The sequence below is a fragment of the Narcine bancroftii genome, chromosome 13 (genome assembly GCF_036971445.1).
Source record: "Narcine bancroftii isolate sNarBan1 chromosome 13, sNarBan1.hap1, whole genome shotgun sequence".
NCBI classification, from domain to species: Eukaryota; Metazoa; Chordata; class Chondrichthyes; order Torpediniformes; family Narcinidae; genus Narcine; species Narcine bancroftii.
In genome coordinates this window covers 92,643,742-92,713,676 of record NC_091481.1, presented here as the reverse complement: position 1 = coordinate 92,713,676, position 69,935 = coordinate 92,643,742, and positions in this window count along the sequence as shown.

The window sequence follows — 69,935 nt, the reverse complement described above, 5'->3', positions numbered from 1 at the left end:
AATCTGAGGCGGGGAATCTGAGGCGGGGAATCAGAGGCGGGGAATCAGAGGCGGGGAAACAGAGGCAGGGAATCAGAGGCAGGCAATCAGAGGCAGGGAATCTGAGGCGGGGAATCTGAGGCGGGGAATCTGAGGCGGGGAATCTGAGGCGGGGAATCTGAGGCGGGGAATCTGAGGCGGGGAATCTGAGGCGGGGAATCGGAGGCGGGGAATCTGAGGCGGGAAATCTGAGGCGGGGAATCTGAGGCGGGGAATCTGATGCGGGGAATCTGAGGCGGGGAATCTGATGCGGGGAATTTGAGGCGGGGAATCTGAGGCGGGGAATCTGAGGTGGGGAATCTCAGGCGGGGAATCTGATGCAGGGAATCTGAGGCGGGGAATCTGAGGCGTGGAATCAGAGGCGGGGAATCAGAGGCGGGGAAACAGAGGCAGGGAATCAGAGGCGGGGAATCAGAGGCTGGGAATCAGAGGCGGGGAATAAGAGGTGGGGAATCAAAGGCAGGGAATCAGAGGCAGAGAATCTAAGGCAGGGAATCTGAGGCAGGGAATCAGAGGCAGGGAATCTGAGGCGGGGAATCTGAGGCGGGGAATCTGAGGCGGGGAATCTGAGGCGGGGAATCTGAGGCGGGGAATCTGAGGCGGGGAATCTGAGGCGGGGAATCTGATGCAGGGAATCAGAGGCAGGGAATCTGAGGCGTGGAATCTGAGGCGGGGAATCTGAGGCGGGGAATCTGAGGCGGGGAATCTGAGGTGGGGAATCTGAGGCGGGGAATCTGATGCAGGGAAGTTGAGGCGGGGAATCTGGGGCGGGGAATCTGAGGTGGGGAATCTCAGGCGGGGAATCTGATGCAGGGAATCTGAGGCGGGGAATCTGAGGCGGGGAATCAGAGGCGGGGAATCAGAGGCGGGGAAACAGAGGCAGGGAATCAGAGGCGGGGAATCAGAGGCTGGGATTCAGAGGCGGGGAATAAGAGGTGGGGAATCAAAGGCAGGGAATCAGAGGCAGAGAATCTGAGGCAGGGAATCTGAGGCAGGGAATCTGAGGCAGGAATCAGAGGCGGGGAATCAGAGGCGGGGAATCAGAGGCGGGGAATCAGAGGCATGGAATCAGAGGCAGGTTATCAGAGGGGGCAAATGACATGTGGGAAACTAGATGCAGAGAAAGAGGCACGGAAATAGAGGCAGGCAAATAGAGGCAGGGTATCAGAGGCAGGGAATTAGAGGCGGGGAATCAGAGATACGGAAAGAGAGGCGTGGAATCAGAGGCGCGGAATCAGAGGCAGGGTATCAGAGGCAGGGAATCAGAGGCAGGGAATCAGAGGCAGGGAATCAGAGGCAGGGAATCAGAGGCGGGGAATCAGAGGCGGGGAATCTGAGGCGGGGAATCTGAGGCGGGGAATCTGAGGCGGGGAATCTGAGGCGGGGAATAAGAGGCGGGGAATCAAAGGCAGTGAATCAGAGGCAGGGAATCTGAGGCAGGGAATCTGAGGCAGGGAATCTGAGGCAGGAATCAGAGGTGGGGAATCAGAGGCAGGGAATCAGAGGCGGGGAATCAGAGGCAGGGAATCTGAGGCAGGGAATCTAATGCAGGGAATCAGAGCCGGGGAATCTGAGGGAGGGAATCAGACGCGGGGAATCAGAGGCGGGGAATCAGAGACGGGGAATAAGAGGCGGGGAATTAGAGGCAGGGAATCTGAGGCAGGGAATCTGAGGCAGGGAATCTGAGGCAGGGAATCAGAGGCGGGGAATCAGAGGCAGCGAATCAGAGGCGGGGAATCAGAGGCGGGGAATCAGAGGCATGGAATCAGAGGCAGGTTATCAGAGGGGGCAAATGACATGTGGGAAACTAGATGCAGAGAAAGAGGCACGGAAATAGAGGCAGGCAAATAGAGGCAGGGTATCAGAGGCAGGGAATTAGAGGCGGGGAATCAGAGATACGGAAAGAGAGGCGTGGAATCAGAGGCGCGGAATCAGAGGCAGGGAATCAGAGGCAGGGAATCAGAGGCAGGGAATCAGAGGCAGGGAATCAGAGGCAGGGAATCAGAGGCGGGGAATCAGAGGCGGGGAATCTGAGGCGGGGAATCTGAGGCGGGGAATCTGAGGCGGGGAATCTGAGGCGGGGAATCTGAGGCGGAGAATCTGAGGCGGGGAATCTGAGGCGGGGAATCTGAGGCGGGGCATCTGAGGCGGGGAATCTGCGGCGGGGAATCTGAGGCGGGGAATCTGAGGCGGGAAATCTGAGGCGGGGAATCTGAGGCAAGGAATCTGAGGCGGGGTATCTGAGGCAGGGAATCTGAGGTAGGGAATCAGAGCCGGGGAATCTGAGGCGGGTAATCAGAGGCGGGGAATCAGAGGTGGGGAAACAGAGGCAGGGAATCTGAGGCAGGGAATCAGAGGCGGGGAATCAGCGGGAGGAAAAGAGATGTGGGGATAGAGAGGCAGAGAAAGAGGCGCTGAAATAGAGGCAGGGAAAGAGAGGCAGGGAATGAAAGGTGGGGAATCAGAGGCGGGGAAACAGGCGGGTAAACAGTGGCAGGTAAACATAGGTGGATAAATAGAAGTGGGGAAAGAGGTGGGCAAAACATAGTGGTTGGAACTTGTGTGTTTAAAATGAGGTACACAAAACAGATCAAAGAGTGTTGTTGAAATTGAGGGAGGGAAAGACAGGCACGGAAAGAGTGGAGGGGAAAGAGTGGAGGCGAAAGAGAGGCATAGAGACAGAGGTGGGGAATCAGAGGCGGGGAAACAGAGGCGGTGAAACAGGTGGGTAAACAGAGGCGGGTAAACATAGGCGGATAAATAGAGGCGGGGAAATAGATGGGTGAAACATAGTGGTTGGAACTTGTGTGTTGAAAATGAGGTACACAGAACAGATCAAACAGAGTTGTTGAAATTGAGGGAGGGAAAGAGAGGCGCGGAAAGAGTGGAGGGGAAAAAGCGGAGGCGAAAGAGAGGCATACAGACAGAGGTGGGGAATCAGAGGCGGGGAATCAGTGGCGGGGAATCAGAGGCGGGCAATCAGTGGCAGGCAATCAGAGGCGGGGAATCAGAGGTGGGGAATAAGAGGCCTGGAATCAGATGCGGGGAATCAGAGGCAGGGAATCTAAGGCAGGGAATCTGAGCCAGAGAATCAGAGCCAGGGAATCTGAGGCGGGGAATCAGAGGTGGGGAATCAGAGGCAGGGAATCAGAGGCAGGGAATTGATGAAGGGCATCAGATGAATGGAATCTGAGGCAGGGAATCTGAGGCAGGGAATCTGAGGCAGGGAATCTGAGGCAGGGAATCTGAGGCGGGGAATCTGAGGCGGTAAATCTGAGTCGGGGAATCTGATGCAGGGAATCTGAGGCAGTGAATCAGAGGCATGGAATCAGAGGCGGGTTATCAGAGGGGGCAAATGAGATGTGGGAAACTAGATGCAGTGAAAGAGGCACGGAAATAGAGGCAGGCAAAGAGAGGCAGGGTATCAGTGGCAGGGACTCAGAGGCGGGGAATCAGAGACAAGGAAAGAGAGGCGTGGAATCAGAGGCGCGGAATCAGAGGCAGGGAATCAGAGGCAGGGAATCAGAGGCAGGGAATCAGAGGCAGGGAATCAGAGGCAGGGAATCAGAGGCAGGGAAACAGAGGCAGGCAATCAGAGGAAGGGAATCTGAGGCAGGGAATCTGAGGCAGGGAATCTGAGGCAGGGAATCAGAGGCAGGGAATCTGAGGCAGGGAATCTGAGGCAGGGAATCTGAGGCGGCGAATCAGAGGCGGGGAATCAGAGGCAGGGAATCAGAGGCAGGGAATCAGAGGCAGGCAATCAGAGGCAGGGAATCTGAGGCGGGGAATCTCAGGCGGGGAATCTGAGGCGGGGAATCTCAGGCGGGGAATCTGAGGCAGGGAATCTGAGGCGGGGAATCTGAGGCGGGGAATCAGAGGCGGGGAATCAGAGGCGGGGAAACAGAGGCAGGGAATCAGAGGCAGGCAATCAGAGGCAGGGAATCTGAGGCGGGGAATCTGAGGCGGGGAATCTGAGGCGGGGAATCTGAGGCGGGGAATCTGAGGCGGGGAATCTGAGGCGGGGAATCTGAGGCGGGGAATCGGAGGCGGGGAATCTGAGGCGGGAAATCTGAGGCGGGGAATCTGAGGCGGGGAATCTGATGCGGGGAATCTGAGGCGGGGAATCTGATGTTGGGAATTTGTGGCGGGGAATCTGAGGCGGGGAATCTGAGGTGGGGAATCTCAGGCGGGGAATCTGATGCAGGGAATCTGAGGCGGGGAATCTGAGGCGGGGAATCAGAGGCGGGGAATCAGAGGCGGGGAAACAGAGGCAGGGAATCAGAGGCGGGGAATCAGAGGCTGGGAATCAGAGGCGGGGAATAAGAGGTGGGGAATCAAAGGCAGGGAATCAGAGGCAGAGAATCTAAGGCAGGGAATCTGAGGCAGGGAATCAGAGGCAGGGAATCTGAGGCGGGGAATCTGAGGCGGGGAATCTGAGGCGGGGAATCTGAGGCGGGGAATCTGAGGCGGGGAATCTGAGGCGGGGAATCTGAGGCGGGGAATCTGAGGCGGGGAATCTGATGCAGGGAAGTTGAGGCGGGGAATCTTAGGCAGGGAATCTGAGGCAGGGAATCAGAGCCGGGGAATCTGAGGCGCGGAATCGGAGGCGGGGAATCAGAGGTGGGGAAACAGAGGCAGGGAATCAGAGGCGGGGAATCAGAGTCGGGAATCAGAGGCAGGGAATCTGAGGCAGGGAATCTGAGGCAGGGAATCTGAGGCAGGGAATCAGAGGTGGGGAATCAGAGGCAGGGAATCAGAGGCGGGGAATCAGAGGCGGGGATTCAGAGGCGGGGAATAAGAGGCGGGGAATCAGAGTCGTGGAATCAGAGGTAGGGAATCTGAGGCGGGGAATCTGAGGCAGGGAATCTGAGGCGGGGAATCTGAGGCAGGGAATCTGAGGCAGGGAATCAGAGCCGGGGAATCTGAGGCGGGGAATCAGAGGCGGGGAATCGGAGGTGGGGAAACAGAGGCAGGGAATCAGAGGCGGGGAATCAGAGGCGGGGAATCAGAGGTGTGGAATAAGAGGCGGGGAATCAGAGGCGGGGAATCAGAGGCAGGGAATCTGAGGCAGGGAATCAGAGGCGGGGAATCAGCGGGAGGAAAAGAGATGTGGGGATAGAGAGGCAGAGAAAGAGGCGCTGAAATAGAGGCAGGGAAAGAGAGGCGGGGAATGAAAGGTGGGGAAACAGGCGGGTAAACAGTGGCAGGTAAACATAGGTGGATAAATAGAAGTGGGGAAAGAGGCGGGCAAAACATAGTGGTTGGAACTTGTGTGTTTAAAATGAGGTACACAAAACAGATCAAAGAGTGTTGTTGAAATTGAGGGAGGGAAAGACAGGCACGGAAAGAGTGGAGGGGAAAGAGTGGAGGTGAAAGAGAGGCATAGAGACAGAGGTGGGGAATCAGAGGCGGGGAAACAGAGGCGGTGAAACAGGTGGGTAAACAGAGGCGGGTAAACATAGGCGGATAAATAGAGGCGGGGAAATAGATGGGTGAAACATAGTGGTTGGAACTTGTGTGTTGAAAATGAGGTACACAGAACAGATCAAACAGAGTTGTTGAAATTGAGGGAGGGAAAGAGAGGCGCGGAAAGAGTGGAGGGGAAAAAGCGGAGGCGAAAGAGAGGCATACAGACAGAGGTGGGGAATCAGAGGCGGGGAATCAGTGGCGGGGAATCAGAGGCGGGCAATCAGTGGCAGGCAATCAGAGGCGGGGAATCAGAGGTGGGGAATAAGAGGCCTGGAATCAGATGCGGGGAATCAGAGGCAGGGAATCTAAGGCAGGGAATCTGAGCCAGAGAATCAGAGCCAGGGAATCTGAGGCGGGGAATCAGAGGTGGGGAATCAGAGGCAGGGAATCAGAGGCAGGGAATTGATGAAGGGCATCAGATGAATGGAATCTGAGGCAGGGAATCTGAGGCAGGGAATCTGAGGCAGGGAATCTGAGGCAGGGAATCTGAGGCGGGGAATCTGAGGCGGTAAATCTGAGTCGGGGAATCTGATGCAGGGAATCTGAGGCAGTGAATCAGAGGCATGGAATCAGAGGCGGGTTATCAGAGGGGGCAAATGAGATGTGGGAAACTAGATGCAGTGAAAGAGGCACGGAAATAGAGGCAGGCAAAGAGAGGCAGGGTATCAGTGGCAGGGACTCAGAGGCGGGGAATCAGAGACAAGGAAAGAGAGGCGTGGAATCAGAGGCGCGGAATCAGAGGCAGGGAATCAGAGGCAGGGAATCAGAGGCAGGGAATCGGAGGCAGGGAATCAGAGGCAGGGAATCAGAGGCAGGGAAACAGAGGCAGGCAATCAGAGGAAGGGAATCTGAGGCAGGGAATCTGAGGCAGGGAATCTGAGGCAGGGAATCTGAGGCAGGGAATCTGAGGCAGGGAATCTGAGGCAGGGAATCTGAGGCGGGGAATCAGAGGCGGGGAATCAGAGGCAGGGAATCTGAGGCGGGGAATCTCAGGCGGGGAATCTGAGGCGGGGAATCTGAGGCGGGGAATCTGAGGCGGGGAATCTCAGGCGGGGAATCTCAGGCGGGGAATCTGAGGCAGGGAATCTGAGGCGGGGAATCTGAGGCGGGGAATCAGAGGCGGGGAATCAGAGGCGGGGAAACAGAGGCAGGGAATCAGAGGCAGGCAATCAGAGGCAGGGAATCTGAGGCGGGGAATCTGAGGCGGGGAATCTGAGGCGGGGAATCTGAGGCGGGGAATCTGAGGCGGGGAATCTGAGGCGGGGATCTGAGGCGGGGAATCGGAGGCGGGGAATCTGAGGCAGGATATCTGAGGCGGGGAATCTGAGGCGGGGAATCTGATGCGGGGAATCTGAGGCGGGGAATCTGATGCGGGGAATTTGAGGCGGGGAATCTGAGGCGGGGAATCTGAGGTGGGGAATCTCAGGCGGTGAATCTGATGCAGGGTATCTGAGGCGGGGAATCTGAGGTGGGGAATCAGAGGCGGGGAATCAGAGGCGGGGAAACAGAGGCAGGGAATCAGAGGCGGGGAATCAGAGGCTGGGAATCAGAGGCGGGGAATAAGAGGTGGGGAATCAAAGGCAGGGAATCAGAGGCAGAGAATCTAAGGCAGGGAATCTGAGGCAGGGAATCAGAGGCAGGGAATCTGAGGCGGGGAATCTGAGGCGGGGAATCTGAGGCGGGGAATCTGAGGCGGGGAATCTGAGGCGGGGAATCTGAGGCGGGGAATCTGAGGCGGGGAATCGGAGGCGGGGAATCTGAGGCGGGAAATCTGAGGCGGGGAATCTGAGGCGGGGAATCTGAGGCGGGGAATCTGATGCGGGGAATCTCAGGCGGGGAATCAGAGGCGGCGAATCAGAGGCGGGGAAACAGAGGCAGGGAATCAGAGGCAGGCAATCAGAGGCAGGGAATCTGAGGCGGGGAATCTGAGGCGGGGAATCTGAGGTGGGGAATCTGAGGCGGGGAATCTGAGGCGGGGAATCTGAGGCGGGGAATCTGAGGCGGGGAATCGGAGGCGGGGAATCTGAGGCGGGAAATCTGAGGCGGGGAATCTGAGGCCGGGAATCTGATGTGGGGAATCTGAGGCGGGGAATCTGAGGCGGGGAATTTGAGGCGGGGAATCTGAGGTGGGGAATCTGAGGTGGGGAATCTCAGGCGGGGAATCTGATGCAGGGAATCTGAGGCGGGGAATCTGAGGCGGGGAATCAGAGGCAGGGAATCAGAGGCGGGGAAACAGAGGCAGGGAATCAGAGGCGGGGAATCAGAGGCTGGGAATCAGAGGCGGGGAATAAGAGGTGGGGAATCAAAGGCAGGGAATCAGAGGCAGAGAATCTGAGGCAGGGAATCTGAGGCAGGGAATCTGAGGCAGGAATCAGAGGCGGGGAATCAGAGGCAGGGAATGAGAGGTGGGGAATCAGAGGCAGGAAATCTGAGGCAGGGAATCTGAGGGAGGGAATCAGAGCCGGGGAATCTGAGGGAGGGAATCAGACGCGGGGAATCAGAGGCGGGGAATCTGAGGCGGGGAATCTGAGGCGGGGAATCTGAGGCGGGGAATCTGAGGCGGGGAATCTGAGGAGGGGAATCTGAGGCGGGAAATCTGAGGCCGGGAATCTTAGGCAGGTAATCTGAGGCGGGGAATCTTACGCAGGGAATCTGAGGCAGGGAATCAGAGCCGGGGAATCGGAGGCGGGGAATCAGAGGTGGGGAAACAGAGGCAGGGAATCAGAGGCGGGGAATCAGAGACGGGGAATCAGAGGTGGGAAATAAGAGGCGGGGAATCAGAGTCGGGGAATCAGAGGCAGGGAATCTGAGGCAGGGAATCTGAGGCAGGGAATCTGAGGCAGGGAATCAGAGGTGGGGAATCAGAGGCAGGGAATCAGAGGCGGGGAATCAGAGGCGGGGATTCAGAGGCGGGGAATAAGAGGCGGGGAATCAGAGTCGTGGAATCAGAGGCAGGGAATCTGAGGCGGGGAATCTGAGGCAGGGAATCTGAGGCGGGGAATCTGAGGCAGGGAATCTGAGGCAGGGAATCAGAGCCGGGGAATCTGAGGCGGGGAATCAGAGGCGGGGAATCGGAGGCGGGGAAACAGAGGCAGGCAATCAGATGCGGGGAATCAGAGGCGGGGAATCAGAGGTGTGGAATAAGAGGCGGGGAATCAGAGGCGGGGAATCAGAGGCAGGGAATCTGAGGCAGGGAATCAGAGGCGGGGAATCAGCGGGAGGAAAAGAGATGTGGGGATAGAGAGGCAGAGAAAGAGGCGCTGAAATAGAGGCAGGGAAAGAGAGGCGGGGAATGAAAGGTGGGGAATCAGAGGCGGGGAAACAGGCGGGTAAACAGTGGCAGGTAAACATAGGTGGATAAATAGAAGTGGGGAAAGAGGCGGGCAAAACATAGTGGTTGGAACTTGTGTGTTTAAAATGAGGTACACAAAACAGATCAAAGAGTGTTGTTGAAATTGAGGGAGGGAAAGACAGGCACGGAAAGAGTGGAGGGGAAAGAGTGGAGGCGAAAGAGAGGCATAGAGACAGAGGTGGGGAATCAGAGGCGGGGAAACAGAGGCGGTGAAACAGGTGGGTAAACAGAGGCGGGTAAACATAGGCGGATAAATAGAGGCGGGGAAATAGATGGGTGAAACATAGTGGTTGGAACTTGTGTGTTGAAAATGAGGTACACAGAACAGATCAAACAGAGTTGTTGAAATTGAGGGAGGGAAAGAGAGGCGCGGAAAGAGTGGAGGGGAAAAAGCGGAGGCGAAAGAGAGGCATACAGACAGAGGTGGGGAATCAGAGGCGGGGAATCAGTGGCGGGGAATCAGAGGCGGGCAATCAGTGGCAGGCAATCAGAGGCGGGGAATCAGAGGGGGGGAACAAGAGGCCTGGAATCAGATGCGGGGAATCAGAGGCAGGGAATCTAAGGCAGGGAATCTGAGCCAGAGAATCAGAGCCAGGGAATCTGAGGCGGGGAATCAGAGGTGGGGAATCAGAGGCAGGGAATCAGAGGCAGTGAATTGATGAAGGGCATCAGATGAATGGAATCTGAGGCAGGGAATCTGAGGCAGGGAATCTGAGGCAGGGAATCTGAGGCAGGGAATCAGAGGCGGGGAATCTGAGGCGGTAAATCTGAGTCGGGGAATCTGATGCAGGGAATCTGAGGCAGTGATTCAGAGGCATGGAATCAGAGGCGGGTTATCAGAGGGGGCAAATGAGATGTGGGAAACTAGATGCAGTGAAAGAGGCACGGAAATAGAGGCAGGCAAAGAGAGGCAGGGTATCAGTGGCAGGGACTCAGAGGCGGGGAATCAGAGACAAGGAAAGAGAGGCGTGGAATCAGAGGCGCGGAATCAGAGGCAGGGAATCAGAGGCAGGGAATCAGAGGCAGGGAATCAGAGGCAGGGAATCTGAGGCAGGGAATCAGAGGCAGGGAATCAGAGGCGGGGAATCAGAGGCGGGGAAACAGAGGCAGGGAATCAGAGGCAGGCAATCAGAGGCAGGGAATCTGAGGCGGGGAATCTGAGGCGGGGAATCTGAGGTGGGGAATCTGAGGCGGGGAATCTGAGGCGGGGAATCTGAGGCGGGGAATCTGAGGCGGGGAATCGGAGGCGGGGAATCTGAGGCGGGAAATCTGAGGCGGGGAATCTGAGGCCGGGAATCTGATGTGGGGAATCTGAGGCGGGGAATCTGAGGCGGGGAATTTGAGGCGGGGAATCTGAGGTGGGGAATCTGAGGTGGGGAATCTCAGGCGGGGAATCTGATGCAGGGAATCTGAGGCGGGGAATCTGAGGCGGGGAATCAGAGGCAGGGAATCAGAGGCGGGGAAACAGAGGCAGGGAATCAGAGGCAGGGAAACAGAGGCAGGCAATCAGAGGAAGGGAATCTGAGGCAGGGAATCTGAGGCAGGGAATCTGAGGCAGGGAATCAGAGGCAGGGAATCTGAGGCAGGGAATCTGAGGCAGGGAATCTGAGGCGGGGATTCAGAGGCGGGGAATCAGAGGCAGGGAATCAGAGGCAGGGAATCAGAGGCAGGCAATCAGAGGCAGGGAATCTGAGGCGGGGAATCTGAGGCGGGGAATCTGAGGCGGGGAATCTGAGGCGGGGAATCTCAGGCGGGGAATCTGAGGCGGGGAATCTCAGGCGGGGAATCTGAGGCAGGGAATCTGAGGCGGGGAATCTGTGGCGGGGAATCAGAGGCGGGGAATCAGAGGCGGGGAATCAGAGGCAGGGAATCAGAGGCAGGCAATCAGAGGCAGGGAATCTGAGGTGGGGAATCTGAGGCGGGGAATCTGAGGCGGGGAATCTGAGGTGGGGAATCTGAGGCGGGGAATCTGAGGCGGGGAATCTGAGGCGGGGAATCGGAGGCGGGGAATCTGAGGCGGGAAATCTGAGGCGGGGAATCTGAGGCGGGGAATCTGATGCGGGGAATCTGAGGCGGGGAATCTGATGCGGGGAATTTGAGGCGGGGAATCTGAGGCGGGGAATCTGAGGTGGGGAATCTCAGGCGGGGAATCTGATGCAGGAAATCTGAGGCGGGGAATCTGAGGCGGGGAATCAGAGGCGGGGAATCAGAGGCGGGGAAACAGAGGCAGGGAATCAGAGGCGGGGAATCAGAGGCTGGGAATCAGAGGCGGGGAATAAGAGGTGGGGAATCAAAGGCAGGGAATCAGAGGCAGAGAATCTAAGGCAGGGAATCTGAGGCAGGGAATCAGAGGCAGGGAATCTGAGGCGGGGAAGCTGAGGCGGGGAATCTGAGGCGGGGAATCTGAGGCGGGGAATCTGAGGCGGGGAATCTGAGGCGGGGAATCTGAGGCGGGGAATCTGAGGCGTGGAATCTGATGCAGGGAAGTTGAGGCGGGGAATCTGGGGCGGGGAATCTGAGGTGGGGAATCTCAGGCGGGGAATCTGATGCAGGGAATCTGAGGCGGGGAATCTGAGGCGGGGAATCAGAGGCGGGGAATCAGAGGCGGGGAAACAGAGGCAGGGAATCAGAGGCGGGGAATCAGAGGCTGGGATTCAGAGGCGGGGAATAAGAGGTGGGGAATCAAAGGCAGGGAATCAGAGGCAGAGAATCTGAGGCAGGGAATCTGAGGCAGGAATCAGAGGCGGGGAATCAGAGGCGGGGAATCAGAGGCGGGGAATCAGAGGCATGGAATCAGAGGCAGGTTATCAGAGGGGGCAAATGACATGTGGGAAACTAGATGCAGAGAAAGAGGCACGGAAATAGAGGCAGGCAAATAGAGGCAGGGTATCAGAGGCAGAGAATTAGAAGCGGGGAATCAGAGATACGGAAAGAGAGCCGTGGAATCAGAGGCGCGGAATCAGAGGCAGGGAATCAGAGGCAGGGAATCAGAGGCAGGGAATCAGAGGCAGGGCATCAGAGGCAGGGAATCAGAGGCGGGGAATCAGAGGCGGGGAATCTGAGGCGGGGAATCTGAGGTGGGGAATCTGAGGCGGGGAATCTGAGGCGGGGAATAAGAGGCGGGGAATCAAAGGCAGTGAATCAGAGGCAGGGAATCTGAGGCAGGGAATCTGAGGCAGGGAATCTGAGGCAGGAATCAGAGGTGGGGAATCAGAGGCAGGGAATCAGAGGCGGGGAATCAGAGGCAGGGAATCTGAGGCAGGGAATCTAATGCAGGGAATCAGAGCCGGGGAATCTGAGGGAGGGAATCAGACGCGGGGAATCAGAGGCGGGGAATCAGAGACGGGGAATAAGAGGCGGGGAATTAGAGGCAGGGAATCTGAGGCAGGGAATCTGAGGCAGGGAATCTGAGGCAGGGAATCAGAGGCGGGGAATCAGAGGCAGCGAATCAGAGGCGGGGAATCAGAGGCGGGGACTCAGAGGCATGGAATCAGAGGCAGGTTATCAGAGGGGGCAAATGACATGTGGGAAACTAGATGCAGAGAAAGAGGCACGGAAATAGAGGCAGGCAAATAGAGGCAGGGTATCAGAGGCAGGGAATTAGAGGCGGGGAATCAGAGATACGGAAAGAGAGGCGTGGAATCAGAGGCGCGGAATCAGAGGCAGGGAATCAGAGGCAGGGAATCAGAGGCAGGGAATCAGAGGCAGGGAATCAGAGGCAGGGAATCAGAGGCGGGGAATCAGAGGCGGGGAATCTGAGGCGGGGAATCTGAGGCGGGGAATCTGAGGCGGGGAATCTGAGGCGGGGAATCTGAGGCGGGGAATCTGAGGCGGGGAATCTGAGGCGGGGAATCTGAGGCGGGGCATCTGAGGCGGGGAATCTGCGGCGGGGAATCTGAGGCGGGGAATCTGAGGCGGGAAATCTGAGGCGGGGAATCTGAGGCAGGCAATCAGAGGAAGGGAATCTGAGGCAGGGAATCTGAGGCAGGGAATCTGAGGCAGGGAATCAGAGGCAGGGAATCTGAGGCAGGGAATCTGAGGCAGGGAATCTGAGGCAGGGAATCAGAGGCGGGGAATCAGAGGCAGGGAATCTGAGGCGGGGAATCTGAGGCGGGGAATCTGAGGCGGGGAATCTGAGGCGGGGAATCTGAGGCGGGGAATCTGAGGTGGGGAATCTCAGGCGGGGAATCTGAGGCAGGGAATCTGAGGCGGGGAATCTGAGGCGGGGAATCAGAGGCGGGGAATCAGAGGCGGGGAAACAGAGGCAGGGAATCAGAGGCAGGCAATCAGAGGCAGGGAATCTGAGGCGGGGAATCTGAGGCGGGGAATCTGAGGCGGGGAATCTGAGGCGGGGAATCTGAGGCGGGGAATCTGAGGCGGGGAATCTGAGGCGGGGAATCGGAGGCGGGGAATCTGAGGCAGGAAATCTGAGGCGGGGAATCTGAGGCGGGGAATCTGATGCGGGGAATCTGAGGCGGGGAATCTGATGCGGGGAATTTGAGGCGGGGAATCTGAGACGGGGAATCTGAGGTGGGGAATCTCAGGCGGGGAATCTGATGCAGGGTATCTGAGGCGGGGAATCTGAGGCGGGGAATCAGAGGCGGGGAATCAGAGGCGGGGAAACAGAGGCAGGGAATCAGAGGCGGGGAATCAGAGGCTGGGAATCAGAGGCGGGGAATAAGAGGTGGGGAATCAAAGGCAGGGAATCAGAGGCAGAGAATCTAAGGCAGGGAATCTGAGGCAGGGAATCAGAGGCAGGGAATCTGAGGCGGGGAATCTGAGGCGGGGAATCTGAGGCGGGGAATCTGAGGCGGGGAATCTGAGGCGGGGAATCTGAGGCGGGGAATCTGAGGCGGGGAATCGGAGGCGGGGAATCTGAGGCGGGAAATCTGAGGCGGGGAATCTGAGGCAGGGAATCTGAGGCGGGGAATCTGATGCGGGGAATCTCAGGCGGGGAATCAGAGGCGGGGAATCAGAGGCGGGGAAACAGAGGCAGGGAATCAGAGGCAGGCAATCAGAGGCAGGGAATCTGAGGCGGGGAATCTGAGGCGGGGAATCTGAGGTGGGGAATCTGAGGCGGGGAATCTGAGGCGGGGAATCTGAGGCGGGGAATCTGAGGCGGGGAATCGGAGGCGGGGAATCTGAGGCGGGAAATCTGAGGCGGGGAATCTGAGGCCGGGAATCTGATGTGGGGAATCTGAGGCGGGGAATCTGAGGCGGGGAATTTGAGGCGGGGAATCTGAGGTGGGGAATCTGAGGTGGGGAATCTCAGGCGGGGAATCTGATGCAGGGAATCTGAGGCGGGGAATCTGAGGCGGGGAATCAGAGGCAGGGAATCAGAGGCGGGGAAACAGAGGCAGGGAATCAGAGGCGGGGAATCAGAGGCTGGGAATCAGAGGCGGGGAATAAGAGGTGGGGAATCAAAGGCAGGGAATCAGAGGCAGAGAATCTGAGGCAGGGAATCTGAGGCAGGGAATCTGAGGCAGGAATCAGAGGCGGGGAATCAGAGGCAGGGAATGAGAGGTGGGGAATCAGAAGCAGGAAATCTGAGGCAGGGAATCTGAGGGAGGGAATCAGAGCCGGGGAATCTGAGGGAGGGAATCAGACGCGGGGAATCAGAGGCGGGGAATCTGAGGCGGGGAATCTGAGGCGGGGAATCTGAGGCGGGGAATCTGAGGCGGGGAATCTGAGGAGGGGAATCTGAGGCGGGAAATCTGAGGCGGGGAATCTTAGGCAGGTAATCTGAGGCGGGGAATCTTATGCAGGGAATCTGAGGCAGGGAATCAGAGCCGGGGAATCGGAGGCGGGGAATCAGAGGTGGGGAAACAGAGGCAGGGAATCAGAGGCGGGGAATCAGAGACGGGGAATCAGAGGTGGGAAATAAGAGGCGGGGAATCAGAGTCGGGGAATCAGAGGCAGGGAATCTGAGGCAGGGAATCTGAGGCAGGGAATCTGAGGCAGGGAATCAGAGGTGGGGAATCAGAGGCAGGGAATCAGAGGCGGGGAATCAGAGGCGGGGATTCAGTGGCGGGGAATAAGAGGCGGGGAATCAGAGTCGTGGAATCAGAGGCAGGGAATCTGAGGCGGGGAATCTGAGGCAGGGAATCTGAGGCGGGGAATCTGAGGCAGGGAATCTGAGGCAGGGAATCAGAGCCGGGGAATCTGAGGCGGGGAATCAGAGGCGGGGAATCGGAGGCGGGGAAACAGAGGCAGGCAATCAGAGGCGGGGAATCAGAGGCGGGGAATCAGAGGTGTGGAATAAGAGGCGGGGAATCAGAGGCGGGGAATCAGAGGCAGGGAATCTGAGGCAGGGAATCAGAGGCGGGGAATCAGCGGGAGGAAAAGAGATGTGGGGATAGAGAGGCAGAGAAAGAGGCGCTGAAATAGAGGCAGGGAAAGAGAGGCGGGGAATGAAAGGTGGGGAATCAGAGGCGGGGAAACAGGCGGGTAAACAGTGGCAGGTAAACATAGGTGGATAAATAGAAGTGGGGAAAGAGGCGGGCAAAACATAGTGGTTGGAACTTGTGTGTTTAAAATGAGGTACACAAAACAGATCAAAGAGTGTTGTTGAAATTGAGGGAGGGAAAGACAGGCACGGAAAGAGTGGAGGGGAAAGAGTGGAGGCGAAAGAGAGGCATAGAGACAGAAGTGGGGAATCAGAGGCGGGGAAACAGAGGCGGTGAAACAGGTGGGTAAACAGAGGCGGGTAAACATAGGCGGATAAATAGAGGCGGGGAAATAGATGGGTGAAACATAGTGGTTGGAACTTGTGTGTTGAAAATGAGGTACACAGAACAGATCAAACAGAGTTGTTGAAATTGAGGGAGGGAAAGAGAGGCGCGGAAAGAGTGGAGGGGAAAAAGCGGAGGCGAAAGAGAGGCATACAGACAGAGGTGGGGAATCAGAGGCGGGGAATCAGTGGCGGGGAATCAGAGGCGGGCAATCAGTGGCAGGCAATCAGAGGCGGGGAATCAGAGGTGGGGAACAAGAGGCCTGGAATCAGATGCGGGGAATCAGAGGCAGGGAATCTAAGGCAGGGAATCTGAGCCAGAGAATCAGAGCCAGGGAATCTGAGGCGGGGAATCAGAGGTGGGGAATCAGAGGCAGGGAATCAGAGGCAGGGAATTGATGAAGGGCATCAGATGAATGGAATCTGAGGCAGGGAATCTGAGGCAGGGAATCTGAGGCAGGGAATCTGAGGCAGGGAATCAGAGGCGGGGAATCTGAGGCGGTAAATCTGAGTCGGGGAATCTGATGCAGGGAATCTGAGGCAGTGAATCAGAGGCATGGAATCAGAGGCGGGTTATCAGAGGGGGCAAATGAGATGTGGGAAACTAGATGCAGTGAAAGAGGCACGGAAATAGAGGCAGGCAAAGAGAGGCAGGGTATCAGTGGCAGGGACTCAGAGGCGGGGAATCAGAGACAAGGAAAGAGAGGCGTGGAATCAGAGGCGCGGAATCAGAGGCAGGGAATCAGAGGCAGGGAATCAGAGGCAGGGAATCAGAGGCAGGGAATCAGAGGCAGGGAATCAGAGGCAGGGAAACAGAGGCAGGCAATCAGAGGAAGGGAATCTGAGGCAGGGAATCTGAGGCAGGGAATCTGAGGCAGGGAATCAGAGGCAGGGAATCTGAGGCAGGGAATCTGAGGCAGGGAATCTGAGGCGGGGATTCAGAGGCGGGGAATCAGAGGCAGGGAATCAGAGGCAGGGAATCAGAGGCAGGCAATCAGAGGCAGGGAATCTGAGGCGGGGAATCTGAGGCGGGGAATCTGAGGCGGGGAATCTGAGGCGGGGAATCTCAGGCGGGGAATCTGAGGCGGGGAATCTCAGGCGGGGAATCTGAGGCAGGGAATCTGAGGCGGGGAATCTGTGGCGGGGAATCAGAGGCGGGGAATCAGAGGCGGGGAATCAGAGGCAGGGAATCAGAGGCAGGCAATCAGAGGCAGGGAATCTGAGGCGGGGAATCTGAGGCGGGGAATCTGAGGCGGGGAATCTGAGGCGGGGAATCTGAGGCGGGGAATCTGAGGCGGGGAATCTGAGGCGGGGAATCGGAGGCGGGGAATCTGAGGCGGGAAATCTGAGGCGGGGAATCTGAGGCGGGGAATCTGATGCGGGGAATCTGAGGCGGGGAATCTGATGCGGGGAATTTGAGGCGGGGAATCTGAGGCGGGGAATTTGAGGTGGGGAATCTCAGGCGGGGAATCTGATGCAGGAAATCTGAGGCGGGGAATCTGAGGCGGGGAATCAGAGGCAGGGAATCAGAGGCGGGGAAACAGAGGCAGGGAATCAGAGGCGGGGAATCAGAGGCTGGGAATCAGAGGCGGGGAATAAGAGGTGGGGAATCAAAGGCAGGGAATCAGAGGCAGAGAATCTAAGGCAGGGAATCTGAGGCAGGGAATCAGAGGCAGGGAATCTGAGGCGGGGAAGCTGAGGCGGGGAATCTGAGGCGGGGAATCTGAGGCGGGGAATCTGAGGCGGGGAATCTGAGGCGGGGAATCTGAGGCGGGGAATCTGAGGCGTGGAATCTGATGCAGGGAAGTTGAGGCGGGGAATCTGGGGCGGGGAATCTGAGGTGGGGAATCTCAGGCGGGGAATCTGATGCAGGGAATCTGAGGCGGGGAATCTGAGGCGGGGAATCAGAGGCGGGGAATCAGAGGCGGGGAAACAGAGGCAGGGAATCAGAGGCGGGGAATCAGAGGCTGGGATTCAGAGGCGGGGAATAAGAGGTGGGGAATCAAAGGCAGGGAATCAGAGGCAGAGAATCTGAGGCAGGGAATCTGAGGCAGGGAATCTGAGGCAGGAATCAGAGGCGGGGAATCAGAGGCGGGGAATCAGAGGCGGGGAATCAGAGGCATGGAATCAGAGGCAGGTTATCAGAGGGGGCAAATGACATGTGGGAAACTAGATGCAGAGAAAGAGGCACGGAAATAGAGGCAGGCAAATAGAGGCAGGGTATCAGAGGCAGGGAATTAGAGGCGGGGAATCAGAGATACGGAAAGAGAGCCGTGGAATCAGAGGCGCGGAATCAGAGGCAGGGAATCAGAGGCAGGGAATCAGAGGCAGGGAATCAGAGGCAGGGAATCAGAGGCAGGGAATCAGAGGCAGGGAATCTGAGGCGGGGAATCTGAGGTGGGGAATCTGAGGCGGGGAATCTGAGGCGGGGAATAAGAGGCGGGGAATCAAAGGCAGTGAATCAGAGGCAGGGAATCTGAGGCAGGGAATCTGAGGCAGGGAATCTGAGGCAGGAATCAGAGGTGGGGAATCAGAGGCAGGGAATCAGAGGCGGGGAATCAGAGGCAGGGAATCTGAGGCAGGGAATCTAATGCAGGGAATCAGAGCCGGGGAATCTGAGGGAGGGAATCAGACGCGGGGAATCAGAGGCGGGGAATCAGAGACGGGGAATAAGAGGCGGGGAATTAGAGGCAGGGAATCTGAGGCAGGGAATCTGAGGCAGGGAATCTGAGGCAGGGAATCAGAGGCGGGGAATCAGAGGCAGCGAATCAGAGGCGGGGAATCAGAGGCGGGGACTCAGAGGCATGGAATCAGAGGCAGGTTATCAGAGGGGGCAAATGACATGTGGGAAACTAGATGCAGAGAAAGAGGCACGGAAATAGAGGCAGGCAAATAGAGGCAGGGTATCAGAGGCAGGGAATTAGAGGCGGGGAATCAGAGATACGGAAAGAGAGGCGTGGAATCAGAGGCGCGGAATCAGAGGCAGGGAATCAGAGGCAGGGAATCAGAGGCAGGGAATCAGAGGCAGGGAATCAGAGGCAGGGAATCAGAGGCGGGGAATCAGAGGCGGGGAATCTGAGGCGGGGAATCTGAGGCGGGGAATCTGAGGCGGGGAATCTGAGGCGGGGAATCTGAGGCGGGGAATCTGAGGCGGGGAATCTGAGGCGGGGAATCTGAGGCGGTGCATCTGAGGCGGGGAATCTGCGGCGGGGAATCTGAGGCGGGGAATCTGAGGCGGGAAATCTGAGGCGGGGAATCTGAGGCAAGGAATCTGAGGCGGGGTATCTGAGGCAGGGAATCTGAGGTAGGGAATCAGAGCCGGGGAATCTGAGGCGGGTAATCAGAGGCGGGGAATCAGAGGTGGGGAAACAGAGGCAGGGAATCTGAGGCGGGGAATCAGAGGCGGGGAATAAGAGGCGGGGAATCAGAGGCAGGGAATCAGAGGCAGGGAATCTGAGGCAGGGAATCTGAGGCAGGGAATCTGAGGCAGGGAATCAGAGGTGGGGAATCAGAGGCGGGGTATCAGAGGCGGGGAATCAGCGGGAGGTAAAGAGATGTGGGGAAAGAGAGGCAGAGAAAGATGCACGGAAATAGAGGCAGGGAAAGAGAGGCGGGGAATGAAAGGTGTGGAATCAGAGTCGGGGAAACAGGAGGGTAAACAGTGGCAGGTAAACATAGGTGGATAAATAGAGGCGGGGAAAGAGGGGGGCAAAACATAGTGGTTGGAACTTGTGTGTTTAAAATGAGGTACACAAAACAGATCAAAAGGTGTTGTTGAAATTGAGGGAGGGAAAGACAGGCACTGAAAGAGTGGAGGGGAAAGAGTGGAGGCGAAAGAGAGGCGTAGAGACAGAGGTGGGGAATCAGAGGCGGGGAATCAGAGGCGGTGAAACAGGTGGGTAAACAGAGGCGGGTAAACATAGGCGGATAAATAGAGGCGGGGAAATAGATGGGTGAAACATAGTGGTTGGAACTTGTGTGTTGAAAATGAGGTACACAGAACAGATCAAACAGAGTTGTTGAAATTGAGGGAGGGAAAGAGAGGCGCGGAAAGAGTGGAGGGGAAAAAGCGGAGGCGAAAGAGAGGCATACAGACAGAGGTGGGGAATCAGAGGCGGGGAATCAGAGGCGGGGAATCAGAGGCGGGCAATCAGTGGCAGGCAATCAGAGGCGGGGAATCAGAGGTGGGGAATAAGAGGCCTGGAATCAGATGCGGGGTATCAGAGGCAGGGAATCTAAGGCAGGGAATCTGAGCCAGAGAATCAGAGCCAAGGAATCTGAGGCGGGGAATCAGAGGTGGGGAATCAGAGGCAGGGAATCAGAGACAGGGAATTGATGAAGGGCATCAGATGAAGGGAATCTGAGGCAGGGAATCTGAGGCAGGGAATCTGAGGCAGGGAATCTGAGGCAGGGAATCTGAGGCGGGGAATCTGAGGCGGTAAATCTGAGTCGGGGAATCTGATGCAGGGAATCTGAGGCAGTGAATCAGAGGCATGGAATCAGAGGCGGGTTATCAGAGGGGGCAAATGAGATGTGGGAAACTAGATGCAGTGCAAGAGGCACGGAAATAGAGGCAGGCAAAGAGAGGCAGGGTATCAGTGGCAGGGACTCAGAGGCGGGGAATCAGAGACAAGGAAAGAGAGGCGTGGAATCAGAGGCGCGGAATCAGAGGCAGGGAATCAGAGGCAGGGAATCAGAGGCAGGGAATCAGAGGCAGGGAATCAGAGGCAGGGAATCAGAGGCAGGGAAACAGAGGCAGGCAATCAGAGGAAGGGAATCTGAGGCAGGGAATCTGAGGCAGGGAATCTGAGGCAGGGAATCAGAGGCAGGGAATCTGAGGCAGGGAATCTGAGGCAGGGAATCTGAGGCGGGGAATCAGAGGCGGGGAATCAGAGGCAGGGAATCAGAGGCAGGGAATCAGAGGCAGGCAATCAGAGGCAGGGAATCTGAGGCGGGGAATCTGAGGCGGGGAATCTGAGGCGGGGAATCTCAGGCGGGGAATCTGAGGCGGGGAATCTCAGGCGGGGAATCTGAGGCAGGGAATCTGAGGCGGGGAATCTGAGGCGGGGAATCAGAGGCGGGGAATCAGAGGCGGGGAAACAGAGGCAGGGAATCAGAGGCAGGCAATCAGAGGCAGGGAATCTGAGGCGGGGAATCTGAGGCGGGGAATCTGAGGCGGGGAATCTGAGGCGGGGAATCTGAGGCGGGGAATCTGAGGCGGGGAATCTGAGGCGGGGAATCGGAGGCGGGGAATCTGAGGCGGGAAATCTGAGGCGGGGAATCTGAGGCGGGGAATCTGATGCGGGGAATCTGAGGCGGGGAATCTGATGCGGGGAATTTGAGGCGGGGAATCTGTGGCGGGGAATCTGAGGTGGGGAATCTCAGGCGGGGAATCTGATGCAGGGAATCTGAGGCGGGGAATCTGAGGCGGGGAATCTGAGGCGGGGAATCAGAGGCGGGGAATCAGAGGCGGGGAAACAGAGGCAGGGAATCAGAGGCAGGCAATCAGAGGCAGGGAATCTGAGGCGGGGAATCTGAGGCGGGGAATCTGAGGCGGGGAATCTGAGGCGGGGAATCTGAGGCGGGGAATCTGAGGCGGGGAATCTGAGGCGGGGAATCGGAGGCGGGGAATCTGAGGCGGGAAATCTGAGGCAGGGAATCTGAGGCGGGGAATCTGATGCGGGGAATCTGAGGCGGGGAATCTGATGCGGGGAATTTGAGGCGGGGAATCTGAGGCGGGGAATCTGAGGTGGGGAATCTCAGGCGGGGAATCTGATGCAGGGAATCTGAGGCGGGGAATCTGAGGCGGGGAATCAGAGGCGGGGAATCAGAGGCGGGGAAACAGAGGCAGGGAATCAGAGGCGGGGAATCAGAGGCTGGGAATCAGAGGCGGGGAATAAGAGGTGGGGAATCAAAGGCAGGGAATCAGAGGCAGAGAATCTAAGGCAGTGAATCTGAGGCAGGGAATCAGAGGCAGGGAATCTGAGGCGGGGAATCTGAGGCGGGGAATCTGATGCAGGGAATCTGAGGCAGTGAATCAGAGGCATGGAATCAGAGGCGGGTTATCAGAGGGGGCAAATGAGATGTGGGAAACTAGATGCAGTGAAAGAGGCACGGAAATAGAGGCAGGCAAAGAGAGGCAGGGTATCAGTGGCAGGGACTCAGAGGCGGGGAATCAGAGACAAGGAAAGAGAGGCGTGGAATCAGAGGCGCGGAATCAGAGGCAGGGAATCAGAGGCAGGGAATCAGAGGCAGGGAATCAGAGGCAGGGAATCAGAGGCAGGGAATCAGAGGCAGGGAAACAGAGGCAGGCAATCAGAGGAAGGGAATCTGAGGCAGGGAATCTGAGGCAGGGAATCTGAGGCAGGGAATCAGAGGCAGGGAATCTGAGGCAGGGAATCTGAGGCAGGGAATCTGAGGCGGGGAATCAGAGGCGGGGAATCAGAGGCAGGGAATCAGAGGCAGGGAATCAGAGGCAGGCAATCAGAGGCAGGGAATCTGAGGCGGGGAATCTGAGGCGGGGAATCTGAGGCGGGGAATCTCAGGCGGGGAATCTGAGGCGGGGAATCTCAGGCGGGGAATCTGAGGCAGGGAATCTGAGGCGGGGAATCTGAGGCGGGGAATCAGAGGCGGGGAATCAGAGGCGGGGAAACAGAGGCAGGGAATCAGAGGCAGGCAATCAGAGGCAGGGAATCTGAGGCGGGGAATCTGAGGCGGGGAATCTGAGGCGGGGAATCTGAGGCGGGGAATCTGAGGCGGGGAATCTGAGGCGGGGAATCTGAGGCGGGGAATCGGAGGCGGGGAATCTGAGGCGGGAAATCTGAGGCGGGGAATCTGAGGCGGGGAATCTGATGCGGGGAATCTGAGGCGGGGAATCTGATGCGGGGAATTTGAGGCGGGGAATCTGTGGCAGGGAATCTGAGGTGGGGAATCTCAGGCGGGGAATCTGATGCAGAGAATCTGAGGCGGGGAATCTGAGGCAGGGAATCTGAGGCGGGGAATCAGAGGCGGGGAATCAGAGGCGGGGAAACAGAGGCAGGGAATCAGAGGCAGGCAATCAGAGGCAGGGAATCTGAGGCGGGGAATCTGAGGCGGGAAATCTGAGGCGGGGAATCTGAGGCGGGGAATCTGAGGCGGGGAATCTGAGGCGGGGAATCTGAGGCGGGGAATCGAAGGCGGGGAATCTGAGGCGGGAAATCTGAGGCGGGGAATCTGAGGCGGGGAATCTGATGCGGGGAATCTGAGGCGGGGAATCTGATGCGGGGAATTTGAGGCGGGGAATCTGAGGCGGGGAATCTGAGGTGGGGAATCTCAGGCGGGGAATCTGATGCAGGGAATCTGAGGCGGGGAATCTGAGGCGGGGAATCAGAGGCGGGGAATCAGAGGCGGGGAAACAGAGGCAGGGAATCAGAGGCGGGGAATCAGAGGCTGGGAATCAGAGGCGGGGAATAAGAGGTGGGGAATCAAAGGCAGGGAATCAGAGGCAGAGAATCTAAGGCAGGGAATCTGAGGCAGGGAATCAGAGGCAGGGAATCTGAGGCGGGGAATCAGAGGCGGGGAATCTGAGGCGGGGAATCTGAGGCGGGGAATCTGAGGCGGGGAATCTGAGGCGGGGAATCTGAGGCGGGGAATCGGAGGCGGGGAATCTGAGGCGGGAAATCTGAGGCGGGAAATCTGAGGCGGGGAATCTGAGGCGGGGAATCTGATGCGGGGAATCTGAGGCGGGGAATCTGATGCGGGGAATTTGAGGCGGGGAATCTGAGGCGGGGAATCTGAGGTGGGGAATCTCAGGCGGGGAATCTGATGCAGGGAATCTGAGGCGGGGAATCTGAGGCGGGGAATCAGAGGCGGGGAATCAGAGGCGGGGAAACAGAGGCAGGGAATCAGAGGCGGGGAATCAGAGGCTGGGAATCAGAGGCGGGGAATAAGAGGTGGGGAATCAAAGGCAGGGAATCAGAGGCAGAGAATCTAAGGCAGGGAATCTGAGGCAGGGAATCAGAGGCAGGGAATCTGAGGCGGGGAATCAGTGGCGGGGAATCTGAGGCGGGGAATCTGAGGCGGGGAATCTGAGGCGGGGAATCTGAGGCGGGGAATCTGAGGCGGGGAATCGGAGGCGGGGAATCTGAGGCGGGAAATCTGAGGCGGGGAATCTGAGGCGGGGAATCTGAGGCGGGGAATCTGAGGCGGGGAATCTGATGCGGGGAAGTTGAGGCGGGGAATCTGGGGCGGGGAATCTGAGGTGGGGAATCTCAGGCGGGGAATCTGATGCAGGGAATCTGAGGCGGGGAATCTGAGGCGGGGAATCAGAGGCGGGGAATCAGAGGCGGGGAAACAGAGGCAGGGAATCAGAGGCGGGGAATCAGAGGCTGGGATTCAGAGGCGGGGAATAAGAGGTGGGGAATCAAAGGCAGGGAATCAGAGGCAGAGAATCTGAGGCAGGGAATCTGAGGCAGGGAATCTGAGGCAGGAATCAGAGGCGGGGAATCAGAGGCGGGGAATCAGAGGCGGGGAATCAGAGGCATGGAATCAGAGGCAGGTTATCAGAGGGGGCAAATGACATGTGGGAAACTAGATGCAGAGAAAGAGGCACGGAAATAGAGGCAGGCAAATAGAGGGAGGGTATCAGAGGCAGGGAATTAGAGGCGGGGAATCAGAGATACGGAAAGAGAGGCGTGGAATCAGAGGCGCGGAATCAGAGGCAGGGAATCAGAGGCAGGGAATCAGAGGCAGGGAATCAGAGGCAGGGAATCAGAGGCAGGGAATCAGAGGCGGGGAATCAGAGGCGGGGAATCTGAGGCGGGGAATCTGAGGCGGGGAATAAGAGGCGGGGAATCAAAGGCAGTGAATCAGAGGCAGGGAATCTGAGGCAGGGAATCTGAGGCAGGGAATCTGAGGCAGGAATCAGAGGTGGGGAATCAGAGGCAGGGAATCAGAGGCGGGGAATCAGAGGCAGGGAATCTGAGGCAGGGAATCTAATGCAGGGAATCAGAGCCGGGGAATCTGAGGGAGGGAATCAGACGCGGGGAATCAAAGGCGGGGAATCAGAGACGGGGAATAAGAGGCGGGGAATTAGAGGCAGGGAATCTGAGGCAGGGAATCTGAGGCAGGGAATCTGAGGCAGGGAATCTGAGGCAGGAATCAGAGGCGGGGAATCAGAGGCAGGGAATCAGAGGTGGGGAATCAGAGGCAGGGAATCTGAGGCAGGGAATCTAATGCAGGGAATCAGAGCCGGGGAATCTGAGGGAGGGAATCAGACGCGGGGAATCAGAGGCGGGGAATCAGAGGCGGGGAATCTTAGGCAGGGAATCTGAGGCAGGGAATCAGAGCCGGGGAATCTGAGGCGGGGAATCAGAGGCGGGGAATCAGAGGTGGGGAAACAGAGGCAGGGAATCAGAGGCGGGGAATCAGAGGCGGGGAATCAGAGGTGGGGAATAAGAGGCGGGGAATCAGAGTCGGGGAATCAGAGGCAGGGAATCTGAGGCAGGGAATCTGAGGCAGGGAATCTGAGGCAGGGAATCAGAGGTGTGGAATCAGAGGCAGGGAATCAGAGGCGGGGAATCAGAGGCGGGGATTCAGAGGCGGGGAATAAGAGGCGGGGAATCAGAGTCGTGGAATCAGAGGCAGGGAATCTGAGGCGGGGAATCTGAGGCAGGGAATCTGAGGCGGGGAATCTGAGGCAGGGAATCTGAGGCAGGGAATCAGAGCCGGGGAATCTGAGGCGGGGAATCAGAGGCGGGGAATCGGAGGCGGGGAAACAGAGGCAGGCAATCAGAGGCGGGGAATCAGAGGCGGGGAATCAGAGGTGTGGAATAAGAGGCGGGGAATCAGAGGCGGGGAATCAGAGGCAGGGAATTTGAGGCAGGGAATCAGAGGCGGGGAATCAGCGGGAGGAAAAGAGATGTGGGGATAGAGAGGCAGAGAAAGAGGCGCTGAAATAGAGGCAGGGAAAGAGAGGCGGGGAATGAAAGGTGGGGAATCAGAGGCGGGGAAACAGGCGGGTAAACAGTGGCAGGTAAACATAGGTGGATAAATAGAAATGGGGAAAGAGGCGGGCAAAACATAGTGGTTGGAACTTGTGTGTTTAAAATGAGGTACACAAAACAGATCAAAGAGTGTTGTTGAAATTGAGGGAGGGAAAGACAGGCACGGAAAGAGTGGAGGGGAAAGAGTGGAGGCGAAAGAGAGGCATAGAGACAGAGGTGGGGAATCAGAGGCGGGGAAACAGAGGCGGTGAAACAGGTGGGTAAACAGAGGCGGGTAAACATAGGCGGATAAATAGAGGCGGGGAAATAGATGGGTGAAACATAGTGGTTGGAACTTGTGTGTTGAAAATGAGGTACACAGAACAGATCAAACAGAGTTGTTGAAATTGAGGGAGGGAAAGAGAGGCGCGGAAAGAGTGGAGGGGAAAAAGCGGAGGCGAAAGAGAGGCATACAGACAGAGGTGGGGAATCAGAGGCGGGGAATCAGTGGCGGGGAATCAGAGGCGGGCAATCAGTGGCAGGCAATCAGAGGCGGGGAATCAGAGGTGGGGAACAAGAGGCCTGGAATCAGATGCGGGGAATCAGAGGCAGGGAATCTAAGGCAGGGAATCTGAGCCAGAGAATCAGAGCCAGGGAATCTGAGGCGGGGAATCAGAGGTGGGGAATCAGAGGCAGGGAATCAGAGGCAGGGAATTGATGAAGGGCATCAGATGAATGGAATCTGAGGCAGGGAATCTGAGGCAGGGAATCTGAGGCAGGGAATCTGAGGCAGGGAATCTGAGGCGGGGAATCTGAGGCGGTAAATCTGAGTCGGGGAATCTGATGCAGGGAATCTGAGGCAGTGAATCAGAGGCAGGGAATCAGAGGCAGGGAATCAGAGGCAGGGAATCAGAGGCAGGGAATCAGAGGCAGGGAATCAGAGGCAGGGAATCAGAGGCAGGGAAACAGAGGCAGGCAATCAGAGGAAGGGAATCTGAGGCAGGGAATCTGAGGCAGGGAATCTGAGGCAGGGAATCAGAGGCAGGGAATCTGAGGCAGGGAATCTGAGGCAGGGAATCTGAGGCGGGGAATCAGAGGCGGGGAATCAGAGGCAGGGAATCAGAGGCAGGGAATCAGAGGCAGGCAATCAGAGGCAGGGAATCTGAGGCGGGGAATCTGAGGCGGGGAATCTGAGGCGGGGAATCTGAGGCGGGGAATCTCAGGCGGGGAATCTGAGGCGGGGAATCTCAGGCGGGGAATCTGAGGCAGGGAATCTGAGGCGGGGAATCTGAGGCGGGGAATCAGAGGCGGGGAATCAGAGGCGGGGAATCAGAGGCAGGGAATCAGAGGCAGGCAATCAGAGGCAGGGAATCTGAGGCGGGGAATCTGAGGCGGGGAATCGGAGGCGGGGAATCTGAGGCGGGAAATCTGAGGCAGGGAATCTGAGGCGGGGAATCTGATGCGGGGAATCTGAGGCGGGGAATCTGATGCGGGGAATTTGAGGCGGGGAATCTGAGGCGGGGAATCTGAGGTGGGGAATCTCAGGCGGGGAATCTGATGCAGGGAATCTGAGGCGGGGAATCTGAGGCGGGGAATCAGAGGCGGGGAATCAGAGGCGGGGAAACAGAGGCAGGGAATCAGAGGCGGGGAATCAGAGGCTGGGAATCAGAGGCGGGGAATAAGAGGTGGGGAATCAAAGGCAGGGAATCAGAGGCAGAGAATCTAAGGCAGTGAATCTGAGGCAGGGAATCAGAGGCAGGGAATCTGAGGCGGGGAATCTGAGGCGGGGAATCTGATGCAGGGAATCTGAGGCAGTGAATCAGAGGCATGGAATCAGAGGCGGGTTATCAGAGGGGGCAAATGAGATGTGGGAAACTAGATGCAGTGCAAGAGGCACGGAAATAGAGGCAGGCAAAGAGAGGCAGGGTATCAGTGGCAGGGACTCAGAGGCGGGGAATCAGAGACAAGGAAAGAGAGGCGTGGAATCAGAGGCGCGGAATCAGAGGCAGGGAATCAGAGGCAGGGAATCAGAGGCAGGGAATCAGAGGCAGGGAATCAGAGGCAGGGAATCAGAGGCAGGGAAACAGAGGCAGGCAATCAGAGGAAGGGAATCTGAGGCAGGGAATCTGAGGCAGGGAATCTGAGGCAGGGAATCAGAGGCAGGGAATCTGAGGCAGGGAATCTGAGGCAGGGAATCTGAGGCGGGGAATCAGAGGCGGGGAATCAGAGGCAGGGAATCAGAGGCAGGGAATCAGAGGCAGGCAATCAGAGGCAGGGAATCTGAGGCGGGGAATCTGAGGCGGGGAATCTGAGGCGGGGAATCTCAGGCGGGGAATCTGAGGCGGGGAATCTCAGGCGGGGAATCTGAGGCAGGGAATCTGAGGCGGGGAATCTGAGGCGGGGAATCAGAGGCGGGGAATCAGAGGCGGGGAAACAGAGGCAGGGAATCAGAGGCAGGCAATCAGAGGCAGGGAATCTGAGGCGGGGAATCTGAGGCGGGGAATCTGAGGCGGGGAATCTGAGGCGGGGAATCTGAGGCGGGGAATCTGAGGCGGGGAATCTGAGGCGGGGAATCGGAGGCGGGGAATCTGAGGCGGGAAATCTGAGGCGGGGAATCTGAGGCGGGGAATCTGATGCGGGGAATCTGAGGCGGGGAATCTGATGCGGGGAATTTGAGGCGGGGAATCTGTGGCGGGGAATCTGAGGTGGGGAATCTCAGGCGGGGAATCTGATGCAGGGAATCTGAGGCGGGGAATCTGAGGCGGGGAATCTGAGGCGGGGAATCAGAGGCGGGGAATCAGAGGCGGGGAAACAGAGGCAGGGAATCAGAGGCAGGGAATCTGAGGCGGGGAATCTGAGGCGGGGAATCTGAGGCGGGGAATCTGAGGCGGGGAATCTGAGGCGGGGAATCTGAGGCGGGGAATCTGAGGCGGGGAATCGGAGGCGGGGAATCTGAGGCGGGAAATCTGAGGCAGGGAATCTGAGGCGGGGAATCTGATGCGGGGAATCTGAGGCGGGGAATCTGATGCGGGGAATTTGAGGCGGGGAATCTGAGGCGGGGAATCTGAGGTGGGGAATCTCAGGCGGGGAATCTGATGCAGGGAATCTGAGGCGGGGAATCTGAGGCGGGGAATCAGAGGCGGGGAATCAGAGGCGGGGAAACAGAGGCAGGGAATCAGAGGCGGGGAATCAGAGGCTGGGAATCAGAGGCGGGGAATAAGAGGTGGGGAATCAAAGGCAGGGAATCAGAGGCAGAGAATCTAAGGCAGTGAATCTGAGGCAGGGAATCAGAGGCAGGGAATCTGAGGCGGGGAATCTGAGGCGGGGAATCTGATGCAGGGAATCTGAGGCAGTGAATCAGAGGCATGGAATCAGAGGCGGGTTATCAGAGGGGGCAAATGAGATGTGGGAAACTAGATGCAGTGAAAGAGGCACGGAAATAGAGGCAGGCAAAGAGAGGCAGGGTATCAGTGGCAGGGACTCAGAGGCGGGGAATCAGAGACAAGGAAAGAGAGGCGTGGAATCAGAGGCGCGGAATCAGAGGCATGGAATCAGAGGCAGGGAATCAGAGGCAGGGAATCAGAGGCAGGGAATCAGAGGCAGGGAATCAGAGGCAGGGAAACAGAGGCAGGCAATCAGAGGAAGGGAATCTGAGGCAGGGAATCTGAGGCAGGGAATCTGAGGCAGGGAATCAGAGGCAGGGAATCTGAGGCAGGGAATCTGAGGCAGGGAATCTGAGGCGGGGAATCAGAGGCGGGGAATCAGAGGCAGGGAATCAGAGGCAGGGAATCAGAGGCAGGCAATCAGAGGCAGGGAATCTGAGGCGGGGAATCTGAGGCGGGGAATCTGAGGCGGGGAATCTCAGGCGGGGAATCTGAGGCGGGGAATCTCAGGCGGGGAATCTGAGGCAGGGAATCTGAGGCGGGGAATCTGAGGCGGGGAATCAGAGGCGGGGAATCAGAGGCGGGGAATCAGAGGCAGGGAATCAGAGGCAGGGAATCAGAGGCAGGGAATCAGAGGCAGGGAATCAGAGGCAGGGAAACAGAGGCAGGCAATCAGAGGAAGGGAATCTGAGGCAGGGAATCTGAGGCAGGGAATCTGAGGCAGGGAATCAGAGGCAGGGAATCTGAGGCAGGGAATCTGAGGCAGGGAATCTGAGGCGGGGAATCAGAGGCGGGGAATCAGAGGCAGGGAATCAGAGGCAGGGAATCAGAGGCAGGCAATCAGAGGCAGGGAATCTGAGGCGGGGAATCTGAGGCGGGGAATCTGAGGCGGGGAATCTGAGGCGGGGAATCTCAGGCGGGGAATCTGAGGCGGGGAATCAGAGGCAGGGAAACAGAGGCAGGCAATCAGAGGAAGGGAATCTGAGGCAGGGAATCTGAGGCAGGGAATCTGAGGCAGGGAATCAGAGGCAGGGAATCTGAGGCAGGGAATCTGAGGCAGGGAATCTGAGGCGGGGAATCAGAGGCGGGGAATCAGAGGCAGGGAATCAGAGGCAGGGAATCAGAGGCAGGCAATCAGAGGCAGGGAATCTGAGGCGGGGAATCTGAGGCGGGGAATCTGAGGCGGGGAATCTGAGGCGGGGAATCTCAGGCGGGGAATCTGAGGCGGGGAATCTCAGGCGGGGAATCTGAGGCAGGGAATCTGAGGCGGGGAATCTGAGGCGGGGAATCAGAGGCGGGGAATCAGAGGCGGGGAATCAGAGGCAGGGAATCAGAGGCAGGCAATCAGAGGCAGGGAATCTGAGGCGGGGAATCTGAGGCGGGGAATCGGAGGCGGGGAATCTGAGGCGGGAAATCTGAGGCAGGGAATCTGAGGCGGGGAATCTGATGCGGGGAATCTGAGGCGGGGAATCTGATGCGGGGAATTTGAGGCGGGGAATCTGAGGCGGGGAATCTGAGGTGGGGAATCTCAGGCGGGGAATCTGATGCAGGGAATCTGAGGCGGGGAATCTGAGGCGGGGAATCAGAGGCGGGGAATCAGAGGCGGGGAAACAGAGGCAGGGAATCAGAGGCGGGGAATCAGAGGCTGGGAATCAGAGGCGGGGAATAAGAGGTGGGGAATCAAAGGCAGGGAATCAGAGGCAGAGAATCTAAGGCAGTGAATCTGAGGCAGGGAATCAGAGGCAGGGAATCTGAGGCGGGGAATCTGAGGCGGGGAATCTGATGCAGGGAATCTGAGGCAGTGAATCAGAGGCATGGAATCAGAGGCGGGTTATCAGAGGGGGCAAATGAGATGTGGGAAACTAGATGCAGTGCAAGAGGCACGGAAATAGAGGCAGGCAAAGAGAGGCAGGGTATCAGTGGCAGGGACTCAGAGGCGGGGAATCAGAGACAAGGAAAGAGAGGCGTGGAATCAGAGGCGCGGAATCAGAGGCAGGGAATCAGAGGCAGGGAATCAGAGGCAGGGAATCAGAGGCAGGGAATCAGAGGCAGGGAATCAGAGGCAGGGAAACAGAGGCAGGCAATCAGAGGAAGGGAATCTGAGGCAGGGAATCTGAGGCAGGGAATCTGAGGCAGGGAATCAGAGGCAGGGAATCTGAGGCAGGGAATCTGAGGCAGGGAATCTGAGGCGGGGAATCAGAGGCGGGGAATCAGAGGCAGGGAATCAGAGGCAGGGAATCAGAGGCAGGCAATCAGAGGCAGGGAATCTGAGGCGGGGAATCTGAGGCGGGGAATCTGAGGCGGGGAATCTCAGGCGGGGAATCTGAGGCGGGGAATCTCAGGCGGGGAATCTGAGGCAGGGAATCTGAGGCGGGGAATCTGAGGCGGGGAATCAGAGGCGGGGAATCAGAGGCGGGGAAACAGAGGCAGGGAATCAGAGGCAGGCAATCAGAGGCAGGGAATCTGAGGCGGGGAATCTGAGGCGGGGAATCTGAGGCGGGGAATCTGAGGCGGGGAATCTGAGGCGGGGAATCTGAGGCGGGGAATCTGAGGCGGGGAATCGGAGGCGGGGAATCTGAGGCGGGAAATCTGAGGCGGGGAATCTGAGGCGGGGAATCTGATGCGGGGAATCTGAGGCGGGGAATCTGATGCGGGGAATTTGAGGCGGGGAATCTGTGGCGGGGAATCTGAGGTGGGGAATCTCAGGCGGGGAATCTGATGCAGGGAATCTGAGGCGGGGAATCTGAGGCGGGGAATCTGAGGCGGGGAATCAGAGGCGGGGAATCAGAGGCGGGGAAACAGAGGCAGGGAATCAGAGGCAGGGAATCTGAGGCGGGGAATCTGAGGCGGGGAATCTGAGGCGGGGAATCTGAGGCGGGGAATCTGAGGCGGGGAATCTGAGGCGGGGAATCTGAGGCGGGGAATCGGAGGCGGGGAATCTGAGGCGGGAAATCTGAGGCAGGGAATCTGAGGCGGGGAATCTGATGCGGGGAATCTGAGGCGGGGAATCTGATGCGGGGAATTTGAGGCGGGGAATCTGAGGCGGGGAATCTGAGGTGGGGAATCTCAGGCGGGGAATCTGATGCAGGGAATCTGAGGCGGGGAATCTGAGGCGGGGAATCAGAGGCGGGGAATCAGAGGCGGGGAAACAGAGGCAGGGAATCAGAGGCGGGGAATCAGAGGCTGGGAATCAGAGGCGGGGAATAAGAGGTGGGGAATCAAAGGCAGGGAATCAGAGGCAGAGAATCTAAGGCAGTGAATCTGAGGCAGGGAATCAGAGGCAGGGAATCTGAGGCGGGGAATCTGAGGCGGGGAATCTGATGCAGGGAATCTGAGGCAGTGAATCAGAGGCATGGAATCAGAGGCGGGTTATCAGAGGGGGCAAATGAGATGTGGGAAACTAGATGCAGTGAAAGAGGCACGGAAATAGAGGCAGGCAAAGAGAGGCAGGGTATCAGTGGCAGGGACTCAGAGGCGGGGAATCAGAGACAAGGAAAGAGAGGCGTGGAATCAGAGGCGCGGAATCAGAGGCATGGAATCAGAGGCAGGGAATCAGAGGCAGGGAATCAGAGGCAGGGAATCAGAGGCAGGGAATCAGAGGCAGGGAAACAGAGGCAGGCAATCAGAGGAAGGGAATCTGAGGCAGGGAATCTGAGGCAGGGAATCTGAGGCAGGGAATCAGAGGCAGGGAATCTGAGGCAGGGAATCTGAGGCAGGGAATCTGAGGCAGGGAATCTGAGGCGGGGAATCAGAGGCGGGGAATCAGAGGCAGGGAATCAGAGGCAGGGAATCAGAGGCAGGCAATCAGAGGCAGGGAATCTGAGGCGGGGAATCTGAGGCGGGGAATCTGAGGCGGGGAATCTCAGGCGGGGAATCTGAGGCGGGGAATCTCAGGCGGGGAATCTGAGGCAGGGAATCTGAGGCGGGGAATCTGAGGCGGGGAATCAGAGGCGGGGAATCAGAGGCGGGGAAACAGAGGCAGGGAATCAGAGGCAGGCAATCAGAGGCAGGGAATCTGAGGCGGGGAATCTGAGGCGGGGAATCTGAGGCGGGGAATCTGAGGCGGGGAATCTGAGGCGGGGAATCTGAGGCGGGGAATCTGAGGCGGGGAATCGGAGGCGGGGAATCTGAGGCGGGAAATCTGAGGCGGGGAATCTGAGGCGGGGAATCTGATGCGGGGAATCTGAGGCGGGGAATCTGATGCGGGGAATTTGAGGCGGGGAATCTGTGGCAGGGAATCTGAGGTGGGGAATCTCAGGCGGGGAATCTGATGCAGAGAATCTGAGGCGGGGAATCTGAGGCAGGGAATCTGAGGCGGGGAATCAGAGGCGGGGAATCAGAGGCGGGGAAACAGAGGCAGGGAATCAGAGGCAGGCAATCAGAGGCAGGGAATCTGAGGCGGGGAATCTGAGGCGGGAAATCTGAGGCGGGGAATCTGAGGCGGGGAATCTGAGGCGGGGAATCTGAGGCGGGGAATCTGAGGCGGGGAATCGAAGGCGGGGAATCTGAGGCGGGAAATCTGAGGCGGGGAATCTGAGGCGGGGAATCTGATGCGGGGAATCTGAGGCGGGGAATCTGATGCGGGGAATTTGAGGCGGGGAATCTGAGGCGGGGAATCTGAGGTGGGGAATCTCAGGCGGGGAATCTGATGCAGGGAATCTGAGGCGGGGAATCTGAGGCGGGGAATCAGAGGCGGGGAATCAGAGGCGGGGAAACAGAGGCAGGGAATCAGAGGCGGGGAATCAGAGGCTGGGAATCAGAGGCGGGGAATAAGAGGTGGGGAATCAAAGGCAGGGAATCAGAGGCAGAGAATCTAAGGCAGGGAATCTGAGGCAGGGAATCAGAGGCAGGGAATCTGAGGCGGGGAATCAGAGGCGGGGAATCTGAGGCGGGGAATCTGAGGCGGGGAATCTGAGGCGGGGAATCTGAGGCGGGGAATCTGAGGTGGGGAATCGGAGGCGGGGAATCTGAGGCGGGAAATCTGAGGCGGGGAATCTGAGGCGGGGAATCTGAGGCGGGGAATCTGAGGCGGGGAATCTGATGCGGGGAAGTTGAGGCGGGGAATCTGGGGCGGGGAATCTGAGGTGGGGAATCTCAGGCGGGGAATCTGATGCAGGGAATCTGAGGCGGGGAATCTGAGGCGGGGAATCAGAGGCGGGGAATCAGAGGCGGGGAAACAGAGGCAGGGAATCAGAGGCGGGGAATCAGAGGCTGGGATTCAGAGGCGGGGAATAAGAGGTGGGGAATCAAAGGCAGGGAATCAGAGGCAGAGAATCTGAGGCAGGGAATCTGAGGCAGGGAATCTGAGGCAGGAATCAGAGGCGGGGAATCAGAGGCGGGGAATCAGAGGCGGGGAATCAGAGGCATGGAATCAGAGGCAGGTTATCAGAGGGGGCAAATGACATGTGGGAAACTAGATGCAGAGAAAGAGGCACGGAAATAGAGGCAGGCAAATAGAGGCAGGGTATCAGAGGCAGGGAATTAGAGGCGGGGAATCAGAGATACGGAAAGAGAGGCGTGGAATCAGAGGCGCGGAATCAGAGGCAGGGAATCAGAGGCAGGGAATCAGAGGCAGGGAATCAGAGGCAGGGAATCAGAGGCAGGGAATCAGAGGCGGGGAATCAGAGGCGGGGAATCTGAGGCGGGGAATCTGAGGCGGGGAATCTGAGGCGGGGAATCTGAGGCGGGGAATAAGAGGCGGGGAATCAAAGGCAGTGAATCAGAGGCAGGGAATCTGAGGCAGGGAATCTGAGGCAGGGAATCTGAGGCAGGAATCAGAGGTGGGGAATCAGAGGCAGGGAATCAGAGGCGGGGAATCAGAGGCAGGGAATCTGAGGCAGGGAATCTAATGCAGGGAATCAGAGCCGGGGAATCTGAGGGAGGGAATCAGACGCGGGGAATCAGAGGCGGGGAATCAGAGACGGGGAATAAGAGGCGGGGAATTAGAGGCAGGGAATCTGAGGCAGGGAATCTGAGGCAGGGAATCTGAGGCAGGGAATCAGAGGCGGGGAATCAGAGGCAGCGAATCAGAGGCGGGGAATCAGAGGCGGGGAATCAGAGGCATGGAATCAGAGGCAGGTTATCAGAGGGGGCAAATGACATGTGGGAAACAAGATGCAGAGAAAGAGGCACGGAAATAGAGGCAGGCAAATAGAGGCAGGGTATCAGAGGCAGGGAATTAGAGGCGGGGAATCAGAGATACGGAAAGAGAGGCGTGGAATCAGAGGCGCGGAATCAGAGGCAGGGAATCAGAGGCAGGGAATCAGAGGCAGGGAATCAGAGGCAGGGAATCAGAGGCAGGGAATCAGAGGCGGGGAATCAGAGGCGGGGAATCTGAGGCGGGGAATCTGAGGCGGGGAATCTGAGGCGGGGAATCTGAGGCGGGGAATCTGAGGCGGGGAATCTGAGGCGGGGAATCTGAGGCGGGGCATCTGAGGCGGGGAATCTGCGGCGGGGAATCTGAGGCGGGGAATCTGAGGCGGGAAATCTGAGGCGGGGAATCTGAGGCAAGGAATCTGAGGCGGGGTATCTGAGGCAGGGAATCTGAGGTAGGGAATCAGAGCCGGGGAATCTGAGGCGGGTAATCAGAGGCGGGGAATCAGAGGTGGGGAAACAGAGGCAGGGAATCTGAGGCGGGGAATCAGAGGCGGGGAATCAGAGGTGGGGAATAAGAGGCGGGGAATCAGAGTCGGGGAATCAGAGGCAGCGAATCTGAGGCGGGGAATCTGAGGCAGGGAATCTGAGGCGGGGAATCTGAGGCAGGGAATCTGAGGCAGGGAATCAGAGCTGGGGAATCTGAGGCGGGGAATCAGAGGCGGGGAATCAGAGGCGGGGAAACAGAGGAAGGGAATCAAATGCAGGGAATCAGAGGCGTGGAATCAGAGGCGGGGAATAAGAGGCGGGGAATCAGAGGCAGGGAATCAGAGGCAGGGAATCTGAGGCAGGGAATCTGAGGCATGGAATCTGAGGCAGGGAATCAGAGGCGGGGAATCAGCGGGAGGTAAAGAGATGTGGGGAAAGAGAGGCAGAGAAAGATGCACGGAAATAGAGGCAGGGAAAGAGAGGCGGGGAATGAAAGGTGGGGAATCAGAGGCGGGGAAACAGGCGGGTAAACAGTGGCAGGTAAACATAGGTGGATAAATAGAGGCGGGGAAAGAGGCGGGCAAAACATAGTGGTTGGAACTTGTGTGTTTAAAATGAGGTACACAAAACAGATCAAAAGGTGTTGTTGAAATTGAGGGAGGGAAAGACAGGCACTGAAAGAGTGGAGGGGAAAGAGTGGAGGCGAAAGTGAGGCGTAGAGACAGAGGTGGGGAATCAGAGGCGGGGAATCAGAGGCGGTGAAACAGGTGGGTAAACAGAGGCGGGTGAACATAGGCGGATAAATAGAGGCGGGGAAATAGATGGGTGAAACATAGTGGTTGGAACTTGTGTGTTGAAAATGAGGTACACAGAACAGATCAAACAGAGTTGTTGAAATTGAGGGAGGGAAAGAGAGGCGCGGAAAGAGTGGAGGGGAAAAAGCGGAGGCGAAAGAGAGGCATACAGACAGAGGTGGGGAATCAGAGGCGGGGAATCAGAGGCGGGGAATCAGAGGCGGGCAATCAGTGGCAGGCAATCAGAGGCGGGGAATCAGAGGTGGGGAATAAGAGGCCTGGAATCAGATGCGGGGAATCAGAGGCAGGGAATCTAAGGCAGGGAATCTGAGCCAGAGAATCAGAGCCAGGGAATCTGAGGCGGGGAATCAGAGGTGGGGAATCAGAGGCAGGGAATCAGAGACAGGGAATTGATGAAGGGCATCAGATGAAGGGAATCTGAGGCAGGGAATCTGAGGCAGGGAATCTGAGGCAGGGAATCTGAGGCAGGCAATCTGAGGCGGGGAATCTGAGGCGGTAAATCTGAGTCGGGGAATCTGATGCAGGGAATCTGAGGCAGTGAATCAGAGGCATGGAATCAGAGGCGGGTTATCAGAGGGGGCAAATGAGATGTGGGAAACTAGATGCAGTGAAAGAGGCACGGAAATAGAGGCAGGCAAAGAGAGGCAGGGTATCAGTGGCAGGGACTCAGAGGCGGGGAATCAGAGACAAGGAAAGAGAGGCGTGGAATCAGAGGCGCGGAATCAGAGGCAGGGAATCAGAGGCAGGGAATCAGAGGCAGGGAATCAGAGGCAGGGAATCAGAGGCAGGGAATCAGAGGCAGGGTAACAGAGGCAGGCAATCAGAGGAAGGGAATCTGAGGCAGGGAATCTAATGCAGGGAATCTGAGGCAGGGAATCTGAGGCGGGGAATCAGAGGCGGGGAATCAGAGGCAGGGAATCAGAGGCAGGGAATCAGAGGCAGGCAATCAGAGGCAGGGAATCTGAGGCGGGGAATCTGAGGCAGGGAATCTGAGGCGGGGAATCTCAGGCGGGGAATCTGAGGCGGGGAATCTCAGGCGGGGAATCTGAGGCAGGGAATCTGAGGCGGGGAATCTGAGGCGGGGAATCAGAGGCGGGGAATCAGAGGCGGGGAAACAGAGGCAGGGAATCAGAGGCAGGCAATCAGAGGCAGGGAATCTGAGGCGGGGAATCTGAGGCGGGGAATCTGAGGCGGGGAATCTGAGGCGGGGAATCTGAGGCGGGGAATCTGAGGCGGGGAATCTGAGGCGGGGAATCGGAGGCGGGGAATCTGAGGCGGGAAATCTGAGGCGGGGAATCTGAGGTGGGGAATCTGATGCGGGGAATCTGAGGCGGGGAATCTGATGCGGGGAATTTGAGGCGGGGAATCTGTGGCGGGGAATCTGAGGTGGGGAATCTCAGGCGGGGAATCTGATGCAGGGAATCTGAGGCGGGGAATCTGAGGCGGGGAATCAGAGGCGGGGAATCAGAGGCGGGGAAACAGAGGCAGGGAATCAGAGGCGGGGAATCAGAGGCTGGGAATCAGAGGCGGGGAATAAGAGGTGGGGAATCAAAGGCAGGGAATCAGAGGCAGAGAATCTAAGGCAGGGAATCTGAGGCAGGGAATCTGAGGCAGGAATCAGAGGCGGGGAATCAGAGGCAGGGAATCAGAGGTGGGGAATCAGAGGCAGGGAATCTGAGGCAGGGAATCTAATGCAGGGAATCAGAGCCGGGGAATCTGAGGGAGGGAATCAGACGCGGGGAATCAGAGGCGGGGAATCAGAGGCGGGGAATCTTAGGCAGGGAATCTGAGGCAGGGAATCAGAGCCGGGGAATCTGAGGCGGGGAATCAGAGGCGGGGAATCAGAGGTGGGGAAACAGAGGCAGGGAATCAGAGGCGGGGAATCAGAGGCGGGGAATCAGAGGTGGGGAATAAGAGGCGGGGAATCAGAGTCGGGGAATCAGAGGCAGGGAATCTGAGGCAGGGAATCTGAGGCAGGGAATCTGAGGCAGGGAATCAGAGGTGTGGAATCAGAGGCAGGGAATCAGAGGCGGGGAATCAGAGGCGGGGATTCAGAGGCGGGGAATAAGAGGCGGGGAATCAGAGTCGTGGAATCAGAGGCAGGGAATCTGAGGCGGGGAATCTGAGGCAGGGAATCTGAGGCGGGGAATCTGAGGCAGGGAATCTGAGGCAGGGAATCAGAGCCGGGGAATCTGAGGCGGGGAATCAGAGGCGGGGAATCGGAGGCGGGGAAACAGAGGCAGGCAATCAGAGGCGGGGAATCAGAGGCGGGGAATCAGAGGTGTGGAATAAGAGGCGGGGAATCAGAGGCGGGGAATCAGAGGCAGGGAATTTGAGGCAGGGAATCAGAGGCGGGGAATCAGCGGGAGGAAAAGAGATGTGGGGATAGAGAGGCAGAGAAAGAGGCGCTGAAATAGAGGCAGGGAAAGAGAGGCGGGGAATGAAAGGTGGGGAATCAGAGGCGGGGAAACAGGCGGGTAAACAGTGGCAGGTAAACATAGGTGGATAAATAGAAATGGGGAAAGAGGCGGGCAAAACATAGTGGTTGGAACTTGTGTGTTTAAAATGAGGTACACAAAACAGATCAAAGAGTGTTGTTGAAATTGAGGGAGGGAAAGACAGGCACGGAAAGAGTGGAGGGGAAAGAGTGGAGGCGAAAGAGAGGCATAGAGACAGAGGTGGGGAATCAGAGGCGGGGAAACAGAGGCGGTGAAACAGGTGGGTAAACAGAGGCGGGTAAACATAGGCGGATAAATAGAGGCGGGGAAATAGATGGGTGAAACATAGTGGTTGGAACTTGTGTGTTGAAAATGAGGTACACAGAACAGATCAAACAGAGTTGTTGAAATTGAGGGAGGGAAAGAGAGGCGCGGAAAGAGTGGAGGGGAAAAAGCGGAGGCGAAAGAGAGGCATACAGACAGAGGTGGGGAATCAGAGGCGGGGAATCAGTGGCGGGGAATCAGAGGCGGGCAATCAGTGGCAGGCAATCAGAGGCGGGGAATCAGAGGTGGGGAACAAGAGGCCTGGAATCAGATGCGGGGAATCAGAGGCAGGGAATCTAAGGCAGGGAATCTGAGCCAGAGAATCAGAGCCAGGGAATCTGAGGCGGGGAATCAGAGGTGGGGAATCAGAGGCAGGGAATCAGAGGCAGGGAATTGAAGAAGGGCATCAGATGAATGGAATCTGAGGCAGGGAATCTGAGGCAGGGAATCTGAGGCAGGGAATCTGAGGCAGGGAATCTGAGGCGGGGAATCTGAGGCGGTAAATCTGAGTCGGGGAATCTGATGCAGGGAATCTGAGGCAGTGAATCAGAGGCAGGGAATCAGAGGCAGGGAATCAGAGGCAGGGAATCAGAGACAGGGAATCAGAGGCAGGGAATCAGAGGCAGGGAATCAGAGGCAGGGAAACAGAGGCAGGCAATCAGAGGAAGGGAATCTGAGGCAGGGAATCTGAGGCAGGGAATCTGAGGCAGGGAATCAGAGGCAGGGAATCTGAGGCAGGGAATCTGAGGCAGGGAATCTGAGGCGGGGAATCAGAGGCGGGGAATCAGAGGCAGGGAATCAGAGGCAGGGAATCAGAGGCAGGCAATCAGAGGCAGGGAATCTGAGGCGGGGAATCTGAGGCGGGGAATCTGAGGCGGGGAATCTGAGGCGGGGAATCTCAGGCGGGGAATCTGAGGCGGGGAATCTCAGGCGGGGAATCTGAGGCAGGGAATCTGAGGCGGGGAATCTGAGGCGGGGAATCAGAGGCGGGGAATCAGAGGCGGGGAATCAGAGGCAGGGAATCAGAGGCAGGCAATCAGAGGCAGGGAATCTGAGGCGGGGAATCTGAGGCGGGGAATCTGAGGCGGGGAATCTGAGGCGGGGAATCTGAGGCGGGGAATCTGAGGCGGGGAATCGGAGGCGGGGAATCTGAGGCGGGAAATCTGAGGCGGGGAATCTGAGGCGGGGAATCTGATGCGGGGAATCTGAGGCGGGGAATCTGATGCGGGGAATTTGAGGCGGGGAATCTGAGGCGGGGAATCTGAGGTGGGGAATCTCAGGCGGGGAATCTGATGCAGGAAATCTGAGGCGGGGAATCTGAGGCGGGGAATCAGAGGCGGGGAATCAGAGGCGGGGAAACAGAGGCAGGGAATCAGAGGCGGGGAATCAGAGGCTGGGAATCAGAGGCGGGGAATAAGAGGTGGGGAATCAAAGGCAGGGAATCAGAGGCAGAGAATCTAAGGCAGGGAATCTGAGGCAGGGAATCAGAGGCAGGGAATCTGAGGCGGGGAAGCTGAGGCGGGGAATCTGAGGCGGGGAATCTGAGGCGGGGAATCTGAGGCGGGGAATCTGAGGCGGGGAATCTGAGGCGGGGAATCTGAGGCGGGGAATCTGATGCAGGGAAGTTGAGGCGGGGAATCTGGGGCGGGGAATCTGAGGTGGGGAATCTCAGGCGGGGAATCTGATGCAGGGAATCTGAGGCGGGGAATCTGAGGCGGGGAATCAGAGGCGGGGAATCAGAGGCGGGGAAACAGAGGCAGGGAATCAGAGGCGGGGAATCAGAGGCTGGGATTCAGAGGCGGGGAATAAGAGGTGGGGAATCAAAGGCAGGGAATCAGAGGCAGAGAATCTGAGGCAGGGAATCTGAGGCAGGGAATCTGAGGCAGGAATCAGAGGCGGGGAATCAGAGGCGGGGAATCAGAGGCGGGGAATCAGAGGCATGGAATCAGAGGCAGGTTATCAGAGGGGGCAAATGACATGTGGGAAACTAGATGCAGAGAAAGAGGCACGGAAATAGAGGCAGGCAAATAGAGGCAGGGTATCAGAGGCAGGGAATTAGAGGCGGGGAATCAGAGATACGGAAAGAGAGCCGTGGAATCAGAGGCGCGGAATCAGAGGCAGGGAATCAGAGGCAGGGAATCAGAGGCAGGGAATCAGAGGCAGGGAATCAGAGGCAGGGAATCAGAGGCGGGGAATCAGAGGCGGGGAATCTGAGGCGGGGAATCTGAGGTGGGGAATCTGAGACGGGGAATCTGAGGCGGGGAATAAGAGGCGGGGAATCAAAGGCAGTGAATCAGAGGCAGGGAATCTGAGGCAGGGAATCTGAGGCAGGGAATCTGAGGCAGGAATCAGAGGTGGGGAATCAGAGGCAGGGAATCAGAGGCGGGGAATCAGAGGCAGGGAATCTGAGGCAGGGAATCTAATGCAGGGAATCAGAGCCGGGGAATCTGAGGGAGGGAATCAGACGCGGGGAATCAGAGGCGGGGAATCAGAGACGGGGAATAAGAGGCGGGGAATTAGAGGCAGGGAATCTGAGGCAGGGAATCTGAGGCAGGGAATCTGAGGCAGGGAATCAGAGGCGGGGAATCAGAGGCAGCGAATCAGAGGCGGGGAATCAGAGGCGGGGACTCAGAGGCATGGAATCAGAGGCAGGTTATCAGAGGGGGCAAATGACATGTGGGAAACTAGATGCAGAGAAAGAGGCACGGAAATAGAGGCAGGCAAATAGAGGCAGGGTATCAGAGGCAGGGAATTAGAGGCGGGGAATCAGAGATACGGAAAGAGAGGCGTGGAATCAGAGGCGCGGAATCAGAGGCAGGGAATCAGAGGCAGGGAATCAGAGGCAGGGAATCAGAGGCAGGGAATCAGAGGCAGGGAATCAGAGGCGGGGAATCAGAGGCGGGGAATCTGAGGCGGGGAATCTGAGGCGGGGAATCTGAAGCGGGGAATCTGAGGCGGGGAATCTGAGGCGGGGAATCTGAGGCGGGGAATCTGAGGCGGGGAATCTGAGGCGGGGCATCTGAGGCGGGGAATCTGCGGCGGGGAATCTGAGGCGGGGAATCTGAGGCGGGAAATCTGAGGCGGGGAATCTGAGGCAAGGAATCTGAGGCGGGGTATCTGAGGCAGGGAATCTGAGGTAGGGAATCAGAGCCGGGGAATCTGAGGCGGGTAATCAGAGGCGGGGAATCAGAGGTGGGGAAACAGAGGCAGGGAATCTGAGGCGGGGAATCAGAGGCGGGGAATCAGAGGTGGGGAATAAGAGGCGGGGAATCAGAGTCGGGGAATCAGAGGCAGCGAATCTGAGGCGGGGAATCTGAGGCAGGGAATCTGAGGCGGGGAATCTGAGGCAGGGAATCTGAGGCAGGGAATCAGAGCTGGGGAATCTGAGGCGGGGAATCAGAGGCGGGGATTCAGATGCGGGGAAACAGAGGAAGGGAATCAAATGCAGGGAATCAGAGGCGTGGAATCAGAGGCGGGGAATAAGAGGCGGGGAATCAGAGGCAGGGAATCAAAGGCAGGGAATCTGAGGCAGGGAATCAGAGGCGGGGAATCAGAGGCGGGGTATCAGAGGCGGGGAATCAGCGGGAGGTAAAGAGATGTGGGGAAAGAGAGGCAGAGAAAGATGCACGGAAATAGAGGCAGGGAAAGAGAGGCGGGGAATGAAAGGTGTGGAATCAGAGTCGTTGAAACAGGAGGGTAAACAGTGGCAGGTAAACATAGGTGGATAAATAGAGGCGGGGAAAGAGGCGGGCAAAACATAGTGGTTGGAACTTGTGTGTTTAAAATGAGGTACACAAAACAGATCAAAAGGTGTTGTTGAAATTGAGGGAGGGAAAGACAGGCACTGAAAGAGTGGAGGGGAAAGAGTGGAGGCGAAAGAGAGGCGTAGAGACAGAGGTGGGGAATCAGAGGCGGGGAATCAGAGGCGGTGAAACAGGTGGGTAAACAGAGGCGGGTAAACATAGGCGGATAAATAGAGGCGGGGAAATAGATGGGTGAAACATAGTGGTTGGAACTTGTGTGTTGAAAATGAGGTACACAGAACAGATCAAACAGAGTTGTTGAAATTGAGGGAGGGAAAGAAAGGCGCGGAAAGAGTGGAGGGGAAAAAGCGGAGGCGAAAGAGAGGCATACAGACAGAGGTGGGGAATCAGAGGCGGGGAATCAAAGGCGGGGAATCAGAGGCGGGCAATCAGTGGCAGGCAATCAGAGGCGGGGAATCAGAGGTGGGGAATAAGAGGCCTGGAATCAGATGCGGGGAATCAGAGGCAGGGAATCTAAGGCAGGGAATCTGAGCCAGAGAATCAGAGCCAGGGAATCTGAGGCGGGGAATCAGAGGTGGGGAATCAGAGGCAGGGAATCAGAGACAGGGAATTGATGAAGGGCATCAGATGAAGGGAATCTGAGGCAGGGAATCTGAGGCAGGGAATCTGAGGCATGGAATCTGAGGCAGGGAATCTGAGGCGGGGAATCTGAGGCGGTAAATCTGAGTCGGGGAATCTGATGCAGGGAATCTGAGGCAGTGAATCAGAGGCATGGAATCAGAGGCGGGTTATCAGAGGGGGCAAATGAGATGTGGGAAACTAGATGCAGTGAAAGAGGCACGGAAATAGAGGCAGGCAAAGAGAGGCAGGGTATCAGTGGCAGGGACTCAGAGGCGGGGAATCAGAGACAAGGAAAGAGAGGCGTGGAATCAGAGGCGCGGAATCAGAGGCAGGGAATCAGAGGCAGGGAATCAGAGGCAGGGAATCAGAGGCAGGGAATCAGAGGCAGGGAATCAGAGGCAGGGAAACAGAGGCAGGCAATCAGAGGAAGGGAATCTGAGGCAGGGAATCTGAGGCAGGGAATCTGAGGCAGGGAATCAGAGGCAGGGAATCTGAGGCAGGGAATCTGAGGCAGGGAATCTGAGGCGGGGAATCAGAGGCGGGGAATCAGAGGCAGGGAATCAGAGGCAGGGAATCAGAGGCAGGCAATCAGAGGCAGGGAATCTCAGGCGGGGAATCTGAGGCGGGGAATCTGAGGCGGGGAATCTCAGGCGGGGAATCTCAGGCGGGGAATCTGAGGCGGGGAATCTCAGGCGGGGAATCTGAGGCAGGGAATCTGAGGCGGGGAATCTGAGGCGGGGAATCAGAGGCGGGGAATCAGAGGCGGGGAATCAGAGGCAGGGAATCAGAGGCAGGCAATCAGAGGCAGGGAATCTGAGGCGGGGAATCTGAGGCGGGGAATCTGAGGCGGGGAATCTGAGGCGGGGAATCTGAGGCGGGGAATCTGAGGCGGGGAATCTGAGGCGGGGAATCGGAGGCGGGGAATCTGAGGCGGGAAATCTGAGGCGGGGAATCTGAGGCGGGGAATCTGATGCGGGGAATCTGAGGCGGGGAATCTGATGCGGGGAATTTGAGGCGGGGAATCTGAGGCGGGGAATCTGAGGTGGGGAATCTCAGGCGGGGAATCTGATGCAGGAAATCTGAGGCGGGGAATCTGAGGCGGGGAATCAGAGGCGGGGAATCAGAGGCGGGGAAACAGAGGCAGGGAATCAGAGGCGGGGAATCAGAGGCTGGGAATCAGAGGCGGGGAATAAGAGGTGGGGAATCAAAGGCAGGGAATCAGAGGCAGAGAATCTAAGGCAGGGAATCTGAGGCAGGGAATCAGAGGCAGGGAATCTGAGGCGGGGAAGCTGAGGCGGGGAATCTGAGGCGGGGAATCTGAGGCGGGGAATCTGAGGCGGGGAATCTGAGGCGGGGAATCTGAGGCGGGGAATCTGAGGCGGGGAATCTGATGCAGGGAAGTTGAGGCGGGGAATCTGGGGCGGGGAATCTGAGGTGGGGAATCTCAGGCGGGGAATCTGATGCAGGGAATCTGAGGCGGGGAATCTGAGGCGGGGAATCAGAGGCGGGGAATCAGAGGCTGGGATTCAGAGGCGGGGAATAAGAGGTGGGGAATCAAAGGCAGGGAATCAGAGGCAGAGAATCTGAGGCAGGGAATCTGAGGCAGGGAATCTGAGGCAGGAATCAGAGGCGGGGAATCAGAGGCGGGGAATCAGAGGCGGGGAATCAGAGGCATGGAATCAGAGGCAGGTTATCAGAGGGGGCAAATGACATGTGGGAAACTAGATGCAGAGAAAGAGGCACGGAAATAGAGGCAGGCAAATAGAGGCAGGGTATCAGAGGCAGGGAATTAGAGGCGGGGAATCAGAGATACGGAAAGAGAGCCGTGGAATCAGAGGCGCGGAATCAGAGGCAGGGAATCAGAGGCAGGGAATCAGAGGCAGGGAATCAGAGGCAGGGAATCAGAGGCAGGGAATCAGAGGCGGGGAATCAGAGGCGGGGAATCTGAGGCGGGGAATCTGAGGTGGGGAATCTGAGGCGGGGAATCTGAGGCGGGGAATAAGAGGCGGGGAATCAAAGGCAGTGAATCAGAGGCAGGGAATCTGAGGCAGGGAATCTGAGGCAGGGAATCTGAGGCAGGAATCAGAGGTGGGGAATCAGAGGCAGGGAATCAGAGGCGGGGAATCAGAGGCAGGGAATCTGAGGCAGGGAATCTAATGCAGGGAATCAGAGCCGGGGAATCTGAGGGAGGGAATCAGACGCGGGGAATCAGAGGCGGGGAATCAGAGACGGGGAATAAGAGGCGGGGAATTAGAGGCAGGGAATCTGAGGCAGGGAATCTGAGGCAGGGAAACTGAGGCAGGGAATCAGAGGCGGGGAATCAGAGGCAGCGAATCAGAGGCGGGGAATCAGAGGCGGGGACTCAGAGGCATGGAATCAGAGGCAGGTTATCAGAGGGGGCAAATGACATGTGGGAAACTAGATGCAGAGAAAGAGGCACGGAAATAGAGGCAGGCAAATAGAGGCAGGGTATCAGAGGCAGGGAATTAGAGGCGGGGAATCAGAGATACGGAAAGAGAGGCGTGGAATCAGAGGCGCGGAATCAGAGGCAGGGAATCAGAGGCAGGGAATCAGAGGCAGGGAATCAGAGGCAGGGAATCAGAGGCGGGGAATCAGAGGCGGGGAATCAGAGGCGGGGAATCTGAGGCGGGGAATCTGAGGCGGGGAATCTGAGGCGGGGAATCTGAGGCGGGGAATCTGAGGCGGGGAATCTGAGGCGGGGAATCTGAGGCGGGGAATCTGAGGCGGGGCATCTGAGGCGGGGAATCTGCGGCGGGGAATCTGAGGCGGGGAATCTGAGGCGGGAAATCTGAGGCGGGGAATCTGAGGCAAGGAATCTGAGGCGGGGTATCTGAGGCAGGGAATCTGAGGTAGGGAATCAGAGCCGGGGAATTTGAGGCGGGTAATCAGAGGCGGGGAATCAGAGGTGGGGAAACAGAGGCAGGGAATCTGAGGCGGGGAATCAGAGGCGGGGAATCAGAGGTGGGGAATAAGAGGCGGGGAATCAGAGTCGGGGAATCAGAGGCAACGAATCTGAGGCGGGGAATCTGAGGCAGGGAATCTGAGGCGGGGAATCTGAGGCGGGGAATCTGAGGCGGGGAATCTGAGGCGGGGAATCTGAGGCGGGGAATCTGAGGCTGGGCATCTGAGGCGGGGAATCTGCGGCGGGGAATCTGAGGCGGGGAATCTGAGGCGGGAAATCTGAGGCGGGGAATCTGAGGCAAGGAATCTGAGGCGGGGTATCTGAGGCAGGGAATCTGAGGTAGGGAATCAGAGCCGGGGAATTTGAGGCGGGTAATCAGAGGCGGGGAATCAGAGGTGGGGAAACAGAGGCAGGGAATCTGAGGCGGGGAATCAGAGGCGGGGAATCAGAGATGGGGAATAAGAGGCGGGGAATCAGAGTCGGGGAATCAGAGGCAACGAATCTGAGGCGGGGAATCTGAGGCAGGGAATCTGAGGCGGGGAATCTGAGGCAGGGAATCTGAGGCAGGGAATCAGAGCTGGGGAATCTGAGGCGGGGAATCAGAGGCGGGGATTCAGAGGCGGGGAAACAGAGGAAGGGAATCAAATGCAGGGAATCAGAGGCGTGGAATCAGAGGCGGGGAATAAGAGGCGGGGAATCAGAGGCAGGGAATCAGAGGCAGGGAATCTGAGGCAGGGAATCTGAGGCAGGGAATCTGAGGCAGGGAATCAGAGGCGGGGAATCAGAGGCGGGGTATCAGAGGCGGGGAATCAGCGGGAGGTAAAGAGATGTGGGGAAAGAGAGGCAGAGAAAGATGCACGGAAATAGAGGCAGGGAAAGAGAGGCGGGGAATGAAAGGTGTGGAATCAGAGTCGGGGAAACAGGAGGGTAAACAGTGGCAGGTAAACATAGGTGGATAAATAGAGGCGGGGAAAGAGGCGGGCAAAACATAGTGGTTGGAACTTGTGTGTTTAAAATGAGGTACACAAAACAGATCAAAAGGTGTTGTTGAAATTGAGGGAGGGAAAGACAGGCACTGAAAGAGTGGAGGGGAAAGAGTGGAGGCGAAAGAGAGGCGTAGAGACAGAGGTGGGGAATCAGAGGCGGGGAATCAGAGGCGGTGAAACAGGTGGGTAAACAGAGGCGGGTAAACATAGGCGGATAAATAGAGGCGGGGAAATAGATGGGTGAAACATAGTGGTTGGAACTTGTGTGTTGAAAATGAGGTACACAGAACAGATCAAACAGAGTTGTTGAAATTGAGGGAGGGAAAGAGAGGCGCGGAAAGAGTGGAGGGGAAAAAGCGGAGGCGAAAGAGAGGCATACAGACAGAGGTGGGGAATCAGAGGCGGGGAATCAGAGGCGGGGAATCAGAGGCGGGCAATCAGTGGCAGGCAATCAGAGGCGGGGAATCAGAGGTGGGGAATAAGAGGCCTGGAATCAGATGCGGGGAATTAGAGGCAGGGAATCTAAGGCAGGGAATCTGAGCCAGAGAATCAGAGCCAGGGAATCTGAGGCGGGGAATCAGAGGCGGGGAATCAGAGGCGGGCAATCAGTGGCAGGCAATCAGAGGCGGGGAATCAGAGGTGGGGAATAAGAGGCCTGGAATCAGATGCGGGGAATTAGAGGCAGGGAATCTAAGGCAGGGAATCTGAGCCAGAGAATCAGAGCCAGGGAATCTGAGGCGGGGAATCAGAGGTGGGGAATCAGAGGCAGGGAATCAGAGACAGGGAATTGATGAAGGGCATCAGATGAAGGGAATCTGAGGCAGGGAATCTGAGGCAGGGAATCTGAGGCAGGGAATCTGAGGCAGGGAATCTGAGGCGGGGAATCTGAGGCGGTAAATCTGAGTCGGGGAATCTGATGCAGGGAATCTGAGGCAGTGAATCAGAGGCATGGAATCAGAGGCGGGTTATCAGAGGGGGCAAATGAGATGTGGGAAACTAGATGCAGTGAAAGAGGCACGGAAATAGAGGCAGGCAAAGAGAGGCAGGGTATCAGTGGCAGGGACTCAGAGGCGGGGAATCAGAGACAAGGAAAGAGAGGCGTGGAATCAGAGGCGCGGAATCAGAGGCAGGGAATCAGAGGCAGGGAATCAGAGGCAGGGAATCAGAGGCAGGGAATCAGAGGCAGGGAATCAGAGGCAGGGAAACAGAGGCAGGCAATCAGAGGAAGGGAATCTGAGGCAGGGAATCTGAGGCAGGGAATCTGAGGCAGGGAATCAGAGGCAGGGAATCTGAGGCAGGGAATCTGAGGCAGGGAATCTGAGGCGGGGAATCAGAGGCGGGGAATCAGAGGCAGGGAATCAGAGGCAGGGAATCAGAGGCAGGCAATCAGAGGCAGGGAATCTGAGGCGGGGAATCTGAGGCGGGGAATCTGAGGCGGGGAATCTCAGGCGGGGAATCTGAGGCGGGGAATCTCAGGCGGGGAATCTGAGGCAGGGAATCTGAGGCGGGGAATCTGAGGCGGGGAATCAGAGGCGGGGAATCAGAGGCGGGGAAACAGAGGCAGGGAATCAGAGGCAGGCAATCAGAGGCAGGGAATCTGAGGCGGGGAATCTGAGGCGGGGAATCTGAGGCGGGGAATCTGAGGCGGGGAATCTGAGGCGGGGAATCTGAGGCGGGGAATCTGAGGCGGGGAATCGGAGGCGGGGAATCTGAGGCGGGGAATCTGATGCGGGGAATCTGAGGCGGGGAATCTGATGCAGGGAATCTGAGGCAGTGAATCAGAGGCATGGAATCAGAGGCGGGTTATCAGAGGGGGCAAATGAGATGTGGGAAACTAGATGCAGTGAAAGAGGCACGGAAATAGAGGCAGGCAAAGAGAGGCAGGGTATCAGTGGCAGGGACTCAGAGGCGGGGAATCAGAGACAAGGAAAGAGAGGCGTGGAATCAGAGGCGCGGAATCAGAGGCAGGGAATCAGAGGCAGGGAATCAGAGGCAGAGAATCTAAGGCAGGGAATCTGAGGCAGGGAATCAGAGGCAGGGAATCTGAGGCGGGGAAGCTGAGGCGGGGAATCTGAGGCGGGGAATCTGAGGCGGGGAATCTGAGGCGGGGAATCTGAGGCGGGGAATCTGAGGCGGGGAATCTGAGGCGGGGAATCTGATGCAGGGAAGTTGAGGCGGGGAATCTGGGGCGGGGAATCTGAGGTGGGGAATCTCAGGCGGGGAATCTGATGCAGGGAATCTGAGGTGGGGAATCTGAGGCGGGGAATCAGAGGCGGGGAATCAGAGGCGGGGAAACAGAGGCAGGGAATCAGAGGCGGGGAATCAGAGGCTGGGATTCAGAGGCGGGGAATAAGAGGTGGGGAATCAAAGGCAGGGAATCAGAGGCAGAGAATCTGAGGCAGGGAATCTGAGGCAGGGAATCTGAGGCAGGAATCAGAGGCGGGGAATCAGAGGCGGGGAATCAGAGGCGGGGAATCAGAGGCATGGAATCAGAGGCAGGTTATCAGAGGGGGCAAATGACATGTGGGAAACTAGATGCAGAGAAAGAGGCACGGAAATAGAGGCAGGCAAATAGAGGCAGGGTATCAGAGGCAGGGAATTAGAGGCGGGGAATCAGAGATACGGAAAGAGAGCCGTGGAATCAGAGGCGCGGAATCAGAGGCAGGGAATCAGAGGCAGGGAATCAGAGGCAGGGAATCAGAGGCAGGGAATCAGAGGCAGGGAATCAGAGGCGGGGAATCAGAGGCGGGGAATCTGAGGCGGGGAATCTGAGGTGGGGAATCTGAGACGGGGAATCTGAGGCGGGGAATAAGAGGCGGGGAATCAAAGGCAGTGAATCAGAGGCAGGGAATCTGAGGCAGGGAATCTGAGGCAGGGAATCTGAGGCAGGAATCAGAGGTGGGGAATCAGAGGCAGGGAATCAGAGGCGGGGAATCAGAGGCAGGGAATCTGAGGCAGGGAATCTAATGCAGGGAATCAGAGCCGGGGAATCTGAGGGAGGGAATCAGACGCGGGGAATCAGAGGCGGGGAATCAGAGACGGGGAATAAGAGGCGGGGAATTAGAGGCAGGGAATCTGAGGCAGGGAATCTGAGGCAGGGAATCTGAGGCAGGGAATCAGAGGCGGGGAATCAGAGGCAGCGAATCAGAGGCGGGGAATCAGAGGCGGGGACTCAGAGGCATGGAATCAGAGGCAGGTTATCAGAGGGGGCAAATGACATGTGGGAAACTAGATGCAGAGAAAGAGGCACGGAAATAGAGGCAGGCAAATAGAGGCAGGGTATCAGAGGCAGGGAATTAGAGGCGGGGAATCAGAGATACGGAAAGAGAGGCGTGGAATCAGAGGCGCGGAATCAGAGGCAGGGAATCAGAGGCAGGGAATCAGAGGCAGGGAATCAGAGGCAGGGAATCAGAGGCAGGGAATCAGAGGCGGGGAATCAGAGGCGGGGAATCTGAGGCGGGGAATCTGAGGCGGGGAATCTGAAGCGGGGAATCTGAGGCGGGGAATCTGAGGCGGGGAATCTGAGGCGGGGAATCTGAGGCGGGGAATCTGAGGCGGGGCATCTGAGGCGGGGAATCTGCGGCGGGGAATCTGAGGCCGGGAATCTGAGGCGGGAAATCTGAGGCGGGGAATCTGAGGCAGGGAATCTGAGGTAGGGAATCAGAGCCGGGGAATCTGAGGCGGGTAATCAGAGGCGGGGAATCAGAGGTGGGGAAACAGAGGCAGGGAATCTGAGGCGGGGAATCAGAGGCGGGGAATCAGAGGTGGGGAATAAGAGGCGGGGAATCAGAGTCGGGGAATCAGAGGCAGCGAATCTGAGGCGGGGAATCTGAGGCAGGGAATCTGAGGCGGGGAATCTGAGGCAGGGAATCTGAGGCAGGGAATCAGAGCTGGGGAATCTGAGGCGGGGAATCAGAGGCGGGGATTCAGATGCGGGGAAACAGAGGAAGGGAATCAAATGCAGGGAATCAGAGGCGTGGAATCAGAGGCGGGGAATAAGAGGCGGGGAATCAGAGGCAGGGAATCAAAGGCAGGGAATCTGAGGCAGGGAATCAGAGGCGGGGAATCAGAGGCGGGGTATCAGAGGCGGGGAATCAGCGGGAGGTAAAGAGATGTGGGGAAAGAGAGGCAGAGAAAGATGCACGGAAATAGAGGCAGGGAAAGAGAGGCGGGGAATGAAAGGTGTGGAATCAGAGTCGTTGAAACAGGAGGGTAAACAGTGGCAGGTAAACATAGGTGGATAAATAGAGGCGGGGAAAGAGGCGGGCAAAACATAGTGGTTGGAACTTGTGTGTTTAAAATGAGGTACACAAAACAGATCAAAAGGTGTTGTTGAAATTGAGGGAGGGAAAGACAGGCACTGAAAGAGTGGAGGGGAAAGAGTGGAGGCGAAAGAGAGGCGTAGAGACAGAGGTGGGGAATCAGAGGCGGGGAATCAGAGGCGGTGAAACAGGTGGGTAAACAGAGGCGGGTAAACATAGGCGGATAAATAGAGGCGGGGAAATAGATGGGTGAAACATAGTGGTTGGAACTTGTGTGTTGAAAATGAGGTACACAGAACAGATCAAACAGAGTTGTTGAAATTGAGGGAGGGAAAGAAAGGCGCGGAAAGAGTGGAGGGGAAAAAGCGGAGGCGAAAGAGAGGCATACAGACAGAGGTGGGGAATCAGAGGCGGGGAATCAAAGGCGGGGAATCAGAGGCGGGCAATCAGTGGCAGGCAATCAGAGGCGGGGAATCAGAGGTGGGGAATAAGAGGCCTGGAATCAGATGCGGGGAATCAGAGGCAGGGAATCTAAGGCAGGGAATCTGAGCCAGAGAATCAGAGCCAGGGAATCTGAGGCGGGGAATCAGAGGTGGGGAATCAGAGGCAGGGAATCAGAGACAGGGAATTGATGAAGGGCATCAGATGAAGGGAATCTGAGGCAGGGAATCTGAGGCAGGGAATCTGAGGCATGGAATCTGAGGCAGGGAATCTGAGGCGGGGAATCTGAGGCGGTAAATCTGAGTCGGGGAATCTGATGCAGGGAATCTGAGGCAGTGAATCAGAGGCATGGAATCAGAGGCGGGTTATCAGAGGGGGCAAATGAGATGTGGGAAACTAGATGCAGTGAAAGAGGCACGGAAATAGAGGCAGGCAAAGAGAGGCAGGGTATCAGTGGCAGGGACTCAGAGGCGGGGAATCAGAGACAAGGAAAGAGAGGCGTGGAATCAGAGGCGCGGAATCAGAGGCAGGGAATCAGAGGCAGGGAATCAGAGGCAGGGAATCAGAGGCAGGGAATCAGAGGCAGGGAAACAGAGGCAGGCAATCAGAGGAAGGGAATCTGAGGCAGGGAATCTGAGGCAGGGAATCTGAGGCAGGGAATCAGAGGCAGGGAATCTGAGGCAGGGAATCTGAGGCAGGGAATCTGAGGCGGGGAATCAGAGGCGGGGAATCAGAGGCAGGGAATCAGAGGCAGGGAATCAGAGGCAGGCAATCAGAGGCAGGGAATCTGAGGCGGGGAATCTGAGGCGGGGAATCTGAGGCGGGGAATCTCAGGCGGGGAATCTCAGGCGGGGAATCTGAGGCGGGGAATCTCAGGCGGGGAATCTGAGGCAGGGAATCTGAGGCGGGGAATCTGAGGCGGGGAATCAGAGGCGGGGAATCAGAGGCGGGGAATCAGAGGCAGGGAATCAGAGGCAGGCAATCAGAGGCAGGGAATCTGAGGCGGGGAATCTGAGGCGGGGAATCTGAGGCGGGGAATCTGAGGCGGGGAATCTGAGGCGGGGAATCTGAGGCGGGGAATCTGAGGCGGGGAATCGGAGGCGGGGAATCTGAGGCGGGAAATCTGAGGCGGGGAATCTGAGGCGGGGAATCTGATGCGGGGAATCTGAGGCGGGGAATCTGATGCGGGGAATTTGAGGCGGGGAATCTGAGGCGGGGAATCTGAGGTGGGGAATCTCAGGCGGGGAATCTGATGCAGGAAATCTGAGGCGGGGAATCTGAGGCGGGGAATCAGAGGCGGGGAATCAGAGGCGAGGAAACAGAGGCAGGGAATCAGAGGCGGGGAATCAGAGGCTGGGAATCAGAGGCGGGGAATAAGAGGTGGGGAATCAAAGGCAGGGAATCAGAGGCAGAGAATCTAAGGCAGGGAATCTGAGGCAGGGAATCAGAGGCAGGGAATCTGAGGCGGGGAAGCTGAGGCGGGGAATCTGAGGCGGGGAATCTGAGGCGGGGAATCTGAGGCGGGGAATCTGAGGCGGGGAATCTGAGGCGGGGAATCTGAGGCGGGGAATCTGATGCAGGGAAGTTGAGGCGGGGAATCTGGGGCGGGGAATCTGAGGTGGGGAATCTCAGGCGGGGAATCTGATGCAGGGAATCTGAGGCGGGGAATCTGAGGCGGGGAATCAGAGGCGGGGAATCAGAGGCTGGGATTCAGAGGCGGGGAATAAGAGGTGGGGAATCAAAGGCAGGGAATCAGAGGCAGAGAATCTGAGGCAGGGAATCTGAGGCAGGGAATCTGAGGCAGGAATCAGAGGCGGGGAATCAGAGGCGGGGAATCAGAGGCGGGGAATCAGAGGCATGGAATCAGAGGCAGGTTATCAGAGGGGGCAAATGACATGTGGGAAACTAGATGCAGAGAAAGAGGCACGGAAATAGAGGCAGGCAAATAGAGGCAGGGTATCAGAGGCAGGGAATTAGAGGCGGGGAATCAGAGATACGGAAAGAGAGCCGTGGAATCAGAGGCGCGGAATCAGAGGCAGGGAATCAGAGGCAGGGAATCAGAGGCAGGGAATCAGAGGCAGGGAATCAGAGGCAGGGAATCAGAGGCGGGGAATCAGAGGCGGGGAATCTGAGGCGGGGAATCTGAGGTGGGGAATCTGAGGCGGGGAATCTGAGGCGGGGAATAAGAGGCGGGGAATCAAAGGCAGTGAATCAGAGGCAGGGAATCTGAGGCAGGGAATCTGAGGCAGGGAATCTGAGGCAGGAATCAGAGGTGGGGAATCAGAGGCAGGGAATCAGAGGCGGGGAATCAGAGGCAGGGAATCTGAGGCAGGGAATCTAATGCAGGGAATCAGAGCCGGGGAATCTGAGGGAGGGAATCAGACGCGGGGAATCAGAGGCGGGGAATCAGAGACGGGGAATAAGAGGCGGGGAATTAGAGGCAGGGAATCTGAGGCAGGGAATCTGAGGCAGGGAAACTGAGGCAGGGAATCAGAGGCGGGGAATCAGAGGCAGCGAATCAGAGGCGGGGAATCAGAGGCGGGGACTCAGAGGCATGGAATCAGAGGCAGGTTATCAGAGGGGGCAAATGACATGTGGGAAACTAGATGCAGAGAAAGAGGCACGGAAATAGAGGCAGGCAAATAGAGGCAGGGTATCAGAGGCAGGGAATTAGAGGCGGGGAATCAGAGATACGGAAAGAGAGGCGTGGAATCAGAGGCGCGGAATCAGAGGCAGGGAATCAGAGGCAGGGAATCAGAGGCAGGGAATCAGAGGCAGGGAATCAGAGGCGGGGAATCAGAGGCGGGGAATCAGAGGCGGGGAATCTGAGGCGGGGAATCTGAGGCGGGGAATCTGAGGCGGGGAATCTGAGGCGGGGAATCTGAGGCGGGGAATCTGAGGCGGGGAATCTGAGGCGGGGAATCTGAGGCGGGGCATCTGAGGCGGGGAATCTGCGGCGGGGAATCTGAGGCGGGGAATCTGAGGCGGGAAATCTGAGGCGGGGAATCTGAGGCAAGGAATCTGAGGCGGGGTATCTGAGGCAGGGAATCTGAGGTAGGGAATCAGAGCCGGGGAATTTGAGGCGGGTAATCAGAGGCGGGGAATCAGAGGTGGGGAAACAGAGGCAGGGAATCTGAGGCGGGGAATCAGAGGCGGGGAATCAGAGGTGGGGAATAAGAGGCGGGGAATCAGAGTCGGGGAATCAGAGGCAACGAATCTGAGGCGGGGAATCTGAGGCAGGGAATCTGAGGCGGGGAATCTGAGGCGGGGAATCTGAGGCGGGGAATCTGAGGCGGGGAATCTGAGGCGGGGAATCTGAGGCTGGGCATCTGAGGCGGGGAATCTGCGGCGGGGAATCTGAGGCGGGGAATCTGAGGCGGGAAATCTGAGGCGGGGAATCTGAGGCAAGGAATCTGAGGCGGGGTATCTGAGGCAGGGAATCTGAGGTAGGGAATCAGAGCCGGGGAATTTGAGGCGGGTAATCAGAGGCGGGGAATCAGAGGTGGGGAAACAGAGGCAGGGAATCTGAGGCGGGGAATCAGAGGCGGGGAATCAGAGATGGGGAATAAGAGGCGGGGAATCAGAGTCGGGGAATCAGAGGCAACGAATCTGAGGCGGGGAATCTGAGGCAGGGAATCTGAGGCGGGGAATCTGAGGCAGGGAATCTGAGGCAGGGAATCAGAGCTGGGGAATCTGAGGCGGGGAATCAGAGGCGGGGATTCAGAGGCGGGGAAACAGAGGAAGGGAATCAAATGCAGGGAATCAGAGGCGTGGAATCAGAGGCGGGGAATAAGAGGCGGGGAATCAGAGGCAGGGAATCAGAGGCAGGGAATCTGAGGCAGGGAATCTGAGGCAGGGAATCTGAGGCAGGGAATCAGAGGCGGGGAATCAGAGGCGGGGTATCAGAGGCGGGGAATCAGCGGGAGGTAAAGAGATGTGGGGAAAGAGAGGCAGAGAAAGATGCACGGAAATAGAGGCAGGGAAAGAGAGGCGGGGAATGAAAGGTGTGGAATCAGAGTCGGGGAAACAGGAGGGTAAACAGTGGCAGGTAAACATAGGTGGATAAATAGAGGCGGGGAAAGAGGCGGGCAAAACATAGTGGTTGGAACTTGTGTGTTTAAAATGAGGTACACAAAACAGATCAAAAGGTGTTGTTGAAATTGAGGGAGGGAAAGACAGGCACTGAAAGAGTGGAGGGGAAAGAGTGGAGGCGAAAGAGAGGCGTAGAGACAGAGGTGGGGAATCAGAGGCGGGGAATCAGAGGCGGTGAAACAGGTGGGTAAACAGAGGCGGGTAAACATAGGCGGATAAATAGAGGCGGGGAAATAGATGGGTGAAACATAGTGGTTGGAACTTGTGTGTTGAAAATGAGGTACACAGAACAGATCAAACAGAGTTGTTGAAATTGAGGGAGGGAAAGAGAGGCGCGGAAAGAGTGGAGGGGAAAAAGCGGAGGCGAAAGAGAGGCATACAGACAGAGGTGGGGAATCAGAGGCGGGGAATCAGAGGCGGGGAATCAGAGGCGGGCAATCAGTGGCAGGCAATCAGAGGCGGGGAATCAGAGGTGGGGAATAAGAGGCCTGGAATCAGATGCGGGGAATTAGAGGCAGGGAATCTAAGGCAGGGAATCTGAGCCAGAGAATCAGAGCCAGGGAATCTGAGGCGGGGAATCAGAGGCGGGGAATCAGAGGCGGGCAATCAGTGGCAGGCAATCAGAGGCGGGGAATCAGAGGTGGGGAATAAGAGGCCTGGAATCAGATGCGGGGAATTAGAGGCAGGGAATCTAAGGCAGGGAATCTGAGCCAGAGAATCAGAGCCAGGGAATCTGAGGCGGGGAATCAGAGGTGGGGAATCAGAGGCAGGGAATCAGAGACAGGGAATTGATGAAGGGCATCAGATGAAGGGAATCTGAGGCAGGGAATCTGAGGCAGGGAATCTGAGGCAGGGAATCTGAGGCAGGGAATCTGAGGCGGGGAATCTGAGGCGGTAAATCTGAGTCGGGGAATCTGATGCAGGGAATCTGAGGCAGTGAATCAGAGGCATGCAATCAGAGGCGGGTTATCAGAGGGGGCAAATGAGATGTGGGAAACTAGATGCAGTGAAAGAGGCACGGAAATAGAGGCAGGCAAAGAGAGGCAGGGTATCAGTGGCAGGGACTCAGAGGCGGGGAATCAGAGACAAGGAAAGAGAGGCGTGGAATCAGAGGCGCGGAATCAGAGGCAGGGAATCAGAGGCAGGGAATCAGAGGCAGGGAATCAGAGGCAGGGAATCAGAGGCAGGGAATCAGAGGCAGGGAAACAGAGGCAGGCAATCAGAGGAAGGGAATCTGAGGCAGGGAATCTGAGGCAGGGAATCTGAGGCAGGGAATCAGAGGCAGGGAATCTGAGGCAGGGAATCTGAGGCAGGGAATCTGAGGCGGGGAATCAGAGGCGGGGAATCAGAGGCAGGGAATCAGAGGCAGGGAATCAGAGGCAGGCAATCAGAGGCAGGGAATCTGAGGCGGGGAATCTGAGGCGGGGAATCTGAGGCGGGGAATCTCAGGCGGGGAATCTGAGGCGGGGAATCTCAGGCGGGGAATCTGAGGCAGGGAATCTGAGGCGGGGAATCTGAGGCGGGGAATCAGAGGCGGGGAATCAGAGGCGGGGAAACAGAGGCAGGGAATCAGAGGCAGGCAATCAGAGGCAGGGAATCTGAGGCGGGGAATCTGAGGCGGGGAATCTGAGGCGGGGAATCTGAGGCGGGGAATCTGAGGCGGGGAATCTGAGGCGGGGAATCTGAGGCGGGGAATCGGAGGCGGGGAATCTGAGGCGGGGAATCTGATGCGGGGAATCTGAGGCGGGGAATCTGATGCAGGGAATCTGAGGCAGTGAATCAGAGGCATGGAATCAGAGGCGGGTTATCAGAGGGGGCAAATGAGATGTGGGAAACTAGATGCAGTGAAAGAGGCACGGAAATAGAGGCAGGCAAAGAGAGGCAGGGTATCAGTGGCAGGGACTCAGAGGCGGGGAATCAGAGACAAGGAAAGAGAGGCGTGGAATCAGAGGCGCGGAATCAGAGGCAGGGAATCAGAGGCAGGGAATCAGAGGCAGAGAATCTAAGGCAGGGAATCTGAGGCAGGGAATCAGAGGCAGGGAATCTGAGGCGGGGAAGCTGAGGCGGGGAATCTGAGGCGGGGAATCTGAGGCGGGGAATCTGAGGCGGGGAATCTGAGGCGGGGAATCTGAGGCGGGGAATCTGAGGCGGGGAATCTGATGCAGGGAAGTTGAGGCGGGGAATCTGGGGCGGGGAATCTGAGGTGGGGAATCTCAGGCGGGGAATCTGATGCAGGGAATCTGAGGCGGGGAATCTGAGGCGGGGAATCAGAGGCGGGGAATCAGAGGCGGGGAAACAGAGGCAGGGAATCAGAGGCGGGGAATCAGAGGCTGGGATTCAGAGGCGGGGAATAAGAGGTGGGGAATCAAAGGCAGGGAATCAGAGGCAGAGAATCTGAGGCAGGGAATCTGAGGCAGGGAATCTGAGGCAGGAATCAGAGGCGGGGAATCAGAGGCGGGGAATCAGAGGCGGGGAATCAGAGGCATGGAATCAGAGGCAGGTTATCAGAGGGGGCAAATGACATGTGGGAAACTAGATGCAGAGAAAGAGGCACGGAAATAGAGGCAGGCAAATAGAGGCAGGGTATCAGAGGCAGGGAATTAGAGGCGGGGAATCAGAGATACGGAAAGAGAGCCGTGGAATCAGAGGCGCGGAATCAGAGGCAGGGAATCAGAGGCAGGGAATCAGAGGCAGGGAATCAGAGGCAGGGAATCAGAGGCAGGGAATCAGAGGCGGGGAATCAGAGGCGGGGAATCTGAGGCGGGGAATCTGAGGTGGGGAATCTGAGACGGGGAATCTGAGGCGGGGAATAAGAGGCGGGGAATCAAAGGCAGTGAATCAGAGGCAGGGAATCTGAGGCAGGGAATCTGAGGCAGGGAATCTGAGGCAGGAATCAGAGGTGGGGAATCAGAGGCAGGGAATCAGAGGCGGGGAATCAGAGGCAGGGAATCTGAGGCAGGGAATCTAATGCAGGGAATCAGAGCCGGGGAATCTGAGGGAGGGAATCAGACGCGGGGAATCAGAGGCGGGGAATCAGAGACGGGGAATAAGAGGCGGGGAATTAGAGGCAGGGAATCTGAGGCAGGGAATCTGAGGCAGGGAATCTGAGGCAGGGAATCAGAGGCGGGGAATCAGAGGAAGCGAATCAGAGGCGGGGAATCAGAGGCGGGGACTCAGAGGCATGGAATCAGAGGCAGGTTATCAGAGGGGGCAAATGACATGTGGGAAACTAGATGCAGAGAAAGAGGCACGGAAATAGAGGCAGGCAAATAGAGGCAGGGTATCAGAGGCAGGGAATTAGAGGCGGGGAATCAGAGATACGGAAAGAGAGGCGTGGAATCAGAGGCGCGGAATCAGAGGCAGGGAATCAGAGGCAGGGAATCAGAGGCAGGGAATCAGAGGCAGGGAATCAGAGGCAGGGAATCAGAGGCGGGGAATCAGAGGCGGGGAATCTGAGGCGGGGAATCTGAGGCGGGGAATCTGAAGCGGGGAATCTGAGGCGGGGAATCTGAGGCGGGGAATCTGAGGCGGGGAATCTGAGGCGGGGAATCTGAGGCGGGGCATCTGAGGCGGGGAATCTGCGGCGGGGAATCTGAGGCGGGGAATCTGAGGCGGGGAATCTGATGCAGGGAATCTGAGGCAGTGAATCAGAGGCATGGAATCAGAGGCGGGTTATCAGAGGGGGCAAATGAGATGTGGGAAACTAGATGCAGTGAAAGAGGCACGGAAATAGAGGCAGGCAAAGAGAGGCAGGGTATCAGTGGCAGGGACTCAGAGGCGGGGAATCAGAGACAAGGAAAGAGAGGCGTGGAATCAGAGGCGCGGAATCAGAGGCAGGGAATCTGAGGCAGGGAATCAGAGGCAGGGAATCTGAGGCAGGGAATCTGAGGCAGGGAATCTGAGGCGGGGAATCAGAGGCGGGGAATCAGAGGCAGGGAATCAGAGGCAGGGAATCAGAGGCAGGCAATCAGAGGCAGGGAATCTGAGGCGGGGAATCTGAGGCGGGGAATCTGAGGCGGGGAATCTCAGGCGGGGAATCTGAGGCGGGGAATCTCAGGCGGGGAATCTGAGGCAGGGAATCTGAGGCGGGGAATCTGAGGCGGGGAATCAGAGGCGGGGAATCAGAGGCGGGGAAACAGAGGCAGGGAATCAGAGGCAGGCAATCAGAGGCAGGGAATCTGAGGCGGGGAATCTGAGGCGGGGAATCTGAGGCGGGGAATCTGAGGCGGGGAATCTGAGGCGGGGAATCTGAGGCGGGGAATCTGAGGCGGGGAATCGGAGGCGGGGAATCTGAGGCGGGAAATCTGAGGCGGGGAATCTGAGGCGGGGAATCTGATGCGGGGAATCTGAGGCGGGGAATCTGATGCGGGGAATTTGAGGCGTGGAATCTGTGGCGGGGAATCTGAGGTGGGGAATCTCAGGCGGGGAATCTGATGCAGGGAATCTGAGGCGGGGAATCTGAGGTGGGGAATCTGAGGCGGGGAATCAGAGGCGGGGAATCAGAGGCGGGGAAACAGAGGCAGGGAATCAGAGGCAGGCAATCAGAGGCAGGGAATCTGAGGCGGGGAATCTGAGGCGGGGAATCTGAGGCGGGGAATCTAAGGCGGGGAATCTGAGGCGGGGAATCTGAGGCGGGGAATCTGAGGCGGGGAATCGGAGGCGGGGAATCTGAGGCGGGAAATCTGAGGCGGGGAATCTGAGGCGGGGAATCTGATGCGGGGAATCTGAGGCGGGGAATCTGATGCGGGGAATTTGAGGCGGGGAATCTGAGGCGGGGAATCTGAGGTGGGGAATCTCAGGCGGGGAATCTGATGCAGGGAATCTGAGGCGGGGAATCTGAGGCGGGGAATCAGAGGCGGGGAATCAGAGGCGGGGAAACAGAGGCAGGGAATCAGAGGCGGGGAATCAGAGGCTGGGAATCAGAGGCGGGGAATAAGAGGTGGGGAATCAAAGGCAGGGAATCAGAGGCAGAGAATCTAAGGCAGTGAATCTGAGGCAGGGAATCAGAGGCAGGGAATCTGAGGCGGGGAATCTGAGGCGGGGAATCTGATGCAGGGAATCTGAGGCAGTGAATCAGAGGCATGGAATCAGAGGCGGGTTATCAGAGGGGGCAAATGAGATGTGGGAAACTAGATGCAGTGAAAGAGGCACGGAAATAGAGGCAGGCAAAGGGAGGCAGGGTATCAGTGGCAGGGACTCAGAGGCGGGGAATCAGAGACAAGGAAAGAGAGGCGTGGAATCAGAGGCGCGGAATCAGAGGCAGGGAATCAGAGGCAGGGAATCAGAGGAAGGGAATCAGAGGCAGGGAATCAGAGGCAGGGAATCAGAGGCAGGGAAAAAGAGGCAGGCAATCAGAGGAAGGGAATCTGAGGCAGGGAATCTGAGGCAGGGAATCTGAGGCAGGGAATCAGAGGCAGGGAATCTGAGGCAGGGAATCTGAGGCAGGGAATCTGAGGCGGGGAATCAGAGGCGGGGAATCAGAGGCAGGGAATCAGAGGCAGGGAATCAGAGGCAGGCAATCAGAGGCAGGGAATCTGAGGCGGGGAATCTGAGGCGGGGAATCTGAGGCGGGGAATCTCAGGCGGGGAATCAGAGGCAGGGAATCTGAGGCAGGGAATCTGAGGCAGGGAATCTGAGGCGGGGAATCAGAGGCGGGGAATCAGAGGCAGGGAATAAGAGGCAGGGAATCAGAGGCAGGCAATCAGAGGCAGGGAATCTGAGGCGGGGAATCTGAGGCGGGGAATCTGAGGCGGGGAATCTCAGGCGGGGAATCTGAGGCGGGGAATCTCAGGCGGGGAATCTGAGGCAGGGAATCTGAGGCGGGGAATCTGAGGCGGGGAATCAGAGGCGGGGAATCAGAGGCGGGGAAACAGAGGCAGGGAATCAGAGGCAGGCAATCAGAGGCAGGGAATCTGAGGCGGGGAATCTGAGGCGGGGAATCTGAGGCGGGGAATCTGAGGCGGGGAATCTGAGGCGGGGAATCTGAGGCGGGGAATCTGAGGCGGGGAATCGGAGGCGGGGAATCTGAGGCGGGGAATCTGATGCGGGGAATCTGAGGCGGGGAATCTGATGCAGGGAATCTGAGGCAGTGAATCAGAGGCATGGAATCAGAGGCGGGTTATCAGAGGGGGCAAATGAGATGTGGGAAACTAGATGCAGTGAAAGAGGCACGGAAATAGAGGCAGGCAAAGAGAGGCAGGGTATCAGTGGCAGGGACTCAGAGGCGGGGAATCAGAGACAAGGAAAGAGAGGCGTGGAATCAGAGGCGCGGAATCAGAGGCAGGGAATCAGAGGCAGGGAATCAGAGGCAGGGAATCAGAGGCAGGGAATCAGAGGCAGGGAATCAGAGGCAGGGAAACAGAGGCAGGCAATCAGAGGAAGGGAATCTGAGGCAGGGAATCTGAGGCAGGGAATCTGAGGCAGGGAATCAGAGGCAGGGAATCTGAGGCAGGGAATCTGAGGCAGGGAATCTGAGGCGGGGAATCAGAGGCGGGGAATCAGAGGCAGGGAATCAGAGGCAGGGAATCAGAGGCAGGCAATCAGAGGCAGGGAATCTGAGGCGGGGAATCTGAGGCGGGGAATCTGAGGCGGGGAATCTCAGGCGGGGAATCTGAGGCGGGGAATCTCAGGCGGGGAATCTGAGGCAGGGAATCTGAGGCGGGGAATCTGAGGCGGGGAATCAGAGGCGGGGAATCAGAGGCGGGGAAACAGAGGCAGGGAATCAGAGGCAGGCAATCAGAGGCAGGGAATCTGAGGCGGGGAATCTGAGGCGGGGAATCTGAGGCGGGGAATCTGAGGCGGGGAATCTGAGGCGGGGAATCTGAGGCGGGGAATCTGAGGCGGGGAATCGGAGGCGGGGAATCTGAGGCGGGAAATCTGAGGCGGGGAATCTGAGGCGGGGAATCTGATGCGGGGAATCTGAGGCGGGGAATCTGATGCGGGGAATTTGAGGCGGGGAATCTGTGGCGGGGAATCTGAGGTGGGGAATCTCAGGCGGGGAATCTGATGCAGGGAATCTGAGGCGGGGAATCTGAGGTGGGGAATCTGAGGCGGGGAATCAGAGGCGGGGAATCTGAGGCAGGCAATCAGAGGCAGGCAATCAGAGGCAGGGAATCTGAGGCGGGGAATCTGAGGCGGGGAATCTGAGGCGGGGAATCTAAGGCGGGGAATCTGAGGCGGGGAATCTGAGGCGGGGAATCTGAGGCGGGGAATCGGAGGCGGGGAATCTGAGGCGGGAAATCTGAGGCGGGGAATCTGAGGCGGGGAATCTGATGCGGGGAATCTGAGGCGGGGAATCTGATGCGGGGAATTTGAGGCGGGGAATCTGAGGCGGGGAATCTGAGGTGGGGAATCTCAGGCGGGGAATCTGATGCAGGGAATCTGAGGCGGGGAATCTGAGGCGGGGAATCAGAGGCGGGGAATCAGAGGCGGGGAAACAGAGGCAGGGAATCAGAGGCGGGGAATCAGAGGCTGGGAATCAGAGGCGGGGAATAAGAGGTGGGGAATCAAAGGCAGGGAATCAGAGGCAGAGAATCTAAGGCAGTGAATCTGAGGCAGGGAATCAGAGGCAGGGAATCTGAGGCGGGGAATCTGAGGCGGGGAATCTGATGCAGGGAATCTGAGGCAGTGAATCAGAGGCATGGAATCAGAGGCGGGTTATCAGAGGGGGCAAATGAGATGTGGGAAACTAGATGCAGTGAAAGAGGCACGGAAATAGAGGCAGGCAAAGGGAGGCAGGGTATCAGTGGCAGGGACTCAGAGGCGGGGAATCAGAGACAAGGAAAGAGAGGCGTGGAATCAGAGGCGCGGAATCAGAGGCAGGGAATCAGAGGCAGGGAATCAGAGGAAGGGAATCAGAGGCAGGGAATCAGAGGCAGGGAATCAGAGGCAGGGAAACAGAGGCAGGCAATCAGAGGAAGGGAATCTGAGGCAGGGAATCTGAGGCAGGGAATCTGAGGCAGGGAATCAGAGGCAGGGAATCTGAGGCAGGGAATCTGAGGCAGGGAATCTGAGGCGGGGAATCAGAGGCGGGGAATCAGAGGCAGGGAATCAGAGGCAGGGAATCAGAGGCAGGCAATCAGAGGCAGGGAATCTGAGGCGGGGAATCTGAGGCGGGGAATCTGAGGCGGGGAATCTCAGGCGGGGAATCTGAGGCGGGGAATCTCAGGCGGGGAATCTGAGGCAGGGAATCTGAGGCGGGGAATCTGAGGCGGGGAATCAGAGGCGGGGTATCAGAGGCGGGGAAACAGAGGCAGGGAATCAGAGGCAGGCAATCAGAGGCAGGGAATCTGAGGCGGGGAATCTGAGGCGGGGAATCTGAGGTGGGGAATCTGAGGCGGGGAATCTGAGGCGGGGAATCTGAGGCGGGGAATCTGAGGCGGGGAATCTGAGGCGGGGAATCTGAGGCGGGAAATCTGAGGCGGGGAATCTGAGGCGGGGAATCTGAGGCGGGGAATCTGAGGCGGGGAATCTGATGCGGGGAATTTGAGGCGGGGAATCTGTGGCGGGGAATCTGAGGTGGGGAATCTCAGGCGGGGAATCTGATGCAGAGAATCTGAGGCGGGGAATCTGAGGCAGGGAATCTGAGGCGGGGAATCAGAGGCGGGGAATCAGAGGCGGGGAAACAGAGGCAGGGAATCAGAGGCAGGCAATCAGAGGCAGGGAATCTGAGGCGGGGAATCTGAGGCGGGGAATCTGAGGCGGGGAATCTGAGGCGGGGAATCTGAGGCGGGGAATCTGAGGCGGGAAATCTGAGGCGGGGAATCTGAGGCGGGGAATCTGACGCGGGGAATCTGAGGTGGGGAATCTGATGCGGGGAATTTGAGGCGGGGAATCTGAGGCGGGGAATCTGAGGTGGGGAATCTCAGGCGGGGAATCTGATGCAGGGAATCTGAGGCGGGGAATCTGAGGCGGGGAATCAGAGGCGGGGAATCAGAGGCGGGGAAACAGAGGCAGGGAATCAGAGGCGGGGAATCAGAGGCTGGGAATCAGAGGCGGGGAATAAGAGGTGGGGAATCAAAGGCAGGGAATCAGAGGCAGAGAATCTAAGGCAGGGAATCTGAGGCAGGGAATCAGAGGCAGGGAATCTGAGGCGGGGAATCTGAGGCGGGGAATCTGAGGCGGGGAATCTGAGGCGGGGAATCTGAGGCGGGGATTCTGAGGCGGGGAATCTGAGGCGGGGAATCGGAGGCGGGGAATCTGAGGCGGGAAATCTGAGGCGGGGAATCTGAGGCGGGGAATCTGAGGCGGGGAATCTGAGGCGGGGAATCTGATGCGGGGAAGTTGAGGCGGGGAATCTGGGGCGGGGAATCTGAGGTGGGGAATCTCAGGCGGGGAATCTGATGCAGGGAATCTGAGGCGGGGAATCTGAGGCGGGGAATCAGAGGCGGGGAATCAGAGGCGGGGAAACAGAGGCAGGGAATCAGAGGCGGGGAATCAGAGGCTGGGATTCAGAGGCGGGGAATAAGAGGTGGGGAATCAAAGGCAGGGAATCAGAGGCAGAGAATCTGAGGCAGGGAATCTGAGGCAGGGAATCTGAGGCAGGAATCAGAGGCAGGGAATCAGAGGCGGGGAATCAGAGGCGGGGAATCAGAGGCATGGAATCAGAGGCAGGTTATCAGAGGGGGCAAATGACATGTGGGAAACTAGATGCAGAGAAAGAGGCACGGAAATAGAGGCAGGCAAATAGAGGCAGGGTATCAGAGGCAGGGAATTAGAGGCGGGGAATCAGAGATACGGAAAGAGAGGCGTGGAATCAGAGGCGCGGAATCAGAGGCAGGGAATCAGAGGCAGGGAATCTGAGGCAGGGAATCAGAGGCAGGGAATCAGAGGCGGGGAATCAGAGGCGGGGAATCAGAGGCGGGGAATCAGAGGCAGGGAATCTGAGGCAGGGAATCTGAGGCAGGGAATCTGAGGCAGGAATCAGAGGTGGGGAATCAGAGGCAGGGAATCAGAGGCGGGGAATCAGAGGCAGGGAATCTGAGGCAGGGAATCTAATGCAGGGAATCAGAGCCGGGGAATCTGAGGGAGGGAATCAGACGCGGGGAATCAGAGGCGGGGAATCAGAGACGGGGAATAAGAGGTGGGGAATTAGAGGCAGGGAATCTGAGGCAGGGAATCTGAGGCAGGGAATCTGAGGCAGGGAATCAGAGGCGGGGAATCAGAGGCAGCGAATCAGAGGCGGGGAATCAGAGGCGGGGAATCAGAGGCATGGAATCAGAGGCAGGTTATCAGAGGGGGCAAATGACATGTGGGAAACTAGATGCAGAGAAAGAGGCACGGAAATAGAGGCAGGCAAATAGAGGCAGGGTATCAGAGGCAGGGAATTAGAGGCGGGGAATCAGAGAAACGGAAAGAGAGGCGTGGAATCAGAGGCGCGGAATCAGAGGCAGGGAATCAGAGGCAGGGAATCAGAGGCAGGGAATCAGAGGCAGGGAATCAGAGGCAGGGAATCAGAGGCGGGGAATCAGAGGCGGGGAATCTGAGGCGGGGAATCTGAGGCGGGGAATCTGAGGCGGGGAATCTGAGGCGGGGAATCTGAGGCGGGGAATCTGAGGTGGGGAATCTGAGGCGGGGAATCTGAGGCGGGGCATCTGAGGCGGGGAATCTGCGGCGGGGAATCTGAGGCGGGGAATCTGAGGCGGGAAATCTGAGGCGGGGAATCTGAGGCAAGGAATCTGAGGCGGGGTATCTGAGGCAGGGAATCTGAGGTAGGGAATCAGAGCCGGGGAATCTGAGGCGGGTAATCAGAGGCGGGGAATCAGAGGTGGGGTAACAGAGGCAGGGAATCTGAGGCGGGGAATCAGAGGCGGGGAATCAGAGGTGGGGAATAAGAGGCGGGGAATCAGAGTCGGGGAATCAGAGGCAGCGAATCTGAGGCGGGGAATCTGAGGCAGGGAATCTGAGGCGGGGAATCTGAGGCAGGGAATCTGAGGCAGGGAATCAGAGCTGGGGAATCTGAGGCGGGGAATCAGAGGCGGGGAATCAGAGGCGGGGAAACAGAGGAAGGGAATCAAATGCAGGGAATCAGAGGCGTGGAATCAGAGGCGGGGAATAAGAGGCGGGGAATCAGAGGCAGGGAATCAGAGGCAGGGAATCTGAGGCATGGAATCTGAGGCAGGGAATCAGAGGCGGGGAATCAGAGGCGGGGTATCAGAGGCGGGGAATCAGCGGGAGGTAAAGAGATGTGGGGAAAGAGAGGCAGAGAAAGATGCACGGAAATAGAGGCAGGGAAAGAGAGGCGGGGAATGAAAGGTGGGGAATCAGAGGCGGGGAAACAGGCGGGTAAACAGTGGCAGGTAAACATAGGTGGATAAATAGAGGCGGGGAAAGAGCCGGGCAAAACATAGTGGTTGGAACTTGTGTGTTTAAAATGAGGTACACAAAACAGATCAAAAGGTGTTGTTGAAATTGAGGGAGGGAAAGACAGGCACTGAAAGAGTGGAGGGGAAAGAGTGGAGGCGAAAGTGAGGCGTAGAGACAGAGGTGGGGAATCAGAGGCGGGGAATCAGAGGCGGTGAAACAGGTGGGTAAACAGAGGCGGGTAAACATAGACGGATAAATAGAGGCGGGGAAATAGATGGGTGAAACATAGTGGTTGGAACTTGTGTGTTGAAAATGAGGTACACAGAACAGATCAAACAGAGTTGTTGAAATTGAGGGAGGGAAAGAGAGGCGCGGAAAGAGTGGAGGGGAAAAAGCGGAGGCGAAAGAGAGGCATACAGACAGAGGTGGGGAATCAGAGGCGGGGAATCAGAGGCGGGGAATCAGAGGCGGGCAATCAGTGGCAGGCAATCAGAGGCGGGGAATCAGAGGTGGGGAATAAGAGGCCTGGAATCAGATGCGGGGAATCAGAGGCAGGGAATCTAAGGCAGGGAATCTGAGCCAGAGAATCAGAGCCAGGGAATCTGAGGCGGGGAATCAGAGGTGGGGAATCAGAGGCAGGGAATCAGAGACAGGGAATTGATGAAGGGCATCAGATGAAGGGAATCTGAGGCAGGGAATCTGAGGCAGGGAATCTGAGGCAGGGAATCTGAGGCAGGGAATCTGAGGCGGGGAATCTGAGGCGGTAAATCTGAGTCGGGGAATCTGATGCAGGGAATCTGAGGCAGTGAATCAGAGGCATGGAATCAGAGGCGGGTTATCAGAGGGGGCAAATGAGATGTGGGAAACTAGATGCAGTGAAAGAGGCACGGAAATAGAGGCAGGCAAAGAGAGGCAGGGTATCAGTGGCAGGGACTCAGAGGCGGGGAATCAGAGACAAGGAAAGAGAGGCGTGGAATCAGAGGCGCGGAATCAGAGGCAGGGAATCAGAGGCAGGGAATCAGAGGCAGGGAATCAGAGGCAGGGAATCAGAGGCAGGGAATCAGAGGCAGGGTAACAGAGGCAGGCAATCAGAGGAAGGGAATCTGAGGCAGGGAATCTGAGGCAGGGAATCTGAGGCAGGGAATCAGAGGTGGGGAATCAGAGGCAGGGAATCAGAGGCGGGGAATCAGAGTCGGGGAATAAGAGGCGGGGAATCAGAGTCGGGGAATCAGAGGCAGGGAATCTGAGGCGGGGAATCTGAGGCAGGGAATCTGAGGCGGGGTATCTGAGGCAGGGAATCTGAGTCAGGGAATCAGAGGCGGGGAATCAGAGGCAGGGAATCAGAGGCGGGGTATCAGAGGCGGGGAATCAGAGGCATGGAATCAGAGGCGGGTTATCAGAGGGGGCAAATTAGATGTGGGAAACTAGATGCAGAGAAAGAGACACCGAAATAGAGGCAGGCAAAGAGAGGCAGGGTATCAGAGGCAGTGAATCAGAGGCGGGGAATCAGAGGCGGGGAATATGAGGCGGGGAATCAGAGTCGGAGAATAAGAGGCAGGGAATCTGATGCGGGGAATCTGAGGCAGGGAATCTGAGGCGGGGAATCTGAGGCAGGGAATCTGAGGCAGGGAATCAGAGGCGGGGAATCAGAGATACGGAAAGAGAGGCGTGGAATCAGAGGCGCGGAATCAGAGGCAGGGAATCAGAGGCAGGGAATCAGAGGCAGGGAATCAGAGGCAGGGAATCAGAGGCAGGGAATCAGAGGCAGGGAATCAGAGGCAGGGAATCAGAGGCAGGGAATCAGAGGCAGGCAATCAGAGGCAGGGAATCTGAGGCGGGGAATCTGAGGCGGGGAATCTGAGGCGGGGAATCTGAGGCGGGGAATCTCAGGCGGGGAATCTGAGGCGGGAATCTCAGGCGGGGAATCTGAGGCAGGGAATCTGAGGCGGGGAATCTGAGGCGGGGAATCAGAGGCGGGGAATCAGAGGCGGGGAAACAGAGGCAGGGAATCAGAGGCAGGCTATCAGAGGCAGGGAATCTGAGGCGGGGAATCTGAGGCGGGGATCTGAGGCGGGGAATCTGAGGCGGGGAATCTGAGGCGGGGAATCTGAGGCGGGGAATCTGAGGCGGGGAATCGGAGGCGGGGAATCTGAGGCGGGAAATCTGAGGCGGGGAATCTGAGGCCGGGAATCTGATGCGGGGAATATGAGGCGGGGAATCTGAGGCGGGGAATTTGAGGCGGGGAATCTGAGGCGGGGAATCTGAGGTGGGGAATCTCAGGCGGGGAATCTGATGCAGGGAATCTGAGGCGGGGAATCTGAGGCGGGGAATCAGAGGCAGGGAATCAGAGGCGGGGAAACAGAGGCAGGGAATCAGAGGCGGGGAATCAGAGGCTGGGAATCAGAGGCGGGGAATAAGAGGTGGGGAATCAAAGGCAGGGAATCAGAG